The 72,089-nt window shown below is 45.4% G+C and overlaps 1 protein-coding gene across 2 annotated transcripts; it reads right to left on the bottom strand.

The window, feature by feature from the left end:
• Window positions 1–40,784: 40,784 nt before the first annotated feature.
• LOC146202451 (uncharacterized) lies at window positions 40,785–43,954 on the bottom strand. Of its 2 annotated transcripts, XR_014702166.1 has the most exons (5): window positions 43,667–43,954; window positions 43,507–43,586; window positions 42,296–42,482; window positions 41,553–41,663; window positions 40,785–40,850 (listed from the first exon to the last, which is right to left on the bottom strand). XR_014702166.1 is itself a non-coding variant. In XM_084584670.1 (3 exons), the coding sequence occupies exons 1-3, from the start codon at window positions 43,863–43,865 to the stop codon at window positions 42,372–42,374; spliced, it is 390 nt and encodes a 129-aa protein (XP_084440796.1). In that variant the 5' UTR covers window positions 43,866–43,954; the 3' UTR covers window positions 42,114–42,371. The 2 variants fall into 2 exon arrangements, 1 of the variants encoding a protein (XP_084440796.1); XM_084584670.1 differs by lacking the exons at window positions 40,785–40,850; window positions 41,553–41,663 and having other exon boundaries at window positions 42,114–42,482.
• Window positions 43,955–72,089: the final 28,135 nt, after the last annotated feature.

Genomic DNA, 72,089 nt, shown 5'->3' with positions numbered 1-72,089 from the left:
CTTCAATCCACAAGCAAGGTGTTAAGTAAAGACAGCTTCTGTAACAGCAATCTGTGCGAGACTGAATCAAATGGTCTCGGAAAACCAAAAATATGCAGTGGTAAGACGTCCGACTACTGTGCCGGAGTTCCCGGGTTCGATCCCCACCGGAATTTTTTTTCTGCAAGTGTTATCGAACATTTAGCACGTTTTCGAAGTGCCTAGCACAGTTAGAATTGACGCACGCATTACCGGAACAGAATTTCATCAGGGTTTTAGATATAGGACTACATTTTTCGATTGGAAATGTCTCTTGGGGCTTCGAATCCATAAGCCACAAGCCCTTGCTCCCTTACTGCTTGGCACACTTAAAGCTGGTAAAAGGAGTCATTGTGAGTCGCGCCTTTTAGCGCCCTCAGCAAGTCTTGCGCGCATTTGGTAGGACGCACCTTTCAAGACCAGGTGCAGCGCCTTTCAAGCGCGGGCTATACTAGCCTTAAGTGATGGCATGGGTGGCTGAAGATAAGCTGAAAAATATAGCTGCCAAGCCCCATCAATTGGATCGAAGTAAAGTTGCGGTCATCCCTTTTATACACGGGTTCGCGCACAACCTTAAGAAGATCGGTGCGAGGGTTGGCGTAAAAGCGGTTTTTACTACACCAGATATGCTCTCCAGGATATGCAGGAGCAGAGGTGGGCAACCTCATGAGGTTTCGACCTCATGAGGTTGACCTCAACCTCAAAATGACCTCAACCTCACGGAGTGAGGTGAGGTTGAGGTGAGGTCGGCGATAGCTCAAAATATTTTGAGTGAGGTCACGAAATTGGACCTCAACCTCACGCGTGAGTTTGAGGTTGAGTGAGGTCGTAATTGTGTGAGGTCGAAATTGTGAGGTCCAGGCTTTTTGCTGTTGCCGCGGCTTACTTCGAAGAGCGCCCCTTTTGACGCGGAGTTCGAGCGTACTGCCGCGGTGTGCCTGTCGACTCTTGGTGTTCGATTACCCCCCGTTCAGACGACTTGATGCCGTAGCCCCTGCCCAGGCTTCCCTCTGGTCTTCTTGGAAGATATTTCTTTTTTTTTTTTTTTTTTAAAGACACGAACTCCTCGTGCCCCCCGCCCGCCACCCCCGTTTTCTCTGACTTGTTTGTGCCGATGCTTTCCGCCGGCTCAAACACCCAGGAGCGCGCAAAGCACATAACTCACTCTGACCCGCGATGCTTTTGTCGGATGCCGCAAACAAACAAGCAAACTAAAAAGCGAAGCAAATTGTCTTTTGCGCAGACGGCGCAAAGCAGAACTGTTTGTCGTATGCATGCCCGTTCCCAGGCGCTGACGTCACGGCTGACGCTTTACATTTGATGAAGGATCCCGCTGTACATTACACGGAACCTTAAGAGAAAATGATGCAGCGAAATTGCATGGGATGAAGGTGCTAGCGTTTCTTACATAACCAATATAGCGGTAAAAAATGCAAGAGGATGAGACGGACGGCACAGCTTATAAGAGGTATACAGGAAAGAAGCCTGCGCATATTAACCATTTGCCTAGGTAGAAGAGGCAAAAAAAAATTATATGGGGCTTGTATATAGTAAAGCCCAATGAAAACAAAAATCTTTTTGCTCCGCTAAGGCCCTTTATTTCTCTCTCAAATTCTCGTGAAACCAAGCAATGCAGGAGGAAGGATGATGGTAAGAGATTCTTAACTTCATAATATCAGGTCTATCTTGAAATCTCTTTAGGCGCAGGAAAAAAAAAAAAAAAGAGAAAAGCGTTCTCCTACATGTTTTTATAAGTTAAAAACTACTGAGATGTTTTCTGACTCAACATTTTGGTGTCTAGACAGACGAATTAGTGTGGCAAACTGAGCGTGTCTCTTTTGTGCTGCCGTCTGCTCGAGACGGACAAATCAATCGGATGAAAATTTGTGTGGTCAGATATCGGAGTAATATATTCAGACATTCGTTTTTTCTTTAAAAATCCATTGAAATATATGTGAATGAAACCAATTACATGCTAGCACTGAGGAATGCAGTACTAAGTCGATGTCTCAAGCCTTCTATACCCTCTGGGAAGCGCAGTTCTCTTCTTTTTTTAGTGTGCGAAATTTCGTATACTTTCGTCAACATGGTATTTCTTTATATATATTTTCTTGTATGACATTTACGTTCGTGTACTGGCGAACAGAGAACAACAGGCTTCTTCCCTCACATTTGGCTCTTTCTTTGGCATCTTTCCAGAGGCCCATAGCACAACCCTCCTTTCCACTTACCGGAGCGGTCATTTAGGTTTTTTTTATATTTTTTTAATTTTTCTTTTTGCAAGTATTGCAAAGCGCGATGTAGTCTCTGAAAACGAAGCCGACACATTCGCTGCTGCCTTTGGTGTGTATTGGTGACAGTTCGGCATTCGCTGCATGAGCAAAACCTAAAGCCTAGAGACGGACGGCGAAGGGAGGAACGCGTGCACAGCAGGGAGCGCGGTCCCTCCAGGCTGCTTGATCGCCTCCTTTCTGTTGTTCTTGTCTTTATTTTACGTTTATGTGCTGTAACTACACGACACTAACGGGGAAACGGTTTCCCTGGATGCACGTGTCGTGCATGCAACGAAGCAGCTTCGGAGACACCACCGTGTAATCTATTAGTTCAGTCTTTAAAGGAAAACAAGTGAATAACACAAAGAAGCTCGTCTCAGACTTGTTGAAATGGTATCCAGTATTCTGTTCAGGTGTACAAGTATTTGTATCGTTATTTTTTTTTTGGGGGGGGGGGGGGGGGGGGGAGGGGGGAGTTGGACGTTTTGGTCCGGCGAAATTTGACTGCAAAATGGTTCACGTTTAACCCTCTTTCCTAGCAGTTTCGAACCCTGTAATTTTTTAATGTAAGCGTGGTGTTCGAAGAAGCAATTTCGCCAATTCTTGCAATACGCCTCGGGATCACAGAATTATAGACAAACACCTAGGAGTGACCGGTTGGGACCTCGTAACATCCACAGCGTTCCTCTGAAATTTTCTGAAGGTACATTTGTTTACTCGGCGTTGGCCGAGTTTTGCGATTATTTTGTGTGTTGCTGTCTTTCCTCTTTTGTTTGTTTTGTTGGGGATTTAGTCATCATGACAGATCGTTTCATGAGTAGCTTTTATGGAAAATTCGTGCCCCGTTAATATGGACGACCCGAATTATGAACAGTTTTTCTGGGGACGAAATTTTTTTAATGTATTTATGTAAAAACTCGCTGTTTGAACAATGGACAGGGGAAGAATGCATAGAGCCCACTTGGGCCCATGTATTTTTGTCTCGTTAATATGGACATCGTTTGAAAAAAGCAGGGGAGTCCGAACGCAAGTTAAAGAAGGGCGCGCAGGCCGGGAACCTATGCGACAGCCGATACGGTCGGATGCCTGAACTAGTCCTGTGGAGTTGGAAAGAACCAAAGCGGGCGTGTGGTCGTTTTAGGAAGGGGAGGGACGCAAGAGTGGAAAGGAACGTACACAGAAAACCGAGGGTCAGCTAAGTAAGAAAGACCCTGAATGGATGGAACCTGGAGATTTCTGGGTGCAGCGGCAGCGCCGCAACGAGAGGCCGCAGTCGGGAAAACAGCAACATGTGGTCGCAATAAATTCTGCTGAACGTGAACAGAGAGGCCGGTAAAAGCGTAGGAAAGAAATAATAGGAAGAAAGACAAGCGCCAAAAAGTGGGGGTGGGAACTGAAGTTTTTCTTTCCCAAAACACAAAGTGTGTTCCATGAAGCCGTTAACGCTTTTCGGTCAGAGTTAAAACACACTCACGAAGTATAGAGCGTCAAAAGAAAGGCGGCGAGCACGCAACCAGGACCGGGCGTCCCGTCCTGAACGCCCTTCTTTCTCATGCTCCTGGTTTTTGTCACTGTTGGGGTGCCGAACTGCCACATTTCGCGCCCCGGGCGGTTCGCATGTCGGCTTCGCCTTGAGTCAACGATGCGGCCTTGACAAGGTCCTGAGCTCTTCGTAGTCGGCTCGCCGTCGTTCTAAACTGTACTTCAGCTTGCAGTGTTTGTTTCATAGGAACACATACAAACGGCACACCCGCCGGGGTGGCTCAGTGGTTACGGCGCTCGACTACTGTTCCCAAGGACGCGGGATCGAATCCCGGCCTCGGCGGCCGCTTTTTGATGGAGGCAGAAAGCAAGGCGCCCGTGTGCTGTGCGATGTCAGTACACGTTAAAGACCACCAGGTGGTCAAAATTTCCGGAGTCCTCCACTACGGCGTCTCTCATAGCCTGAGTTGCTTTGGGACGTTAAACCCCATAAACCAACCAAACCAAACCAACAAACGGCACAGGAAAGGGCTGTTCGATAGCCCTCAGCAGCCTGCCAACTTGACTCCCTCGCTTCCTCACATAAACAGTACAAGGCAGAAAAAAGAGAATCAGAAGAACGGAAAGGCGGAGAGGTGAACTAGGCAAGAGGAGTGCAAAGAATCAGGAGCCTGTAACCCTCAACTTTAGTCTGACTTTTGGCATGGCGGGAGTTGAACGAAAAAAAAAAAAAAAAAAAAAAAAAAAAAAACGGAACTGAATGTAGGCGCGAAGCGGGACATCTGAATACAAGCGGCAAAAGCCATCTCAGTTAATCCAAGCCGTGAGGGACTGGACCCAAGTTCAACTAGGCCTCAGCCTCGCCAGGTCGACGGTAGCATCGATACTACAGGGCTCTGATAAATGGCTCAACGTCGGCATCGCTCATCGCAGCGTCAGCTACAGTCCGACAGCGCCCAGCACAGTTCGAAGAAATGGAGTCAGCCTTGTTAATGTGGTTCGGAAATGTGTGCGCGAATGGTGCTGTCGTGAGCGACGAAATGCTTCAACAGAAGGCTCGCTGCCTCGGTAACATTATGGGTGCGCACCCTTCCTTCTCCTCCGTCTTGATAGGTTTTACCTGTGATGACTTACGGAATTTTTGTTCAGTAAAACAGGGATGTTTACTGAGAAAAATTATTCTACGCTATGTATAGGCATTACTAACTTCAGCTACTCATGAGGATAGCTGACAAGATTTAAGAACAGACATGACATTTTGGGTCGACGGATTCATGGAGAAGGGGGTAACATCGACAGCTGGGCTGTTTTTTATTAGAAATTTAATTTAAAAAGCTGTCATTAATTATAAAGTTTTCCTCAAAAAAAAAATACTTTTAATTTTTATCATGACTCGTTATTATGGATGACTCGCGTTATGGACAGTTTTGGTCGGAAATCAGTGTCCATACTAACGAGGCACGACTGTATTCCTATTTTTTCCCCAATTTGATGTGTACGGTCGCAAGACAATGTACAGTGTATTAAGAAACAATGCTTGGCAATCATCAATTTGTTTTTTTTTTTTTTCGAATTAAGAAAAAGAGCATATCGTTATTGTTGCCATCGTCACTAGGGTCAACAGCATTTGTCTTTTCAGTATATAGTAAGAACTGGCTTGTTTTATTTCTAATACGGATTTTATTCATGTTGATCGGATGGGATAAACTCTTTGTATTGCATTATGGGCCTATGCATAGTAATGTGGTACCCATGTAGGCCTTAGAATAAAACGGACCAAAAAATGGTAGGCGAAGAGGGGGAAAGGATCGCTACTTTAGTGCAGGATTGGACATGGAGTCTCCGGAGTTTTTCTTTTATCCGGGATATTAATTGTTGTATAATATTAAGAGTAAAATACAGCCTTCATACGAGAAAATTCTGGCTTGCCTATATATGCTAGGGTTACCGAGAAATGTATATTTGCGTTAAGTTACGGTTTAATTTGGTGGTGCTTTTTTTTTTTTTTGAGGTCGAGTGCCCGACCTCAACCTCACATTTTGAGTTTGAGGTGAGGTTGAGTGAGGTCGCCAATGATCACCTGAAAAGTGAGGTGAGGACATCTGGGGGACCTCAACCTCAATTTATGAGGTTGAGGTTGAGTGAGGTCGCCAAATATTTTTTGAGTTTGAGGTGAGGTCGAAGTTTTTGAGGTCAAATGCCCACCTTTGTAGCAGGAGGGTTAATGCGCAGGACAAGACTGTTACTTGTAAAAGGCGTCACCAGCAGCGCTTCGTGAAGGGTTGCAGGAGCGTAATGTATTTTATACCGCTCACCAGTGGTAAACGATATATTGGCCAGACCGGGAGGTGCCTTAAAGAGAGGCTGAGGGAGCATGGGGGCCAACAACGTTAAAGCCAAATAAGCAGAGGTGGGCATTTGACCTCAAAAAGTGAAACCTCACCTCAACCTCAATAAAAATTTCCTGACCTCACTCAACCTCAACCTCACGCTTTGAGGTTGAGGTTTGACCAGGTGACCTCACCTCAATTTTTCTGATGCCACCACCGACCTCACTCAACCTCACCTCAAACTCAAACTGTGAGTTTGAGGTCGGTCGCTCGACCTCAAAAAAAGAAAAGAAAAGAAAAGGTTTTTCACTTGAGAACACTAACTATAAAACGTCATGGCACAAGTCCTGTGCGGTGACACGCCAGAATGACGACATAAATTTTAGACAACATTGAATATGATGAGGCTTACTTGTAAAGTAAAAAAAATTGAAATGGACATTTGCCAGCGGGGCTACTGATTCATAGCAAGCTGACCTAATAACGGCAGTTCAAATTGGTCAGTTTCAACTCTTCAAATTTTAATTTTAATTGTACATTTGAGCTAATTCCCGCTGTAATGCTTGTGTGTCCTTGGCACTGCTGTATGCGAACCCCCGAAGATCTGCAGTGAAACGTCGCACATATCTGTGACCGTCAAATAGTGTTTCCTCATGACAAGCAAGTCATAATTTCTTGGTGAAGACATTTTCCTGCCATTTGAAATCGAATCGGATGATAAAATCACAAACAATCTAATGTTTCTTCAGTGTTACGTCTCTGTTACAAAAAAAAAAAAGTAGATCGACCACTTACGTATATATGGAAGTTGTAGTACCATAACATTCTTTTATTAAATTGACTTCTGACGTGGGACTTATAACAAGAGGCGGACAGAACAAAATGTTGCGATATGCAGAGACACTTAGTTACAAAAAGGTAAAGCGTGCTTGATTTTTAACATTGCGCTACTTTCGATAATCCTGACGAGTGGGTTGTGCTGTATAGAACAAACTCCGTGACAAATTATTGGAAAGATTACCCTCCCTTCTACTTATAATAACTAACGGTGAATTTGCAGCCCCAAAACATTCCTTTTATCATGATGTAAGTTAAAGAAATAATACGTTGGATTAGGGATAATTTGCACATTACCTTGAGATGCCGAGAGAAGCTCAAAAGCTGGTTTCCTTGTCACACACTTTCTTGTCGCAGTGAATGCATTCCAAGTTTACAATGCTTTTCGTTTTTTTTTTTTTGCGTGGCTATTGTAACGGAAACTGCCTTCGATGTCTTTGTCAATTCGACAACTGCGCGCGCACATCATCGTCGGTATATTTAGATTTTTTCGCTATATCTGCCATAACCACACCTGCCATAACCGCAACCATTTCATGCACCCTCGACGCCGAACGCAACAATGCGATAGACCTCGAAGAAGAAGGGTAGACCTCAGCTGGAAAGGGCGGAAACTTCCGTCATAAATTACAGCAAGTCGCCGACCACGGCATGGCTGCGTGTTTTCGCTTGAAAAAGACGGCCACGGTAAATGGCGAAGAACACAGCATGTTGGTTAGATGCTGCCTTTTCTTTTTTTTTTGCCGATTTCGGGCGGCTCACCGACGCCGTTTAAGGGCGACTTCCAAGCAGACGTTCCAGGAACGATTGGTGTCGATGAGAACGTGGGGCTAAGACACCAGCTTCTAGTCGCGACGAGAGAGCCACGCCCACTGGGAGAATGAAGCTCGAACACTTAACCCATGCTACGGGAGTTGTTTCGTTTTTCTTCGACTGCACAATATCCGTCAAGAGAGGAAGACTAGCGGGTGGTGAGCAGGGTGGCAACGCGTCTACACGGAGGAAGAGCAGAGTTTGAACACTGACTAGCGTGTCCCTCTTGCGAAACGATGAGACGCCTGCATGGTCGACAAGCGACAGAAGTCCGCGCAGCCGCCGCGGTGTTCCGAGAAGCGAGAAGGGCCTGCCTTTATAATCTTTAGACCAACAGGAATACGCCAGTCGGAGGTATAGCGCACAACCAAAAGCTAAAGAAGCAAAAAGAAAAAAGAGAAGAATGTTGCGAGAGGAAGAATCTGAGAATTGTATCATCTGATATTTTGTCTTTTTTTTTTTCTTAGGCGGAGGGGGGGGAGGGTGACGATTGGCCGTACCGCAGAAAAGCGGCCGGTTGCGACTAAACGCGGGTGCACAAACGCGAGAGGGGGCACTGGTAAGTGACCACACAAAACGAAAATAAGAAGTGAGGAAAAATAGAGGTGGTGCAAGTGTACTGAAAAACTAAAGAGAAGAGGACACGCAGATCTTCACTCGCTCATTCACACGCTCGAGCACCGCGCACTGCCGCTGTCCTTGTAACTCTCGGCCCTGTTGACAGAAACGCACTTAAAAATACCTAAAACTCACAAACTCACAGAAGGAACCCCAAAACAGAGACTGAGGCGCGCGTATGTGCAGTGGCTTACTTTCCAAGAACTGCCGAGGGGTTCCCGGGTCCGCGCTTCGTCCGCTAGTTGAGATCGGACACCGGCTACGGAGCCGAAAGAGCAGAAGCCAGCTTACGAACAAAAGGCGCGCCCGCCACTTTGGCTGCAAGCTGTAAAACGGAGGGAAGGCCCTCGATAAACAAACATGTAAATGAAAAAGGCGCAAGCTCATGTAGGGTATGAGAAAGGAATGACTGCAAGCAGTCGTCAGTCACCTGTCTGTTCTTCAATGATTCTTCGAGAAGGGCACATTAAATTTATCTTTTTATGTAAGGGTTAATTTAATGTCTAGTGACTAAAAAAAAAAGATAATAATAATAATAATAAAAAAGAGTGCATTGCACTGATACAACTACGATCTACCGCCCTATTGCTTTCTTTCGTTTTAACTCGTACCATATACAATAGCAAAATCAGATTTTATTTACTAAAATACAGTCTTCGTGGGGTGACTTCTCGTCAAGCAATTTATCTCTCGTCTCTTCTGCATCCTTGTTCTTTCCATATGCCTCTCTGAAACCTCCTCTCTCGTGCCATCCTCCCCCAAGCAATTCCTTGGTTGCCGGATCTTGCGCTTCCCTCTTTTCTACTATTCTAGCTTTTTTTTTTTTTTTCGAGAAGCCGACATACCCACGTAGGTCTGGAAACCCTTCGAGTTTGCGCAGACTTTCTTTACTTCCCAAACTCGCTCGGAATGGTGGCGGGATTTTGTTTCACCTTCTTTCGAGTTTGCAGCCGTCGTCCGACCCCACTCGTTTGCCGCGCTGCGCTTTACGCCCCCCCTCCTCTTCTTTTTTTTTTTTTCGTGTCGAACGCAAAAGCACAGACGCAAACTGTTCGTTATGTGCGCGTTGGTAGCCAAAAGAGTGTACACGACAGGCATTATGAAAGGTGTTTTGCCGGCTATTTTATCGCTGTGGGAAACAATAATTTCGACCTCACAAGCCGACCTCACTAAGTTACGACCTCACTCAACCTCAAACTCACGCATGAGGTTGAAGTCTCATTTGCTGACCTCACTCAAAAATATTTCAGGTATTGCCGACCTCACCTCAACCTCACCTCACTCCGTGAGGTTGAGGTGATTTTGAGGTTGAGGTTGACCTCATGAGGTCGAAACCTCATGAGGTTGCCCACCTCTGCGAAATAAGGCAGCAAAATGACTCAACACATTCCGAAATGGCGCAACTGCACTCCCGAGATGGGAAACACTGCAGTGTTGCGCAGGTGCAGGATAGGCCGGGAGATAATAAAAGCTGATGAGATTGAAAAATCTGGTAACGCATGTGTCAGCCATCCTTCAATTGTGCTCTCAAAAATAGAATTAAAATTTCTTGCTCAGCAAAATGCATTGTTTGATACAGGTCTCCTCGTGGGATCGGATACATGCTACAGTGATTGTCCGAGTGTGCTGTCTTTCATTTTGTTGATAAGAGCAAGCGCTGTATTTAAGTAAGTCTGAGTTGTTAGTTGCGCCTTGTCCTGCTGCTCCTCGCTCTAAACATACTTTGAAACTTTTGACTAAGGCTTTTGTTTTATTTGTTTCCAAATGCGAGTTTGTTCACAGTATGCTCAGAGGCTGTAAATTTATGTTTGCTCTCTGAATAAAAGGGCGACTTGTTGGACAGTTGTATTCCTTGGAGTGTATAAATGCTTTGGGCGTTGTGACCCTTGTCAACATGTGATACTCCTGAACGTCTCAAAGAAATAATAAATAAATAAAAGACGGCTAGGGCACTAAGCGTGCGCCCCTCCCCCTGATGCATAGGGATAGCCATATGACACCACCACCACCACAACCACCACCACCATCACCACCACCATCATCATCATCATCACCACCATCAACTGCGCCATCTCTGAGCGTTCACGTAATTGACCGGGCAGGCCGACTCGCTCTCCTGCTGACTTATGTGCGTCTGCTCAAACTGCACGTGAAACCGCGCGCGTGCGCTTTGTCGCTTGTACTGTGAGGCTACTATGGAAGATCTACTTTGTGCGCGCTCCCGTGGTTTAGAAAATTGGTATTTTGCGATTGTCCCGCCAGGCAACTTTTTTTTTTTTTGTTCTTGAGGGCATAATTGCGTGGCATAGGAAGTTACAATCAAAAGGCTTTCCTAAACGCATCTACGGCACGAATGCGCTTCGCTTTTTCGTGTCTTCATACTGTACTTGCTCGGCTCGCTGTTTCCGTGTCCTGGTTGCATTTGTTTGTTACTTTTTGCTTTTCACTTCCAGCGGGGCTTAATTTGCTTTGACTCCAGGCTGCTGACTCGAACTTTTCTGATTGAATCTTAGCACGTTTTGATGTGGACGAAATATGAAAACGCATTTAGCGATATCGCTGCACGAGCATGTAACAAAGGTGGTTGAAATTGCGAAATTACTTTTCTACCGTACGTCTACAGTTGGACATTCGCTGACCTGAGAAAGTTCGAATCAAACATCTGAGTTCGCGCCTCATGAACAACTTAAGATGCGGCGTCGCATCTCGATGGCGGCAGCAAAAAATTTCCCAGTTGTTCTCGAGGAAAGGCGTGCCAGATTGACCGACGACTTTGACCGCCTGTGAGTTCACGCTGTTTTCGCTTGTTGCCGGTAAGTTGCTCACGACTCATGAAAACATTTCATATTTTTCAATTTTCTGCGTCGGACGAGGAAATAAGCTTCAAAGCAGGCGTCGAACAATTTGCCGGACTTTGGAGATAGGATGTCTTCGGCCATGCTGAATAGCCGCTCTGCTGATCCCGATACCAATGAAGGCACTTGAGTGTACTACGTGAGAAGTCGTTACAGCGTTAACTGTATCCTTTAAAGTACATGTCTCCACTTTTCTAGACAAATTCCCTAATTTAAAAATAAAGTCGTGCTACTTAGTCCCTCAAGTAGCTCAAGAGGAAAGTATACAACAGTTGCATCTTATCTGTACCCACCTATGGGGCTTTGAAACGTGGAGGCTGACCAAGAGAGTTCTACTTAAGTTGAGGACAACCCAGAGGGCTTATGGAACGAAAAATGGTAGGGGTAACATTAAGAGATAGGAAGCGTGCAGAGTGGGTCAGAGAAATAACTCAAGTTACCGACATTCTAGTGGAAATTAAGCAGAAGAAATGGACATGGGCAGGACATGTAGTGCGAAGAGAGGATAACCGATGGTCGCTGAGGGTAACAAACTGGATTCCAAGGGAAGGAAAGCGTAGAAGGGGGCGGCAGAAAGTTAGGTGGGCAGATGAGATTAAGAAGTTCGCAGGGGTGAAGTGGATGCAGCTAGCACAGAACCGGGTTAAATGGAGAAATATGGGAGAGGCCTTCGCCCTGAAGTGGGTATAGTCAGGCTGATGATGATGATAATGATGACTTAGTCCCAGCATTTTCAGGGCACAGACAAGCGGATCCTGATGAAGCCCATGAAACATTGCGGTTGCTGTTGAAATATTATCAGCATGCAGTAAGTTTTAAGTCAAAAGCGTTCAATGCCTCATCGTTGTCGACAGAACGCAGTGAGCAGAAGATTGCAGCAGAGGTGCCACGCTTTCGAGAGCGAGATTTAAAAATAAATGATTAAAGCTTGACTCCCCCGCTGAATCGAACCTCCATCCCTGAGATCCCCAGCCCAGCGCTTTACTAACTGCGCGACGCCCCGGATCATGAACCGCTCTTCGTAATTCTTCTGGTCTACCTTGAGGATGATCGCGGGATTCCGCGAGTGACAGATAATGCGCCTTTCCTTTCCCGGAAATCAATTATAGAACGCCGGCGAACTTTGACGCGTTCAATGAAATCCTGGTTGTGTTCGACAAGGGGCGCGCGATGTACCGTCAAGGCAGATCATGTCGTCATCAGGCGATTCATGCATATACGAAGCTGACCCCACCGTGCCTCCGATCCAGGCGTCCGTGCGGCGCCTTTCATTTTACCGCTTTCTCCAACATCGCACCACACAGCAAACAGAATCAGATACAGATGTCTAGAAGGCGTTAGTACAGCAGGCATCAGCGGCGTTTGAAATTGATTTACAGGATAGAAAAGACGCAGTACCTTTCTCAATTCTCCGCGAACACATGTAACACGCCGTAAAAGAAGGAAGGAATGTGGGAGTCAAACAAGAGAGGGAGATGGAGGCGCGGTAGTGGAGGGCTACGGTCTATTGCGCTATAATGGCTTTCGCTTCATCGCACTTAAGTCGTCCAAAGTGCCCTCTAGAATTTTTTTTTTGTCTGCAGAACACTACGTATATAAATGTTCGTAAGCCTTGGACAGAAATGTACTTTTTAAAACTTGTAAAGCAGAAATATGCACTGGTCAGATGCTTCCTACCGACCAAGAACGGGGATGCTGTATACGTTCCTTTAAAACTCGTCGCGAGTGATCTTGAACAGTCAACAAAACTTCAGTTCAGTTCAGTCGTTCAGTCGTGTCCAACTCTTCGTGACCCTATGGACCATATCACGCCATGATTTCAGATCTCTCACTATCTTCCTACATCACATAACTGCATCTGCAGCGCCTCGAGGATGCCATCTAACCATCGCGTTCGCTGCCTACCCCTTCTCCGGTGACCCTCAACCTTTCCCAACATCAAATCTTCTCATCAGATGACCAAAGTAGCTGAGCTTTAACTTTAGAATTTGACCCTCCAATGAGCAGTCAGGTTTTATGGTCGACAATATCGACGGATTTGATTTTATGGCAATCCAAGGAACTCTCAAGAGCCTCCGCAAGCACCACAATTCAAACGCGCCAATTCTTCGGCGGGCAGCCATCTTCACAGTACAACTCTAGCATCCATACATCACAACTGGAAAGACCGTAGCACGAGTTATACGGATCTTGGTTGACAGTGTAATGTCTCTGCACTTTACTAGGCGATAAAGGCTAGCCATGGCTCTCTTTCCCAGAAGCAGGCGTCTCCTAATTTCATGGCTGCAGTCTCCTTCCGGGGTAGTCTTGGAGCCCATAAAGAGAAAATCTGTTAAAGCTTCCATTTCTTGTCCCTTGATGTTCCAGGACTTGATAGGTTAAGATGCCATGATTTTTGTTTTTTTTTTTTTTAATGTTAAGTTTAAGCCCAAACTTCTCACTCTCTTCTTGTACACGCATCAGAAGTCTCTTGAGTTCCACTTCACTTTCTGCCATTAAAGTGGTATCATGCTAATATCTAAGGTTGCTGATAAGTTTTCCAGCAATCTTCACTCCAGCTGAAGACTCGTTCAGACCCGCCTTCCTCATGATTCACTGAGCATATAGGTTAAATAGGCAGGGCGACAGTATGCAGCCTTGTCTCATTCCTTTCTCAAGTGGAAACCAATCAGTAAGACCATGCCCAGTTCTGACTGTGCCTCTTGCCCTTCATACAGGTTCCTGAGGAGACAGATGAGGTGAATTGGAACTCCCATCTCTTGGAGAGCTTACCACAATCTGCTGTTATCTACGCAGTCAAACGCTTTCGCATAATCAATAAAGCAGAAGTAGACGGGTCTCTGGAGCTCTCTTGCTTTTTCCGAGATGCAGCGAAGGTTGGCAATCTGGTCTCTAGGTCCTCTGCCCTTGCGAAACCCAGCTTGCACGTCCGGAAGCTCCCTATCCACATACTGCTGCAGCCTACCTTGGAGAATTTTCAACGTCACCTTGCTAGCATGCGAAATAAGCGCGATCGTGTGGTAATTGGAACAATCTTTGGCGCTGCCTTTCTTTGGAATGCGGATGTAAACTGACCTGATCCAATCCCGTGGCCACCGCAGGGTTCTCCAAATTTGCTGACATAATGCATACAGAACGTTAACAGCGTCGTTGTTGAGGTTTTGAAGCAACTCAGCTGGAATGCCATCAATTCCGCTAGCTTTGTTCTTAGCAAGGCTGGCTAAGGCCCATTCAACTTCACTCTTCAGGATGCCCGGCTCGAGATCAGTGATCACAACCGTCTTATGTTGGGTTTGCACATGCGGGTCCTTCTTGTACAGTTCTTCTGTGTATTCCTGCTACCTCTCTTTATCTCTGAGGCTTCAGTGGGGCCCCTGCCTCGTTTGTTCTTTATCACGCCCAGCTTAGCACAGAAGCATCCTTTGATATCTTTGGTTGTCTTATACAGAGCTCTTGTGTTCCTCAATTGGCTGTTGTCCTCAACTGCTTGGCACTGCATGTTCAGGAAGGCATTCTTATCTCTCCTTGCTATTTTCAGAAAATTCGCATTGAGAACCTTGTATCTCTCTCTTTCCACCATAACGTTTGCATTCCTCCTCCCCTCAGCTATTTACAAAGCCTGTTCAGATAACCAGTTTGCTTTCTTGCATTTATTCTGCTTTGGAACTACCTTAGTAGCAACTTCTTGTATTATATCACGAACATCAGTTCACATCTCTTCAGGCTCTCTTTTTTCTAGATCTAATTCTTGAAATCGATTCCTCACTGCCACAACATATTCTGATGGAATTTGATCCTGATCATACCTGAAAGGCCTTCTAGTTTTCTGCGTTTTCCTCAATCGAAGATTAAATTTGGCAACAAGAAGCTGATAAGCGGTGCCAAAATCGGCCCCAGGCCTTGTTTTTACGGCTTGTATAGCGCCTCTCCATCTCTGCTGGCAAAGAATATAATCAATCTGATTCCTGTACAGACCGTCCTTTGAAGTCCATGTGTACAGGCGCCTCTTGTTCTGTTGAAAATTACTATTCGCTATGGTCAGGTTGTTTTCTTGACAAAACTCTACTAGCCTCTGCCCAGCTTCATTTGGCTCACCAAGGCCGAACTTCCCTTACAAAAAAGCTTAATGAGTTTCTGATTAAATGGTAATTACATTCCTCATCATGCACATTAACATTTCTATACATTTTCTTGATGCATTTTTGATGAGTTTCACAAGAAAGTTGGCCACCGTGTTTCTGGTTGGTACCTAATGTGTGCATTTCTTGTGTGTTGTTCATGAGTGTTGACCAATGAGCACTTTTGGATAAAAAGTAAAACCTAAAACGTAGCGAAGCACATCAACTACATTAAAAGAAGCTAAAAATTAAAAAAAATTTAAACTAAGCGAAAAAAACTGCACATCTGGCGCGATTCGAACTCGGTACCTCTTACTCCGTAGCTTTCTACGCTAACCACTCGGCCACTCGGGGAGCTGGTAATGTCGGTAACGTATTTGCTTCTTATGTCTGGACTGCATTCATAAGATTGGGACATAATGTTTCGAAGCATGTTTCGAAGTGTACAGGCCATTGCGGCTGCTCTAACAATTACAACTTCTTGACCTTTAGAACTTGCATCTAATGTTCTAGATACCTATGCGCACTATTTTGTCCACTGGAGTCATTTTAACATGTCGAGTTTGGCATCGCTGGCAAATTTATCAGCGCTGGCTCTTCGGTGGTTGCTACCTTGGGCGTAATTTTCGCTGAACACGGAGCTGTAGCACGAACCTTTAAGGAAAAAAGTGCGACCAAGTTTCAATACCGGCAAGCGCAGCAGCGCCAACACTATTTTACTGGTAACTAAATCTTATTTGTATCTAAACATTTCGGGAAGCGTTGCGATGACTGAGGGCGCTCGGCCAATCTATACGCAGAGCAAGGAGCTCGAAAGCTTAAGAAACACGCAAAATATCATGCATTATAAAGAAGGCATTGCTTCTCGTGCCCTGGTCGCGCACATGCTCCCAGGACGGTCCAGTTCCGAGTCAACGCGCGGCTCGGGTTACGTCCGCGCGTCGTCGTCGGCGCAGGCCGGGGTACCCCTGCTGGTCTCTCCAAAACGGCCTGCTCGCAGGCGCGAGGAGGCATTGGAAATGGAGCGGCCTTGCGTCCGTTAGCTTAGAGGCGGTACGTGTGGCAGTGCGTCGGTTCGCGTACACAACAATATCCTTGCCCGTGACACCCTCAAGCATATTGTCCAACCACAGCACCCATTCGCTTGGCAAGAAGTGATTTGCAATGGCACAAACACCCAAGACGCAGGGTGTAAGCGTGTTTTGAATGAAACAAATTTCCAAAAAGTTGTTTTTGTTTTTACAGTGCATGCTAAACAGAAATGAAAACATAGTAAAGAATATACATTCGCTTAGTGATGTATAATTTCCCTCATTTGAGAAAGTCAATGTATTTCCAGATTAGCTCCTATACAAAAATACTGTTTTGCTTTCCAAGTACAAAACTTCTGGCGTAATCTCAAATGAAAGTCTGTTGCGGATCTCATGTTAAAACACATAAAAATTGTTTCTTAGGCAACATCCTACATATGCTAATCAGAAATGAAAACATAGGGCTCTGAAAGTGTGCAGTTAACAAAGAAATAATATATATTCACTTAGTCATGTATACATTTCCTCATTTGAGAAAGTCAATGTATTTCCACATTAGATCCTACCCAAAAATACTGTTGCGTTTTCCAAGCACAAAACTTCATGTGTGATCTCAAAGGAAAGTCTGCTGCGGATATGATGTTAAAACACATCTAATCTTGAATCTCCTTTGAGTGGTTGATGACCCATCGAAAACACATTACGTGGGTAACAGAAATTCAATATCCATTTTTGTAAGGGTTGCCTGTAATTCCGGATATTTCTTCACTCCCCACCTTAGCATTCCAGTTTCCTATGAGAAAAAGGATGTCTGATGATGGAGTGCGGTCTAAAAGGCATTGGAGGTCAGCATAAAATCTCTCAACGTCAGCTTCTTCAGCACTAGTGGTTGGTGCATAGACTTGGATAACCGTTATGTTGAAAGGGTGACCTTAGATCCGAAGTAAAATCATTTGGTCGTTTTTGGGTTTGTATCCTAGCACTGCTTTGGCCATTCTTCTGTTTACTATGAGAGCAACCCCATTCCTTCTCCCGGATTCCTGGCTATATGTACTAGTTTGGATGGGCTAAAGAAGGCTCGCGTCTGGAGCTGACACCAAGTTACCTCCTGCCTTTTGTCGAACGTCTTGTCTGGTGATAGCTATATACGCCTCTCTAGCTTAAAGCGATTGGTATAGTCCTAAAACGATATGACTGCATATCTCGTGAAATTGAAGGACTCATCCTGGCTCACTGCTCGGCTTACATATCATATCGAACTGTAGTGTGAGCCAACTCGTTTCTCTTGTTCCCCCGAGTGTGCCGGCACCTATATTAGTTCCACCTCTCTTTGATTCCAGTCATGATGTCTCAGACACGGCCGCTCAATGGAGGCGCACTTGGGTGCGGCCCGTCGCGTCGCCCAGAAGAGCCGTATTGCGCCTAGTTCTCATCGCCACCGCTGCGGCGCCACCGCTCCGGGACGAGTCCGGGCGGAGAGCTGCGCGCAGCGGCCGTGGTTGTGCTTTCGTTTCGGCGTCCGCGTGGTCGGCGCTTGCTCAATTTAGGATTATGAGCTACGTTTCACACAGTATGTGATGCTATGTGCAAGTTTGCTATTGATAAGGTGATAGCAGCAAGTCATTATCCCTAGGCTTTTCCAAGTCATTCGTGGTCTTCCGTTTACAACGAGAACGAGGCAGCCGTGTGCTTCGCTGAGTGCGTACTCATTTAGTTGCGTTTCAACCATTGTAGTAACGTATTAGATATTGCAATCTTGAAATCGGGACATGGTTTGGGGCCATTTATTCCAGCGTGCACCTTTCTGGAAACTTACAATTCAGGACGTAGCGTTCAACATTATTGTTCAGCCTGTTCCTCCGTTTTCACTGGAAATAATATTCAAGTGGTTACCACCACCAAAACATACTAGCTAACACAAACTGTTGCAAAAGAAACAACACAAGACAGCCAGTTCAACGACACGCCCGCAGGCTCAGGCAATTTTTTTTCTCGTTTGATTGTGCAAGCGTGATTTTTTCCACTGTCTGGTTGATGTGGCCTGTCCAGTTGGTCAGCTGCAGTGGTCGCATTAGTTTGGTTAGGTCCTTAGTGTGACTGCGGTCTTCTCTCTCGCAAATAAACTCCGGAAATTGCACAAAATAGGGAAGAAGGGATGAAATTAACATGTTGCATAGCTTGCCGCTTCTTATGACCTGCGGGCACTTCATCACCTTGCTAACAAAGGTGCATGGTGATTTTCAGATACCTTAGGCGTCCATCATCAAGAAATTTGATAAGTCCAGGGTTTTGCAGGAATTACAAGGCACAAAGTTAATAAATGGATGGGGACTAATAAAATAAAATTATTGACACTCTAAAGTCAGCACTAGAAGTTATTTAAACTTTGGTAATATGTAAATAATGAAAACACGGGCAGGCACTGAAAACAGAATAAATAAAAATGCTTCATGAGATTCTGTAAAGCTATTCATACTTTCTCATTAAATGGACGTGCAAGGTAACCATGCCAAGAATGCAATCGGTGCTAACTCTATCTCAGCTGCTGGTTCACACCACACATGAATGAATCCAAGCTGACTCGAAAACTCTCTCGCAGCAGACGTGATATGGCAGTTGGCAAGGTACGACTTTCATAATCACGAATGCCAAGTTTTATAGCTGCCTATTGTTGATAGGTGCATTTGCAGACTGATGCTTGCAAGATGCCAACCTAAACAAAACATGGCAAAATGTGTATAACATCAATCGATATATATATTTTTTTCGCTAGTGGTACCTTCAGTATTTTCTCCGAGGTGAAAACTGCAGCCCTTGCGTCAACTTTATCGTTCCCGCCTTTGAATTGCCTTAGGCTGCTAAAAATCGATACCATAGACCTGCTTTCAGAGCCTGCTTTAGGACGTATCGGAAGCTGAAAATAAGATTCGGTTAAATGCAATGCACTAGTAAGGCACACCGAATATATTGTTGTAAGATACTTGATGTGATCAAGAAGGTACTTAATTTGGGCCACTGTGGATCTGGTTGTCATGATTGTTGCTTCGACGTGCCTCCTTGGACCTGAATGTCTTCGATATGGCAAAGTCCAACGCTAACCAAGAGAGTCGCTCGTCATCTGACAAATAGAGCGGCTCCTCTTGGTATCTCCATGGCTTCACTTATGCGATGTTGGGCAAGGCATACCATTTTGATATCATCGTCATAATAGTGATCGTGGTGCAGCTATCTTGAAACACACATGCTTCAGAATGACACGGGGGATTGTCCAGGAGGAAATGAAGTGTAGCTATAACAAGTGGGGAAAATAAAGCTATTGACGTGCGCACATTAATTTTTTCAAGGTTGTTTGGCTCAACATGAGCCCGCGTGAGTAACTTAACTTGTAATGTGGGCAGTTCGGGAACACGGAGGGGACAGCTGAAGGAAGCAGGATCTTCAGTTTTATGTTCTTCCTGTAATCGTCATCTGTGAAGTATAGTGAGTATACCAGTGACTTCTCACTCGGCTCCCACCGGCTTCCTTTTCCATCCCAGCCCTCCCGAGATATGTTTTTCAGCCGTGCTGCTCGACATTGTGAATCGCACGGGAACTCATGGTAACCGATCTTTTCTTGCTTTCGTGATGCTCAGTGGCATCCAGCAGTTGCCTGGCATGGTGCTGCATACGCTTAGGACGCTGTTATGCTGAGTAGTCAAAACGATAACAAGCGCCAACCCAGCAAGCGCGCTCCTTCCGCGTCGTCTGTTCGTCCGTGCCGGCGGCGCCTTGTCCCGGAGTGGTGGCGCCCCCGCGGAGAATGACGGCGGAAACTGTAACTTCTCCCAATACGCGCTTCCCCAGCCATCGAGGCGCGACGCGACGGGCCGCACCAAGTGCGCTTCCATTGAGCGGCCGTGTCTCAGAATTCGTTCTGTCTCCTTGAAGATCATGTCCCTCGCGAAACTGTTCATAGTGACTTTGGAGCCACTAATTATGGCGACTGCATTGATGCGGACCATTGCCATAACGTAAGTGCCTCCTCCGCTGTCCCTGAGTCTTTTGCTTTGATCGAACCTTTCCCCGAGTCGTTCACGCCCACGACCACAAAAGAGTTGCCTCCCTCATATTCCGCCGCGTCTATATCGTGTATTCCGAGCCTTATAACTTGGCTTTAAGGAACTTTGCTCTTGCTCTCCTCCAGCCTTCATGAAAACCAATTTTTGGTAGCGGTTTAACCGAGAGTGCGTTCATCGTTTTGGCAAAAGCTTTACTTGCGCGTCTCCAGGATTCTATGCCGTAGTCATATGTTACCCAGTCGCTTCCATACCGTGGACGTGGTGGCGAACTTACTTAACTGTGTGATTAGTGCGCCTCGCAGAGTTCAGTGGTTTTGTTGGAGACACCCAGTCTAAGAAGTCTTTCCGTAGGGGTGCAGTGGGGTCCAGTGCTGCTTTATATACCTGCCTTATGATCTCCTCTATTTTGTTTTGTTTTTTTCCGCCAGCTCTAGCTTCAAGTAGGGGATGGCGCACACTTTTCTGCTTATCACAAAAGCCTGTATCATTCCGTGCAAATATTTCCCTTTGACTCTAGGTCTTTTGTTAGCCATTCGCCTTATCAACCTGGTTGCCATGTTAAATCTTTTTATTGTCTCCGCGTGGTTTTTTTTTATTGCCTTGCACTATCAGTCCCACGACAATTATTTTGTCCACTCCAGTTAGCGCCGTCTCATTAACCGCTACGAGAATATATCCTGCATTGATATCCCGTTTTATCGTCTATTGGATCACCAGATGTTCGGATTTGTTTGGTAAGCATTTAACCCCGCCCTTACCGGGTATTCTTCAACAATGTCGGTCGCCTGTTGGAAGTTTTCTATTTCTCCATGGTTACGTGAATGTGTTCATATTGTGATATCGCCAGCTTATCGCTAATGTTTTATCCCTTTAACAGTCTTCAATAATGGCGGAAGATTCTTTAACTCCAGGTTGAAGAAGAAAGGGGAGACCATTGAGGCACAGAAGCTGAGCGCCCTAACCGCCGCACTACCGCATCGTGGTTCAGCTGCCCTTGTTCTGCCATCACGGCTTGCCCTTGGGCTAGCAAGTGGCGAAGTATAGTTGCAACCTGTGTCCTTATGCCCTAGCTTCCCATTCATTTCATCGCAATTCAGTCCGCGGTGCTGACCCTAAAGCTCGTTCGCGTATTCTTCGATCTGTCATTCAAGCGTCGATATTCGTTTCTGCAATCTTCTACTGTGTTACTGCTTTTTCTAACTCTTCATAAGGCTCTCGTGAGCTCCCACATGTGGGCCATCCTCAAGTTTATCATTTCCGCTTGTTGGGGTTTCTTTAGAGCGTGCGTGCGTGCGTGCGTGTGCGCGCGCGCGCCCACACGCGTGTGTGTGTGTGTGTGTGTGTGTGTGTGTGTGTGTGTGTGTGTGTGTGTGTGTGTGTGTGTGTGTGTGTGTGTGTGTGTGTGTGTGTGTGTGTGTGTGTGTGTGTGTGTGTGTGTGTGTGTGTGTGTGTGTGTGTGTGTGTGTGTGTGTGTGTGTGTGTGTGTGTGTGTGTGTGTGTGTGTGTGTGTGTGTGTGTGTGTGTGTGTGTGTGGGCGCGTGCATGTGTGTGTGTGTGTTCACATCACTTTTCAGTATTTCAATCCAATGATTTAGATCCGAGATCTCCCTCAGAGTGGTTCTGTCCCTGATTTCGCTAAAGGCCCCGCTCCATGGGGCGCACGAGAGGCGCACGAGCAACGCGCCTACGCGCCCAGTGCCGCGCCCTGACAAGGCTGGAAAAAGTACGCATCTCCATGAAGCGTGTCTGGCGCACACGCTCCTGTGTTGTTGCAAGTCTTCGCGGTCTGAAACCGCCCGAAACAGTTCGACTTCTACTTTAAGCTTGTCCCGGAGCGACTTCCATCGCATTTGCACACGCTCGATGCTTTCTGCGCGATTGCAGCACGAGATTTTTAAATACATTTCATTTATTTAATGTTTGCCGTAAACAATGTGCTGACCTGCGCGCAGTGCTCCCGGCAGCACCCCAGACGCCACTTCTCCTCATATAGCTCCTTTAACTTGTTTATTGGTTTGCGGCTGGCGAACCACAGCGAGTAGAGCTGCTAGACTGTGGCGATCAACTTTTCCTTGTCGACCGATACCAAAAAAAAAAAAAAAAAAGCGAACAGAGTTTTCGCGGAGACGGTGCGCACCGATGGCAAGAAACAAAGCAAACAGAGAGAGATCGCGGAGACTGCGCGAAATGCATCCTCTGATTGGTGCATGCCAGCCAATAACCGGCGAGTCTCCTCGCGCCAGCACGAGCGCAAAGCGAGCGCCGCGGAAATATCTGACATGGACAGATATCTGCTCCGCGCGCGCCTCAGCTCGCGCCTGACGCGTCACTCATGCGCAGACAGACTCCAGCGTACGTTCGTGGGCGTAGGCGCGCTTTCGGGCCCTCCATGGAGAGGGGAGACATGGCAGTAATTGAATTACAGCAATTAAATTACTGTAATTTAAATAATTTTGTTCGGTCATTTGAAATGTAATGGATTACTTTTTCGGGTTGGTAATTTAGTAATGTAATGAATTGCTTTTTCTTAGTAATTTCGCAGCAAAAGTAATTAATTCCTTTCAAATTTGCACCACTACTCCTTTAATAGGCAACAAAGTAGAGTGCCGCGAAAACGATGGCCGCGAAAGCAGGAGCGACGTGCTGCAAGCCGAAGCCAGCGTAACGGATCGGAAAAAGGAGACAGAATTGAGCAGAACAGTGCGTCTGAGACCTCGTGTGTAACACTTAGTGACGACCATTCTCCGAGTAGCAGGATACAAGGCGTCAGGGGAATGACGAAGGGAGAGATGGTGCAAGAAAAAACTAGTTGTGAGCGCGGCGCAGTGGCACTCCCTGTTGCGTCGGCTAGGGAACAGTGGTGCGTGGTTACACTCGTCACCACAGGGCGAGATAGGATTGGGGAGAGGGAGGGGAAGGTGGGCGGGAGGGTCCATAGCGTGAGCCACCGCGGCTTGAGCATTACTGAATAGTGAGCCCAAGGTGCCGATGTCGATTCTTGGGACTGAGGAAGTAATAAATAACCTAGCTTCTTCGGGCCCTTGAAATGGCGGAGTGAGTGTGAGTGAAAAACGTTTATTTACTGATATGGCGATTACATGTTGAGGGACGGGGAGTGGAGACAGAACAGGGCCAGCAAGACGCTGCTGCGTTCGCCGGTCATTTCACGATCGTTCGACCATGCTTCTGTGTGTGTGTGTGTGTGTGTGTGTGTGTGTGTGTGTGTGTGTGTGTGTGTGTGTGTGTGTGTGTGTGTGTGTGTGTGTGTGTGTGTGTGTGTGTGTGTGTGTGTGTGTGTGTGTGTGTGTGTGTGTGTGTGTGTGTGTGTGTGTGTGTGTGTGTGTGTGCGTGTGCGTGTGCGTGCGCGCGTGTGTGTGTGTGTGCGTGCGTGCGTGCGTGCGTGTGTGTGTGTGTGTGTGTGTGTGTGTGTGTGTGTGTGTGTGTGTGTGTGTGTGTGTGTGTGTGTGTGTGTGTGTGTGTGTGTGTGTGTGTGTGTGTGTGTGTGTGTGTGTGTGTGTGTTTTGCGGTTGTCTTGTTTTTGTAATGGCAAGTGCTGTAGGAAAGAGAGGAGGAATAGCTCTCTGGGACGGAAGAATGTGTGTGCTTTGCGTCTGGAGAGCAAGTTGTTGGTTTGTTTACTAGCGTTACTTAGTTTTTGCATGGATGGAAACAAAAAAGTATTTTAAAAGGGATTGAATTACTCAGTGCAAGTAATTGTAACGTAATTTCATTACTTTTGGGAAGCAGTAATGAGTAATGTAACTTAATTACTTTATTGGGATTTTCTGCAAAGTAATTTGTAATATATTTTATTCCTTTTCAAAAGTAATTTTGCCATGTATGGAGCAGGGACTTAAGAGTATCCCAGGCTGTCAGCATCGTTTTGTGCAGCATCCACTTCAGGGGGCTGGCTTGTGTTTCAGTCACTATGATATACGCGATGCGCAAAACGCCGACAACGCCGCCTGTCGCCAAAGCCGCAAAGCGTAGGCGGGCTCGGTCGGGCGCTGTTCATATCGGCGTCTATGCGCGCGCGTCGTGGTTTCGTCTTTGGTCGCAGTTTAACAGATATAACGCCGTTGTCAACATTTAGCAATGTCCGGGAAGAATTGCTGCGTAGTTAATTTTTCGAACTCGCATAAAACCTTGCCAGGAACACGTTTGTATCAGTTTTCAGTTATGCTTCACGAGAACGACGGCGGCCGTGAATCGCGGCTGTTCGACGCAGAAAGCAAGCAATTTCACCAAATGATATTTGTTCAGGCTAATGCCATTTTTTCGACGCGCTGCTACACGACCAAACATAATGTCATTTTCAAATTATAGTAACTGCGATTGAAATGCAAATGTTGGTGCGCCTTCAATATGTTGTGAAGATGGCCGCGCTGTAAACGAAGGCAGCCCTTAAATTGACATTCATGTCTTGCATTCCTTGTAAACAACCTGTTGATTAGGACGACCAGTTACGAAGTTAGCGGCAGTGTCGGCGGCGCTTGTTTAGTAAAGGACACGAAAGGTGCGTACGTCTGCGCTCGACTGCGAAGAGCGTATGAGTTTCAACAACATAAACTTTGCGCACTAGAGTAAGTGTCAAGAGCAACACATAAAATAGGCAGTATCTAGTGTTCTGTCCGACGGTGCTTTTATAGAAACTTCGAGTATCCCCCTACGGCGCAGCATACTACAGCCCCGTTGACTCCCGTACGTTTTCGCCAGATCGTTCGCTCGGCGTATTAAGACCCGTCGAAAAATGCCCGAGCTTAGCCTCATCAAGAGAGCATACGGCAAATTTGTAACGCTTGCCACATCGGATACCGCGAGCTTACCGTAACGACGCTACCCGCAAAAGCGGCCGACGACGGCGCACTGGCCGTGTTCTAAGCCCTAGTCGTCGCTATGCCTAAACGTCTAAACGATTTCGCATCAAAGCCGTACCTGGAAGCGCTTTGGAAATAGTAAATTTCATATTCATAAAACTGCCTTATAGTATCAGTTCAATTGTCTCACAAATTGTCTTACAGTAAAAGGAAGGCGTAACTTCGGCGACGCCTTAGCAGCGGAACTAGAGAACAAAATCGGATGAGCTGCGTCACACTGGCGGCAACTGCTAATGTGAGTAGAAATTTGTTTGTATTGCGTTTATCACTTCTTCCAAAATCTCGTTACATAACAGCGATCCTCAGTAAAGAAACTTTTTTTTTTTAGATTCCTTCGTCAAACTAAGCGCGTATTATTTAAGATCAACAGACATGCTTTTTTTGAAGGTGGCGAAAGAAATCCGCCGTGCCGGCGGCTCGGCAGACGAAGCGACCTGTTCCGCCCGCGCTGATTGCGTTGGCTACGGCTGGCTGGCAGCGATGGGGGCCAGTTTTTGTTTTTTTTTTTTACTATGCTATTTGGCATTTTTTACATATATAACTGGGTGCAAAATTATAGGAGCACAGTATAGTATTTAATGCAGATGGCACTTTTGTAGTTTATTTTGGGTGTATCTTCTCACCAATTCTCTGCTGTCGAGATAACACATTTCCTCGTTCATCGCATTTGGTAGAGTACCTCAAACTCATTCGATACCTAATTTCGTTTTCATCGCATGTCATATTTTCTCGTGTAGCAGCAAACAAATATCGTTTTGAACGAATGTCATTCGATGGAATTAGCATTAAATTTGCCGTATGGCGGGGCTGAGTGATAACTATGTTTTCAGTATTTTCCGCTTGTCATAGCACCTTCGGTGAACACTTTTTGTTTAAACTTGATCGCCTCCACTATCTGGGAAGAAACAATGTGCATTAGATTTGTGAAACGCTTAGCCAGACGATATTAATCGTGCATTGGCATCGCAGAGCACACGGTGGCATTTAGCGTTTCGCCTCCACCTAAACGCGGGGGGTGCGGTCGACTTCAGTCCCGATAGCTCGATCCTCCTCAGTAGCCTGAGCCACTGCGGCGGGTTATTGAGCAGACATTTGCCAATATGCGTTTTGAAATTTGCCATGCAATTACTTTGAACATCAGAGCCAGTGCTTCTGTTCTCTGGCAAGATTACGAAAACATAATACGTCGCTGCACTTGCTGTTCAGACTAGGGCTCTAGAGCTGATTAAAAGCCCGCTGTGGTTCTGCAGTTTGGCGCGATGGTGATACAAATGAAATGAAGATGATACTACAATAATAACATAAGATATAAAATTTAAATCTAATATTCTCTTGGCTAACCCATGATGCAGCTTTTCAGATATCGCCTGTGCTGATATCTTACTCTTCCATGAAATTATCTACCCGCTCTGCCTTTTTAACGACGGAATACGTGAAATTCATGCTGTATAGTCAGTGGTAAAGCGCAAGCATGAAAAATCTGAACTCGTGCTACAGTAGCCAAATATGCGCTATTTCCTGGTGCTCAAAATGCTGGTTTACAAGCTGGCTGGATTTTCCTGCGGTCGCACCAGTACGAAACCGCTCGCAGTTGCGACAACACTGCCTAGTTTACTGTAGCAATATATTGCATGTAAACGAAGCAAGCGTGTACCATTAAGCAAAGGAAGAACATTGGTTCATAGGTCAAGGAATTAAATAATTAGCATGGCGTTGTAATGATAGCGGGGCACTCAAAATGAACTCCACTTCGTACGCAACCTTGTTGACGCACGTCTACAGCGAACACTTGATGCATATGGAGGCGATGTAGTCCCAGACGGCCGTGATAACCAACACATGTCCACTATTATACAGTACGATACCCTTGCGCATACTGTCAATGCGGAAATGCCCGCGAGACGCGCAGAAACGGCAGATCGCACGCGCGCACCGCGGCCGCGCTTGCCGCATGAGGCCCGCCTCGGGTTCCGACGGCCACCGCTACGCGGCTTTCAGTGGCGCCCCTATAGACCTCCTTCATGTTTGCAAACAAACAAGATGATCGAGGTGGCGCTGCTATCGTCAGCGATCCCACGGTAGGCAAAAAGCACGACCGCGGCCGCGGCACTGTGGCCAAGCTTGTTAAGGCCGTGTTATTGTGATTTGTAGGCGCCTTCTTGGCAGACGAAATGACGATGTGCTAGTATATTCGTGAGCCTCAGCGGTGAGGACAGAAGCGATACATTGAAAAACTCTACCTACACGGCGTGCAGCGTACGAACCCGCACGCCGTACCGATGGAGATTCGGTTCAAGGCGCACAAGAGAAGCGTTGCTGCCGCCAGGAAAAATGAGCGACGTTGACATCTATTTGCTGTTTTCTCCGAGAAAATTAAGCGCGGAAGCATAGAGAATTACAAAGCTTCGGATGCTTACAACTACTTTGAGTCGAGTACGCTGACGGTGATTTGTTTCGCTCATATATAGCGCCGCAAACCGCGTACGATGTAGTCCGCTCAAAGCATCATTGCGTTATCGGATGATTCTTCACACCGAGCGGCAAATGAGTGTTCTTGGTAAGCACGAAGCACCTCGCTAGCGTCGAGCGGCTGTATGGGTAAGGTGATTTAGGTCAGCATGGCAATAGTAGCCTTAACACTGCACGGACTTGAGTATCATTTCGTTATTCATTGAAATCACAACGCTGCGCGTCTGTTATATCTGCTCTGTTCGTGGGCGGCTGTCGTCGTTAATGGTAGCAATTTTATCACGGGTAGTCACGCTGTTAGCTTGCATTACAATTACGAGCTGCAGCGGCCAATGTGGTTACGTGGGTTCCGGTAAAAACGTCCTAGGAAAGAGTGGTCCCGGAAAAAATGGCCTCGGATAAAATGTCCCCAAATAGATGCAATTAAACGTACTACAAAGTCGAGCTTTCGCCTTGCCCGGTGCTTGATTTATCAGCGATAAATTTCGCTCATTGTAATCAACTTTTACTGTTTTTATCTGCCATCTGTGTTTATGGTTTTAGCTTGAACAGTATTTATATTTTGAACCCCGCCGTCTTTTTTTTCACGTCCTGTAGTTCTTTTACTAAAGGCCTATACTGAGCTTCCTCGAGTCTAGCCGCAGTAATGTAGGCTACAGTGCTTCTTTCTACCCGTCCGCTTGAAATTTGCAAAACATGGTACTGATGCTGTGCGTTCGCAAAAAAAAAAAAAAAAAAGAAAACCATTATGGCACCGAAATTTGTGCGGTGGAGGACAAGCACGTCTCTCGAATGTGTAATATTAGCCGGGTGATTAGACCTATATTAAAGAGCGATATTTCCCAGCTTGGAAACTGGAAACTATGCACCGCATAATACTCGCTGGATATTATATAGTGGTGGGGCCTTCTTTTTTTTTTCGATATGCTTTCATGCTAAGTCTTCTCCAGTTTCTGTAAACGCGTAAAGCACCCAGAGGACCCAGTACCCAAACAATGGTTACATCTATTCTAAAAAAAAAAAAAAAGAAAGGCATTATAAGACGTTAATTTTTCGCGAAGTGAGTTCCGGGCAGATTTCAGTCAATTTCTTCGGTGACATTTTTTCCTAGGGGCCGCTTCCTGAGGGGACCTTTCTGGACGTTTTTTCCGGGGCCATATAGTCCAGGGGCCTTTGTTTCGTGGCTGTATCTTCTGGGGGCTTCTTTTCAGGGGCCGTTTTTACCTTCACCCGTGGTTCCGTAGTTAGGGTGGCCCAGTTCGGTCTCGCCACTGTGGCCGCGGTAATGTACAGGATAAACCCCACAACTCTCATTCACAATCAGCCGCTGTGAATACAAATAAAAGCGCTCGGCATAAATAAAAAAAAATGCAGCTCCGATCCAAATCACTAGCTGTTAACGTGAAGTGGGAGTCTTCATCTGGTAAAATAATTTGACGTGAACGTGGCGAAGGTTAGCCATGCAGCATATTTATCACAGATCGAGGAGTGCAACACAGATCTTTCGAGTAGCAGCTCACTGCGCATACATACAATTACCAAAGTGAAAAAAACGGGCTTGAGGAACAGTTCACATAGGTAAACATCTATGCATGCTCCAACAAAGAAACAGGCCTACGCAATACAACATATATATGACTGCCTCGTCTATGTATGTTACCAGCGCACCCGCGCCCGCACACCAAGATCCCATCACGCGTCGTAAAAAGGCCAAACTCGAGTGATTCGCGACCTTTGATCCGGTAGACCGCTCTGGAGTAAAGGTGAATAAGCTCCAGCTTAGCCGTAACGAAGTGTTTGCCGCATATTCGATGAGCAGGCGTCGGTATTCATCCTTGGCGCTTCACCGCGGCGGCCCACAACTGTTTACGGCGACCATTGTCGGCAAGAAGCCTTTGCAAGCTTACTAAACTTCCTCTTGTGTGCCTTTCAGCACAAGTCATAGTGAAGCGATTAGTCGGCATGGTATTCTGCATTTCCCCGCAGCAGCAAGCCATCGCACAATCACGGGAGGCAAGGCGACTGAAGCGTTGTTTTGCCTACCACGCGAAAGTCACTAACGACGACAGCGCCACCGCATTTTCGTGACGTAGCCGGAGCGAAGGAGGTCTATAGGCGCTGCGCATGGCGTATAGGGATCGCTACCCGAGGCGTGTCTTGTTTTTGTTCCTTTCTCGCCCTCTAGGCCTTTGCCTCGTGTAAAATCTAGGATGTGCCTACACGACGGTGTTGTATACCCTTGTGGGATCCCGTGGGTTGTTATATATTGTGAGTCTTAGGTTGTGAATATCCGTTGTTACGACCGTGCATCATCCGCACTTGCGCGCTCTATTGTTCGCCTGTGGGCATGGATAAGTGCTGTGGATATGTGGTGTTGGTACAATGGCTCTAAGTGAGCCTGTTTCCAGGAATCCTGTTTTGTAAGCCTGTTTTGCTTTGTGGACACCCTGCAAATGCCAAATTGACCCTGTCAAGAGAGCGTCTAGAAAAACACAAAGAAATGTCCCCCTGCGGGAAATAGCCGGAAGTGCTTTCTTTCTTTTGTTCACCTTTTCAGTCGAGAAGCGCCATGGTCCAGTGAGGAATGCCTACTATCTAAAGGAGACCACAGAGTGACATGTCCGCTGACTTGCAGGACAAGAAAGGAGCATGACGCATACGGCCATTAGATGATTTCCCGGGAATGCAGGAAAGATTTGCAATTGCCGGAAAGGGACAATGCTGGAAGCGTATGCGGCGCGCACGTGCACTTGGGTTTCTGAGAAGTAAATCCACTTGCCGGAACCAGCCTATCGATTCTTGGCTGAAGAATAGAAATGTACCTCCTCGCCGTTCCCAAGCTTTTCCCGCCAACAAGTGACCAGGCTCAACGAAACAATGCCGGGCCAGTCAGTGCTTCAGACCATCAGTGCAGTGATGTGTTCGATTGGATGCCGATATCTGAGGGGCGTGCCCTGGATTTGGTTGGTCAGCATCTTCAGAGAGGGGCTGGACATAGGGGGTTTTAAGGACGCTGCAGAGCACGAAATGGCTCTGAGCCCTGGGTAAACGGCTCATCCAGTCGCTTCTCGCTATGAACTCTTAACGCTTGCCATTTTGCTGATGTACCCTTCTTTTTCGTGTAAATAATCATGTAAATAAGTTTTCTCAAAGTGCCATTAAACCTGCTTGTACATATTTCACCAACTTCGAAGATTCAATCCTTCTTTAACCCCGAGTCTCTGCACGCTACCAAGTGAAGGCCGGGTCGACTTAGCCCCAGCGTCACGACAACTGGTGACCAGCGTTGGGATCTGGATCTACAAGCTACAACATCTGGTGATTCAAGGTGGATCAGAATCTACAAGCCACAACATCTGGTGATCGGAGGTGGCATCTCAAGCAACAAGCAGGAGCAACAATCGGCCAACAAGAGAGCAGCTCGGAACATCGATCGCATGTGTGGGTGAGTGCTTGGCTTTTCTTCTGATGTGGACCAGGTTCTAGAACAGGGTTAGATTTTAGAACTGGTAAAAAGTGTTGAAACGCCTTTAGGTTTGGTAGTTTGCACTGTTGTTTTGGAAGTAGCCGACACTCGGAGCGATCATGGACCTACAAAAGCTGCAGAAACCGGAAATGTTGCTATTATGTGAGGAACTGGGAATTGATACAAGTGGTTTGGCACGAAAACCTTTGATTATAAAGGCAATCACAGATTTGGGAGCCGATGATGAGGAGCTCAGTGAAGCATGGAACCTCATCGGACAAAAAAAGGAGGAACAACTCAGACAGCAGAAAGAGCGGGAAAAAGAGGAAACGAGGCGTGAGCGTAAACTTGAGCGGGAAAAAGAGGAAAAGGAGCGCGAACGTGAGAGGGAAAAAGAGGAAAAGAAGCTAGACATTGAGCTTTGGAAATTAGAACTAGAGTTCAGCAAGAGGTCGGGCGATTGTCCCCAGCTAGCGGTACCTCGTCTCAACAAGGAGGCAGATTTTAAGATGTCAAAGTACATGCAGCCATATGTGATATCAGGGGATATCGGTCTGTATCTGGCTAACTTTGAGCGAACCTGCGAAAAACTGTCCTTCCAGCGAGACACTTGGTCTCAGAGATTATTGACGGTTCTGCCCTGCGAGGCAGCGGAGGTTGTCGCGCGGCTAAGCAAGGGGGACGCGGACAACTACGAGAAGGTCAAAGCTTGCCTTCTGAGAAAGTATAGGCTTAGCGCCGAGGCGTTCAGACAACGTTTTCGGAACGCTACTAAGTCCAGGGACGAGAGTTACCCTGAATTCCTGTACAATTTAAGAGTTAATTTGGGCGAGTGGCTAAAGAGCACTGATTCCTACAGTGATAGGGACGCTGTAGTCGAGCGAATTCTTTTGGAGCAGTTTTATAACTGCCTCCCAGAAAAAGAAAGAAATTGGTTACAGGACCGAGGCGAAATTAGGTCGGCAACTGAAGCTGCCGAACTTATTGAGGAGTGTGCTTCGCGCCGACAATTCAGCAACCCAGCAGTGGATAGGCCCCGCAATCCCAAGTTGAGTGTGAATAACCGTCAGAAAAGGCACTTTGCTAGATTTGCAAACGAAGAAAGGAAGGCTTCTTCAGGCAAACGCCCTAGAAAGGACGGCAGTGAGAAAAGTGGAGAAGTGACCAACGCGCAGAACACAAAGAACAAGCTTGGGGCTAGGAAGCCGCTCACATGCTTTAGGTGTAATGAGCAGGGTGACATTGCCGTCAACTGCCGGAAAGAAAAGATTGCTTTCTCGTATGTCAGTGACTGCGATGAAAATATGCAGCTTTTGGAACCCTACCTGCATGACCTAGTAGTCAACGGGAAGCCTTGCAAGGTACTGCGCGATTCGGCCGCAACGATGGATGTTGTCCATCCGGCGTATGTGTCGCCTTCCGACTATACAGGACAGTGTGCATGGATCCGCCAGGTAGTGGAGGAACAGAGTGTGTGCTTGCCAATCGCGAACGTGGTCATCGAGGGTCCTTTCGGCGAATTAACAACCGAGGCTGCCGTTTCAGGAAAGCTTCCTAAGTGCTATCCGTATTTGTTTTCCAACAAATCGGACATGCTACTGCGAAAGAGGGGAATCCTTTTCGGAGACAGAGTTGTGCAAGCCTTAACACGTTCAAAGGCGCGAGAACTAGCTACACTGCTCATTCCAGAAGAATCCACAGCGGAGGAAACGGCAGTTAAAACAGCGGTCGATGCGGCAGATAGCGGGTCAGAAAACTTTGAGAGCGAGGCATCTCAGATAAGTCAACTTGAAAGTGAGCTTGATGAGACGCGGAATGAGGACGTTCTTGAGAGTAACCTCTTGCCGCCAGTGTCTAGTAATCTCACGAGACTTTTAAGTAGAACCCGAGAGGACTTGGCTGTGGAGCAAGCCAATGATCCCAAGATACAGGAGCTTCTCAAAAGGACGGAACAGATAGGAGAACTAAAGAAATCTCAGCTGTCCGATCTGGGCGAGCTAATAACAGAGTTTGAGGCCTGCTTCGTGGACAGGCCAGGCAGGACTGATTTGACTGAGCACGATATTGAGCTGACTTCAGACGTGCCAGTGCGATCAAGGTGCTACCGATTTTCTCCAAGGCAAAGAGAAATTCTGGATAGGGAAGTAACTCGCATGCTGGAATTGGGAGTAATAAAACCCTCTGAAAGCGATTATGCTTCGCCTATGATCTTAGTAGAAGCTCCAGGTAAAGACCCTAGGCCTGTGGTAGACTACCGAAAGCTAAATTCTCTCACCAGGGATCAAGTGTATCCTATTCCGAATATTGAGGAGAGAGTAGAACAGGTCAGTAGAGCGGCATATGTGACTACGCTGGACCTTACTCGAGGATACTGGCAAGTACCGCTCACTGAACGCGCCAGCAGATACGCGGCTTTCGTCACTCCGACGGGCAGCTACCAGCCAACAATGATGAGTTTCGGGCTCAAAAATGCTTCATTTTGTTTTTCCCGACTCATGGATAGGGTTTTAAAGGGGTGTGAAACATTCGCGGTGCCTTATTTAGATGACATTGCGGTTTTTTCCGACTCATGGGCAGACCATATGGTACATCTAAGAGCTGTACTGAGCCTTTTGCGTCAAGCTGGACTAACCGTAAAGGCCGAGAAATGTTGCCTGGCAAGGGCGACCGTGGACTACTTGGGTCACAATGTAGGTCAAGGTTTCAGGAAACCCAGCGAGATTAAGATTTCTGCGGTAGCAGACTACCCGCGGCCGAGCACGAAGACGGAAATTCGAGCATTCCTGGGTCTGACTGGGTACTACAATCACTACATCCCTAACTATTCAGCTTTGGCTAGCCCTCTGACCGACGCTCTCCGCAAGACAGAACCGACAAATGTAGTCTGGGACGAACAAAAGGAAGCCTCCTTCGTAAACCTGCAGGCTGTGCTGATTAGCCGTCCGGTATTGCGAGCTCCAGACTATGGCCGAGAATTCACGGTCCAGTGTGATGCCAGTGATCGAGGGCTAGGTGCTGTTCTCTGCCAGAGAGATGACGACGGTAATGAGCACCCCGTGCTCTACCTGAGCAGAAAACTGAGTTCTAGAGAGAGAGCTTATTGCGCGTCAGAGAAAGAGTGCGCTTGCATTGTATGGGCCATTCAAAAATTGCAGTGCTATCTTGGAGGGGCCAAATTCACCGTAGAGACGGACCATTGTCCCCTGGCTTGGCTGCAAACTGCGACATCGAAGAACAGTCGCCTTCTTAGGTGGAGCTTGATTTTACAGCAGTACAATTTTGAAATAAGATACAAAAAAGGGAAGCTAAATGGGAATGAGGACGCGCTTAGCCGCTCTTTCTAAGCGGTCCGAGATGTTCCTCACCATGTATCCAAATTGATAATCAGGTTTTTTTTTTTTTTTTTTTCGTGCGCTTGTATATGTGTGACTATGTAAAGCAGCACGTTTGGTTTTCTAGGAATACGTGGGTCCTGAACGTCTTGAGAGTGGGCTTTTCTCGAACAACAATGGCAGTTTTCTTTTAGCCTGGTCTCTTCAGACGGGAGCCGAGTGCTTGCTTCGACATGTGGTTGAGTTTCAGAGACAGCTCAAGCAAATTGGCCTACGACAATCAAGACAACGCGACAAGCAACAGCGAGCTTCAAGCGTTCATGTGCAGGCCATTAAGTCGTCTCTTCATGCAGCAGCTGCGACTGCTGCCCTCCGAGACTCTTCTGGCGGGGGAGGAGGCTGTTACGACCGTGCATCATCCGCACTTGCGCGCTCTATTGTTCGCCTGTGGGCATGGATAAGTGCTGTGGATACGTGGTGTTGGTACAATGGCTCTACGTGAGCCTGTTTCCAGGAATCCTGTTTTGTAAGCCTGTTTTGCTTTGTGGACACCCTGCAAATGCCAAATTGACCCTGTCAAGAGAGCGTCTAGAAAAACACAAAGAAATGTCCCCCTGCGGGAAATAGCCAGAAGTGCTTTTTTTTTTTGTTCACCCTTCCAGTCGAGAAGCGCCATCGTCCAGTGAGGAATGCCTACTATCTAAAGGAGACGACAGAGTGACATGTCCGCTGACTTGCAGGACAAGAAAAGAGCATGACGCATACGGCCATTAGATGATTTCCCGGGAATGCAGGAAAGATTTGCAATTGCCGGAAAGGGACAATGCTGGCAGCGTATGCGGCGCGCACGTGCACTTGGGTTTCTGAGAAGTAAATCCACTTGCCGGAACCAGCCTATCGATTCTTGGCTGAAGAATAGAAATGTACCTCCTCGCCTTTCCCTAGCTTTTCCTGCCAACAAGTGACCAGGCTGAACGAAACAATGCCGGGCCAGTCAGTGCTTCAGACCATCAGTGCAGTGATGTGTTCGATTGGATGCCGATATCTGAGGGGCGTGCCCTGGATTTGGTTGGTCAGCATCTTCAGAGAGGGGCTGGACATAGGGGGTTTTAAGGACGCTGCAGAGCACGAAATGGCTCTGAGCCCTGGGTAAACGGCTCATCCAGTCGCTTCTCGTAATGAACTCTTAACGCTTGCCATTTTGCTGATGCACCCTTATTTTTCGTGTAAATAATCATGTAAATACGTTTTCTCAAAGTGCCATTAAACCTGCTTGTACATATTTCACCAACTTCGAAGATTCAATCCTTCTTTAACCCCGAGTCTCTGCACGCTACCAAGTGAAGGCCGGGTCGACTTAGCCCCAGCGTCACGACACCGTCCATAGTTTGTTTCCCTTGGGGAAGAACGTCCTATATCCACATGCCGGGTGCCGGTAAAGTCCCCTGTGATTAGGAGCCCTTTCCTATAATCTAGTCATATGGCTTTCCGTATAAGGTCCACCAGCCCTGTCCCTCGGTTTTTGTGTTAGTTGTATACGTACTCAGAATAAAGGGACTGTTGTGTCCCTTTGTGTTTGAAATTAATTCTATCACTAAATAGTATTCGCTCGTGTTTTCGAGTTCATGTATTCGTGACAGACTTGTTTGCATCAGCGCAGCTGTGAACGACTTGGGTTAGTGCTCCCCTTGTAGCCGGTTAATTTGACCGTGCCGTTTGCCTCTTATAGCATGATTATACTTCCTGTGTGTTATCGTTTTGTTGTGCCTGCATGTAGCCTCTCATACAGTGGAAGCTCGTGTAGTTCCATGACTAGAGTCTAATTTGTTGGCGAGAGGCCATAATGGCCTAGGGTTGCTGCTGCGGTTGCAGCTGAGGGAGGGTGTTGCCTTGATCAACAGTACTAAGCCTTGGATCTATGTTTGATAGCCGGTTCATAATTTGCTGGAAGCAAGCCATGGTTTTTTTCTCTAATCACAACGAACTCCACCGTCAGGTTATCTATCTGTTTAGTTCTTTTGTGAACCCCAGATGAAACTCAGAAGAGGGGAAAGTTGGGCTTGTTGGATTACGATCATAGAAGAAACAGCGCTAACGCAGGGCAAAGGAAGAACACAACGCGCTGATTAGCAACTGGCGTTTATTCCCTTATATATATATATATATATATATATATATATATATATATATATATATATATATATATATATATATATATATATATATATATATATATATAAATATACTGCCACGGACAACAGGGCAAGACGTGACTAAGCGACAGGGAAAAGCTGTACCAGAGCCAGAGTTCCGTACACAGCGCACGAGCTGACTTCAGCGTCCTTTTCTTCCAGGCGCCACCTAAGAAACTCAGGAATACCAGGTGGCATTACTCCCCTTCTCCCCCCCCCCCCCCCCCCAGAAAAAACGAAAGCAGCGGCTGAGCGCTAGTGATGGGTGATGCAAGCAAAAAACAAAAGGATCAGATCAGGAGTAGAATAGATAACGGAGGCGGGGTAAGGTGCCCTACACGACAAATAAACAAGCGCATAGCACACTGAACATTACCGCATGAGATACGGCTTCATGCAGACAACGTGCACCACCTCGGAGCGTGGTTGCCACACAGTACCCGCTGGACGGACTTCGTATGTCACTTCTGTGACACGGCGCAGAACCTTGTAAGGTACAAAGTATCGCGACATCAGTTTTTCAGACAAGCCGGGCCGGCGTACCGGTGTCCACACCCAAATTTGCTCTCCAGGTTGGTATGTGACGTGTCGATGACGGAGGTTGCAGCGACGCTTATCCTTGCCCTGCTCTTGCTCAATGTGAATGCGGGCATGTTGACGTGCTTCCTCGGCGCGCTGAGCAAACTGTTCAGCGTCTGGGATGAGAGGATTATCCGTGCAGTACGGAAGCATGGCATCTAACATCGTCTGAACGTCGCGTCCATAGAGAAGGTGAAATGGCATAAAACGCGTAGTCTCTTGGATGGCAGCGTTGTAGGCATATGTTACGTGCGGGAGAATCTCGTCCCAGGTCTTGTGCTGGGAGTCTATGTACATTGCAATCATGTCGGCGATCGTTTTATTGATCTCTCCGTGAGGCCATTCGACTGTGGGTGATAGGCAGTGGTTTTGCGATGTACGGCTCAGGGTGTGCTGAATACAGTGAGCCTTGGTCGGGCGGGAGTAATTGTGTGGAATCAGGCGGAGGACGTCGCAAGACGTCCACATACGTTGACCGACAGTACTTGGCGGAAAAGGATGACGGGTAAGCAGGCGGTACCGAAGGCCGAAATGCTTGCTGAAGCTCTTCTCGGACGATACTAGCGATAGAGCCGATCGTTGGCTGGGGAGCACCAAAAAATGTATGCAGCTCTTCGCGCAAAACGGAGCGGACGATGTCGGGAAGAAGATCCGGGGCAGTCTGGAAGGCCGAAAACGGCTCCGTGAGCGAAGCGGCAAGTACCGGCCTGTCGTAGGTCGTAGACCGCTGCTGGAGCATCTTTTCCATCGTGATTGCTTCCGTAAAAAAACTCGGCAACCGTGGTCGGCGGATTGCGCACGAGGCCAGCGAACAGTTGCTATTTAACGCCGCGCAAGAGGTGGCGTACCTTTTTTTCTTCGGGTATTGCCGGGTCAGATCATCGGAACAACCTGGTCTTGTCCTCCACGTATATGGTTATAGTCTCGTTCGGTATCTGCATGCGAGAGTGTAAACCCCTTTCCGCCCGTTCTCGGCGATCCGGGCTGATGTATAGGTCTCCAGGATGCATTGGCATAACTCGCGCCACGATATTAGGGCGCCTTCGCGATTCTCGTACCAAGTACGAGCGCCATCTTCCAGGCTAAAGAAGACGTTCCTAAGTTTCGCGGCGTCGTCCCACTGATTAAATGAGGCGACCCGTTCAAATTGTACGAGCCAGTCTTCGACGTCTTCAATCTGACTGCCGTGGAAAGGCTTAGGCAGTCGTGGATTCTGTAGAGTGTAATAAGGTGCAGCTTGCATGACAGGTCGAGGGGCGGCTGCGGTGGTAAATTACAACGGCCCGTGCTCAGGAGGTATAGCCTGGGTTCCTCCGGCTAGAACGATGCACAGAAGTGTCGTTTGGCACAGGAACTGAATCCTGGGCGTGCGGAGGAGTGCGGGACATATACTGGGATCGATACCTGGCGCCGACAACAAAATATGTCACGGAAAACAGGGCAAGACGTGACTAAACGACAGGGCGAAGCTGTACCAGCAGCCAGAGTTCCGCACACAGCGCGAGCCGACTTCAGCGTCTTTTTCTACCAGGCGCCACCTAAGAACCTCAGGAACACCAGGGGGCAATATATATATATATATATATATATATATATATATATATATATATATATATATATATATATATATATATATATATATATATATATATATATTTCCCCTTGTGTTAGCGCTGTTTCCACCATGACCATAGAAGAAACGGCATCGATTCTAGCGTCTTAAGCTTCAACACACTTCATGACGCAGGTTCATTCCGACGTAAGCTTTCTATAAGTTCAGGTCGATGTTTCTTGGTTCGAACTTTCTGCCTCCTATTTGGCCTTGCTGCCATCGGTGTTTCGCTCTGAGGGTATAGGTGTTTTCAAGGAAATCCGGGTGTCCGTATCCAATGCGTTTTCATACCCTTTTGTTTGCGCTATGTGGAGGCGTCTGACTCGTGATTTGAATGCTTCAAAGGTGGCTTCTCGACAACCTTCGCCTTTTTTCTTTGGTTATATCGTCAATAAGTTTCCTTATCTTCTCCATTCTCTTTTTTATGGTCACGTGCTCTCTCTCTATCTCTCTCAGAGAGCTGCTGTTCCAATTCCTTCTCCTGAGCGGTTTCCCAAGGGGGGGCCTGGCCAGCTCACATTTTTGCCTCTATCTCTGTTCCCGCTTGAACTTCTTTCTTTGCTAGTTTCTGCCTCTGTCTGGACCGTAGCCTCCGTCTGCGATCCGCGTCTCGCTTTAGGCTCCTCCTTCCTATTAACAACATATACAGATATACTGCAGCATTTGCACCTTGGAAGGCAGATACTCCCGAGGCCCGCTATGGGTCTTAATAAACCAGAAGTGTCACTTTCGAAGGCTACAAACCATGTCATTTAATAATCCAGCTACGATTCACGCCATTGAGCCCAAGTCCTTTTCAGCTCAGTGGAAACTTTCTGGCCAGAAGGCAAACTTACACCATATGGTCTGGTCTTGCCAGCAAAACAACAGTCTTGACATAATAAATCAGCCAGTCGAAAAAAACTACAGAACTGTGTCAAAAATACGACAAAATATCCTGGAGTTCTGTCGTAACCATCAGATTTTTCTGCAGTTCTGTAGTACTTTTCTGTAGTTCTGTAGTTTTTTGTAGTATATTTCTGTTGTCTGTAGTTCTGTAGCACTTTTCTGTTGTAACTACAGAGATTTCTGATGTTACTACAGAATGTTCTGTTGTCACAATATGTTTCCCGTCAAAAACCGCACAGAAATTCTGTCGTAACATCAGAAAATTTTCTGTAGTTTTTTCCGACTGGGTGTCCCTTTAAAGGATACAAAGGTGCTAGTGACCATGACGATGGCTGCTGTTGTGTCTGCGTGGATGTCATGGACGCCACATGGCCCGCCGAACGGCGGCGTGCAGCAAGAGACAGACAACCGTACGCCACGACAGCCAGTCGAAAAAAACAACAGAAAATTTCTGATGGTCTGTAGTCTTGTCGTATTTTTGACCTGTTGTCTGACGTTCGTTGTTTGTAGTTTTGTATTGTGACGTTCATTGTCTGTAGCTCTGTATTGTGACGTTCACTGTCTGTAGTTCTATATTGTGACGTTCATTGTTTGTAGTTCTATATTGTGACGTTCATTGTTTGTAGTTCTGTATTTTGACGTTTTGTAGTCTGTTGTTCTATACTGTGACGGCATGCATTCTGATGTCCCGCAATCTGACATTCCGTGCTCTGATGTTCTGTAGTCCGAGGGCGCATGTTCATTTCACATACTGTTGTGACTTTCTTCTCTCCTATTGTGAGAATATTCACACGTGCAAAATGCAACCACAGCCAAGTGGGAAAAATTAGTCTCATGGGATCATAGTCAATAACTGGGCTATTTTGCAGGCATAGACCTAGCAGCTCTGCACAAAAAAAGTGTGCAAGCATGCCGAAGACATGCGAAACAACACCTGTGAGAAGCCGCCTTTATTTGGACTCCATAAAGCTGTATTTCCAAAAGGCGCTTGAACGGGAACACCTGAATGACAAAAAGATGCAGATTTCAATTAAACACCTATTTAAAATGCATTTTTAAACAAAAAAAGTGGTTTCGATGAAGAAAAATTGATGCTGGTTATTTTGAAGGTAACTGAAAAATGAAAGAATTATTTTGCGGTTTTCCATAGACATTGGCAATGGAGAATGTTGTAGTGACAGGCACAAGAATATTTTAAACCTCATCGTGCTCATTATGTGGACTGGAAATGGACAGCACAAGGCCATTTTTGTATTACCATTTTATCAAATCATAGCCCGTCTCTCCTACATAAAGCCCACAACTCTAACGTAAGTGGTAGAATGCCAAAGTAGTAAGCCTTCATATCGAGCAATAAATAAATGTTTAAAGAGTTTAACAAGGCTCATTGAAAATGACTGAAAGATTATACGTGTTTAGCCTAACCATTACTGCACACAGATATCCTCAGGACAGCCAGTATGTAATGCTCTTATAACTGCGGCCCATGCAAATCTTTCTCTGCTAGAAAAATCTCCTGAAATTGCAATAGCTTTTATTGCCTACTATAAGCCTATAAGCTTTTATGTTAGAGAACTGAGCAACCTGTGACACCCGCTGATTAGCTACACCTTGAAAGCAAGCATAACTCCGCTGCAAAAAAAAAAAAATCCTGTGCATACATTACTCTGTCACCCACCGGAATGAATACACTGTAAATCTTACCCTAGAGAAAAAGGCGCAGACATTTCTGTGCCAGGTACTGCGGCATCATCTTGTAGCGCTTGACCACATCTTCTTCGCTGCAGCTCACCTCCTTCAGCAATAGCCAGGTGCCTGCACAAATGAAATCATTAATTATTTTCTATTCAATCATTCATTTGATTTTGCAAAAACGACAAAATCACAATTTGGATGAAAACTTTACATATTTTCCAGAAAATTATTGCTCAGCTGGAAGCATTGATTTACTACTGAAATACTGTTTAGCATAAAATAGAACATTGCTAGGGTTAGCATGCTGAAATACAACTACTGCTCTGACCATGGTCAAGCAACTGCTGTATACATTTCCAAATGAGCAACACATGTTGTTTAGTGTTGTTAAATTTTGCAGCAAATATGGCTTAATTTTTCGTGCTAGCCAAGTTCAGCTATGAAAGTGACTCAAAACTGCTAGCATAATTGTTGGTGCCTAACAACCAACACGCACATTGAGCCAGTCATCCATTGATAATGATAAAACCGTTTTGTGTGATCTCATCAGCCTTCCCCAGCACTGTATTTCAAACAGCAGCCATGCTCCTTAAGCAGCATGGTTTGCAGCTTGTTGATAGCCACAGTTAAACCATCACCAGCTTCAGTTTCTGAAATACCAAAAACAATACAATTACAATTATATTGTATACAGCCACCACAAAACCAAATGAAATCTCTTCTGCAGTTCATGGAAAGATGTTTTCGTTTACCTGACAACTGATGCCACTCCAAAAGGGTAAGGTGGAGGGAACACTCTTGAGATGGCTCTGCTACGAAGGCTTCCTGTCACGCTCCTTGTACTTCAGTCCTACCGAGGTAAACGGACATCAGCTTGCAGAAGTCGGAATCCGATCGGAGACTGAATTGGTTCATACAATTTCCATGGCCAAGGTGGACCTGTAAAAACACAAAGGTAAATGTAATTGATGTGGCTGATTCTTTAAATAAATAAGACTATCCATCATTCAAAAGAAGCACACAATCTGTTATAGTTGTTGAAGAGACAAAAGCACTTGACTGGATAAAGTTTGAAGCAACCAAGTGCAAGTTATTTAGAATATACTTTAATCGTGAATCAACGAAAACGCGAAACGGCGACGACGCTCTGTGTTACTGGTATAGTACACCGCAAACTATTTGCATATGCAAGTCACAATTGCAAGAATTGAAGTGTTTTGCGATAGCATGCCATAACATGGATTTACACTTGCGCTATAAGAGTATACTAACTTCACCTTTTATTTATTTTTTTTTTTGTTGCGATTATACATTCGTAGAATCCTTGCCCATTCACCATTATTCGTACAAAGCGAGAAATTTACGCGGAAATGCACAATCACGATGCAACACTGCAAAAAAAAAAAAAATGAGAGAGAGAGAGAGAGCGTGCGAATAGAACGGCAGTAACGTACGCTTTGCTTTCATGCTGTTAGCTGATTGTGCATGCGATTGCGAGGAAGGAGCAAAATTTTCTATTTCGGCAGGGCGGAGTGACGAGCCAATCGACACATGCATTTCTGTTCGCGCGAAGGCTTCGCGCGATGTGTGTCGTCGTCGCGTTCGCGTGAGTTTTCGCGTACGTGTAGCTCAGCCAAAGAAGCGCGTTTCGCGATAAGCATGAACAAAAATACAGAACCGATCCGTGCTCTACAAGGCGTTATCATTGAAGATCTGAAAGGTTGGCGGCAATATTTTGCGACACACAGCACAGCTCGAGTTCTCCAGGCAAGACTAATAACGCCCGTACTTGGCTGCTGCTCGCGAACTGTAGTCTGGCGCCTTTGTGCTTTTCATGCTAGGAGGCTAGAGGCAGTGCTCAAGATCAAGGTGGTTGCTTAAGGTAAGAGTGAGGGTTTAGAAACTTCATCCGTCATCGTAGCTACTAAAAGTAGAAAAGAAAGACAAACATCACATTACGTACCTTCTTCCGCGCATCACGCTCGTCATGGCGTTTCCGGTTCAGCCTGCTAAGCTCTCTGCTCCATCCCTCCATTTCTTCGTCTGCGGTTGAGTGCAGCGTTACGATTCATTTCACGCTTCACAATACAATTCAAAACACATCGTAGCAAAGAGACGCTTACCTGTAATATCAAAATATATGTGCAATGTGGTGGGCGCCGCGCGGATTTTCTTCGCCTTCCCAAAATCTTCAACATCGTTCTGTCGAAGTTTCCAATGTCCCGCGGTTAGGACTTTCGCACTGTGTCTTCTCAGATGATATAGCACTTGTGCTCGTTCTCGTTTTAAATGAGTACGAACAGAAACGTCGCAGATCAGCATAAAGTCACCGAAGGAGAAAGACGACTGCACGGGCAGCACTGACGTGATCCGCGAGACGAACAACGCGGCATCTTGCTAACTTGAGTGGACGAGGAGGAAGCGGAGAAAGAAACAAAAAAGGGAGGGAGTGGGGGGGGGGGGGGGGGGGGGCTGTGGACTGCCGGCGGAAACGACACCGACACTGTAAGCGTGCGGATAGTGGGAGAAGGAAGAGGGGAGGAGAAAGAAGAGAATGCAGATGGTCGCTCGCGTCCCGCTGCCGCCAACGCGGCATCCATCTTGGCCAACTGGTTTTTCGTGGAGAGGGAGAGAGAGCCATGAAGGGTGGAGGGGAAATGGCCGCCTTGCATTCCCAGCAACAGAAGAAGACAGGGAAGCCTCCCCCGGGCTTGTGACAATGGGAGCCGGGCACGGGCGCAACAGGCTCTCTCATGGTCGGATTCGAGAGCGGCGGCGGCGGCTCTACTGGCGGCCCATACAAACTTAGCTAGCGCTGGTGAACTGTGACACATTCGAGAATATTTCCTTCCGGAGTGAATGGAGTTAAAATTGTTGTACTTTAATTATCGTAAGGAGCACGAAAGAATTGTGAAAAAGGCCAAGCTTCGCTTCTGAATACGCAATTCACTTTTATCGGGGTCTTTAAATATCACATCGTGAATGAACTCTATTTGGAAGGTCTTAATTGTGCTTCTTTTTACTATTGCAATCATGATGCATCGCCAAGTAAACAAATGAACATATTTTAGGCAGTTGGAAATAGTTAGGCAAGCAAAAGGAGAAAGTAAAAATTGATGTTTGTCGGTAACATACACCTGTGTTGCCTTAAATCATTGAGCCGTGCTTGCTCAGCCATCCTTTTATAAAGCACAAATTCCTGCGGTAATTTCGCTTGACTGGCTCGATACCTTTATTTAATCACGTGATTTTTCTAACTACTGTCAATTTTACTGCGCGTGCATTTCAGGGAATTCTGCCTTTTTCCAGACGAGGGTTCATTTTTGTTCGCGTAACATCCACATACACACAGCCGCTGAAGAGCAAGGGCATAATGCAATTGTAAAGACCAAATTCGATGCGGCGTCCTTATGTACGCGAAGCAGCACAGGTAACTACATGCTGCACTTTCACGTTTTTTCTCGTGTTTAGCAGCGGCCTCCGTCACACGATTATGAGGCCAGTTTCACTTTTTGGGCAGCACGTATCTACTATCAGGAGCTTGTAAATTCTGCCGCTGGTATTGCGGTGAAGGGGCGTCACTAAACCTTCGGAATGACAGGTGCACAGCTCAGATATAAGTGAAATTCAGCCACGCCTTTGCAGCACTTGTACGCAAACGTTATGCTATCGCCTGTGGTGCTAGCGCCCATTCGTCTTCAACGTTTTTCTCACCGTTCGTGATGTACACTTTCATCTCATAACTGGCGAAACCTTCTACTCACCATTCTAATGGAACCTTACTTCCAACATACCGACGCTTCAATCGATATTTTTATGCGGGAAGTTTCCTCAATTTAACATTTTGGTAAAAAAGGCCGGGTCGTTTTCTTTGACAAAGATTTTGAGGTAAAACTTCGTAGTGTGCTTTTTTAACAATATCAAACACTTCGAATTCAGCGTACAACATCGTGATGTAGAGGCAAACGAATTTGACAAGAGAGCAAGATGAACTGTAGAAAACACCCGCTTATGATTCAAGGTGGTTGGAACCTACATTCACGGGAGCTCAGAACGATTCCCAAAAGGAGTCCCAGCAGAATTCAACATGCGGGAAAAATAAAGGAAAAACCCTGCTCACTGAAACTCATCGCAGTGCACAAGAAGGTCATTCAACAACATGGACGAAATTATGTCTACACAACGCCGGGATGAAAACAGCCTCAACGGTTACAAATATCGATCTTTGCATCATTTACCTATGGTCTACAGTGAGGGAATTAGCCTAGGGGAGTGTGCATAGAAGAGAAGGCGTATGCATCGGCTTCTGTACCGATCAAGTCCGCAATGATTTAGTGCTGACCTTTAACGGCAGGAAGTCATTGACCACCACAGCCTGCTCTTGGTGATTTCCGGCGTAATGATTTTTACTTGCTAATCTTAAGGAAGCGAATCGTTTCATCTGTAAATTCAAGAAAATCGAATTTTTACCGCCTTTTATCCTGCCTCCGCAGTACCTACAAGATGCTGGTATGCAATATTATAAGCTTTATAACTCATTGAAATCAAAAAGGAAGAGGCTTTTTATTTTTATTTTTTTCTTTCGTTCTTTCCTTCTTTCTTTCTTTCTTTCTTTCTTTCTTTCTTTCTTTCTTTCTTTCTTTCTTTCTTTCTTTCTTTCTTTCTTTCTTTCTTTCTTTCTTTCTTTCTTTCTTTCTTTCTTTCTTTCTTTCTTTCTTTCTTTCTTTCTTTCTTTCTGCTAACTCTTAAATTGACAAAAGGGTCTCAGTATTGCTGTGCTTAGGAGGTCCCCCTTCAGGTCATGCTGCAATTAAATCCACCGAAGTTTAAATTGACGACTGGGAATGTGGAAAACAAATGCTATCGCGTTATTATTTCTAGTGACTGAGACCGAAAAGAAATTCGTTAAGACTATGAGTTAGCGTCCGTCTTATTTAATTTCGGCGCTAGTTCCCGCCTAGTAGCAGCCATCCTTTTATCGCGCGCATCGGTTATCTCGACATTAGATCTCGATAGCGACGTTCGTCTGAGGCCATCCGCCAGCCGTGAGCATGTGCGCGCCCAGAGGAATCGGACTCCCTCCCTCTGTACCCGGCGCCGTTTAGTTTCTTTTTTCTTTTTTTTTTTTTTAGCGTGTGGTGTTTTTGAACGTTCGCGCGTAGCGTCTACAGTGGCGATAGTGTGACCTTAATAACTAGTTGAAAGTGTGCACTGCGCCAGCGAAGTGTTGTGAAACTGCGATCCTTTCGAGTGAAGTGCGTCAATGAAAGAGCTTGTATTCTGTATTTTGTAATTTACTTTTTTGTTAAAAAGTTCATAATTCTTTTACAGTCTGTTTTTTCCGCCGTCATGTATATTCTTTAAAACCCTCTTTTTTGCAACAATCGATTCTGCAGTACTTCGGAAGCCGCACCATTCCTACTTTTGTGGGCTATGCCAATGACTCAATCAAACAACAAACCGGAGTGATAATTCTCTTCCTGGGGCAGGACTGTCACAAAGGTCTTTACAGGAAGGTAAATTTATATCAAATTCCGCTAGACCACTGCCCCCGACACATCAGAGCCCTTTGACTGACTGTGGCCTGAATGTGATCAACAGCATAACTGTAAGCTAAGGCAATCTTATAATGGGGGAGCTGTATTAGGAGGCACGTGAACGATCTATTTCGCCTAAGGGTACCCGAGAAAAGCAATAAGTTAAGCTATTGCCTGAGGCTGAATTTTCAACACACGTTGCCTTGACCTTGTTGGGCGATCGTTTGTTCAACAATATTTATTTTCGCATGGGCTACGCGTGTCTAAAGATTCATTCTCAGGGCGACCATGATGAAGGCACAGCAGAACTTCTACATAGTGTAGCGACCATCTCATCAACCTTGCTCACAGCGACTTTATATATCTGGAAATTTGATTTCTTCCATGCCTTAGTTATAACTCTCCTTTTCTCTTCTTCCATCTTTATTTCGCTTTTTTTTTTTTTTATCTTCAGCCTAGTTCGCTCGAGCTCCGGCCAGTTTTTCTACTGCCCACTTTACCAGTAATGCTTCTTGTCGTTTAACCCCACTCACCTTTGTGGGGGTGCCCAGGTAAAGAAAATACACAGTAGAAAACAGCTTTGTCTGCCGCCCCGCAACTATCCTTTTCCTTTCCTTTCTGGGGCCATCAGTCCCCTTCCATGTCCCTACCTAGTTTGTCACGTTCCCCAGCCTTCACTCGGCCGGCAGCGTCTTTTGCTTAGTGCCGCCGTCGACGCTCGTTTTGAGCAGGCCCGGAGTGTCGGGTCGGCGGGTATCTTGTGCCATTGATCACCGTGTCTGTACAGGTTTTTGGCCATTTGGCTCATTTTAAAGTTTTTCTCCTTTTTTGCTCTTTTCAGCCACCTTTTATCCTTCAAATTTTGCTCTATGCGGAATAAGCGATCAGGTTTTAGTCGGCGCATTTTGGGTCTTCTCCTGATTGCTTCGTTTGAACAAGCTGACTTTTTTTCTTTTTTTTACTTTGATGCACCGCTTAAAGGGTCCTTATTTTCTTCAGAGTGCCCCACAGATGACCGTGTCGCCTTGCTGTCTTGCAGTCCTGTCTCGTACCTCCCTGCCAGCAGTAAACGTGGCTTGGAATGCCGGTGGCTATTTCTTTTTTTTTTCCTATTTGAGCTGCCTCTTCTAAGCAAATATTGTAAACGCGCGAGGGGTGCAGCGATGGGTGCGCACACAGCCACCGCGTCACGTGTACTGCATGCAGTTGTGGTCCTTGAGATTTGATGGTTCATGGATCCATAGAGTTGTGCCGCCGAACGGTTTCTGACGCAAGAGGCTAAACGCGCGCTTCTATGAGTTCGCCTAGCATTGTTCGCAAATGTCGCAAATGGCCTTTGGACGTGAGCGCGTATGAGAGTTAGGGATGACTCGCAGATAGAGATAAAGCGATTAAGACGCCCTCCCTGCTCGATTGAGTGTTTCATTTTCACGCCGTGTGGGCAAGGGTGAAATGCATCGCGTACGTGCACTTAATGCTAATTTAATACGAATCCTTAGTGTAATTTGTGCTTCGTGCTGTTTAGGGATGTTTTTTCGTTACGAGATATGTGGTGCTAGGCGCTGCCTCTGAGTGGTCTATCTTCCTTGCATGCTGTCTTGTCTCTTGCATGCTGGTTGTTTCTCGTAGCGAGTAGTTTAATTTTTTCTTTCAGAATGCCGAGGACTGCTGCCTCAACCGGCAGCGTCTCGTTGCGTGACGGATGATGATGTTAGTCAAATTTAGTGCCGTTTCTGCTGCCCTATCTATCATGGTTCGCTTTCGCCGAGTGCTAAAATCTTCGACGATCATTCATTACACCTTAATCCTAATTGACTTCTTCATATCAATACATCGTTTTATTATTTGGCCATAAAGGAAGTGTCTGACAGCGCAGTCGCGAAGTCCAATCAAATCTGAGGCTCTGAACCGATATAAAGATGCAATATCGAATCATTTTAAGTCAAAACAGACAGAGAAGGGTCCAGACAGTAAATTCGACCGAAAATGTCATACTTTTAACATCAGCGTGGTTCGACGAACACGGTAAGGTGAAGGAGCAAGCGGTTTAACGTTTCCACAGCCCCGCATGTAACCATCACACGCACTGCCTGTCGCGAGGCCGTAGTTAACTATTAAATAATACAAAAACAAATCGACTTTTGCCAGCCACGGTATCTGCCATCAAATGCAGCGGCGCCCGAGCTGCGGTAAGGAATAGAAAGGACAACGAGAAGACAGGGATTGGAAATAAAAGAAGGGACATACGAAAGAAAGGACAGGGCAGGTTATAATGGTATAAAATCAGTCAGTCACGTGGAAAGTGTACAATAGCATGATGCCCGCCGCCCATTGTCTCAACTTATCAAAGCTTGCCAATACGGATAGGTATCAAATGGCGGCACAGCACCGCCACAAACGCCACACAGGCTGCCGCATACAAGGAACACTCAGCCGGAGCGAAGACCCACCCTCTCTCCTAGCAGCGAAGAGACCTACCCAGCCATCTGGTCGGAAGGGGAAGTGGGGGGAGGCGTGCGCGTGAGAGGGGCGGAAACCGGTTGCTGGCCAGTTCCCGAATCCGATCCTCCAGAGAAGCGGTTTGCCTGCAAGCACTCCCAAACGTAGTTTGCAAAACTTGTCTCTTCGTCCCGTTGTCCACCGCGGAGGAATGGGTGCCTTGTAGCGAGCTAATGCGTGTAGGTGGGCAGGCTACAGTGGAAAATCAATTCCCTTCAAACGCCGTACCATTATCGTACTGAAATTAGCGTGTCCTTCTACCGCACTAAAATATACAGAAAGCCCCATTTTTCCCTGAGACTGCCCGTGCATCTGCCATGTCTGTAGCGTCGGTCCCGCCGAGCTGGGCGCGAGCCAGCAAGGACTGCGCGCGAGTGCTGGAGACGTGCGGGGAAGTTACTTGTGCAAGCATATGCCGTCATCGTTTTTGGCCAAGAACGTGTGATATCAGGTTGCTCCACGAGAGTCAAATCTTTTGTTGTGCATAAAGGATGGAATTTATCATCGACGTGAGAACAAGGATAGATCATTTGAAGAGATCGCTACAAATTTGGAAGCAGATTTTACAGGTGAGAAAGATTTATTCATCCGGTTGTCTTAAGGATTGAGATAAAACAGAAGTAGCTTTGCGATTGTTCCTGTGAAATTTATTCGCACTCATCGAGAAGCTAATCCCTGCATGGAACGAAACATGAGTGTTGCGGTCGCGACTGCGCCGGCAATCGCCCGTGATGCTACTTGATGTGCGCGCGAATGGCGCAATTAGCGGTATGCATGCACGGCAGCAGATAGACACTCAAGGCGCGCTCTGCTTTTTCACAATGAGTTGATTTTAAGGTTGTTCGAAGGCGGCTGAGGGCAGAGAGGTAGTCGCGCAGAAAAAAAAAAATACGGCTGGTAAAAAATTAGCCTCTACATGGAATTGTCTGCAACACTGTTCAGTGTCTTATTACGAATTTTGTATTTTGAACTGAAATAAACATGTTGATACGCAACAAAGAAAAACCTAATGTTTTATTTGGGACAAGAAAAATATGGGCGGTTCTACATGCGCAAAAAAAAAAAAATGCTTGCCACTGCAGAACACATTATAGAATTTTTCTTGTAACCTCGCTACCTGACCCCGCTATTACCTACATACCTTGGGTTGTCGCGACAATTACGTCAGAAGGTTGTGTTACGTTAGAACATTTTGTTGTTGCGACAGAACGTTGTGATGGTACGTCAAAACATTGTGTTGTCTGCGGCGACATCACAAAGTTTTGTTGTCGCAACATACAGAACGTTGTGTCGTTACGTCAAAACTTTCCGTTGTCTGTTGCGATAACACAAAGTTTTGACGTAACAACGCAACGTTCTGTCGCAACAACAAAACGCTCTGACGTAACAACACAACGTTCTGTTGTTACAACACAATGTTTTGTCGTAACGACACAAAGTTCTGACGTAACAACAAAAGTTCTGTTGTCGCGACAGAAATATCTGTAGTAACATCAAACATTTCTGTAGCGCGATAGAAATTTCTGTAGTACTACAGAAATTTCTGTCGTCTTTTTCGACTGGGTAGGGCTGGGAGGCAGCCCTGTGCAGCTCGGACCTCGAGGAACAACAAGCCCTCGTCGAAAGAACCCGGACGGCGGCTTTTACCAACGATGTCTAGGACCAGACATCCGATCAGCGTTCCCTTAACCTAAGTCCTTGCTGCACTCAATAAAATTGGTCGTCGTCATCATCATCATCATCCCTCGTCTCACTCGTGTTTACGGCCTGGCGCGTCCAGGCAACGCGCTGCAGTATTCAAGTACATATTATCGCGGGAACCTGACATCCCTTGCCATTTGCTGTAGCTTGGCGAAATAACGCCCCCTTCACGAGTAAGCTGTCCACGCTGCGATCGGACATCGGCGAAAACACAGGCGAACCAGTCCGACTGCCAAGGATACGCAGTATTAAAGTGACATCACGGCCTTCATTTTGCGATGCAGAGCACAGGTTCAGCAGTCCAAGACGGAGCAGGTAATGATAAGGCGATGAGATATGCTTACAGCCTTTCGACCTCCTACAGGCATCACAAAATGTCCTTCGCTGTGACGTAGGAACATGGGGTCGCTACCGGCGGCTACTGCTTCATGACGTTGGCGTCATTTGAAGCAATGCTGTCGATCATTCGTGCCAATTGTGCGAGCGGCTGTAGATTAGGCTTGCTTACCAATCGTTATGTAATTGTTTAATGCAACTGCTGTTAGACTGTTCCCAAAGTAATTTCTGATACCATTTTGCCTTTTCTTTACTTTATGCTTCGCGTCTGAATACATGGAAGCTATTGGGAAACCCATTTTAGACCCTCTTTGTCTTCGCCCCAGATACCTGCACGTGCGGTATGTGATATTGATCGAGCTTTTATTGGTTGACAGAAATTAGCATGTTATCGCGTCGCCCGCAGCGTTTTATTGAAGTCTTCACTGCGGCCTAAATAATTGAGCAGTGAAGCCAGCTGATGGACAAATTCCAAAAGTATCCCCTGCTTCCCGTACGTGGCGCTACCGCCTCAATCTCAGTAATCGTCTTCACCGAGGCCATTGAAGCCAGTACGGAGCGCTTAGGGGAGAGCTTCATGTCCCAGCGGCGTTTGACTCCGAGGAAAGTTTTCGTTGCTTTCCTGCGTTTACGGTCCGCTCCTCTGTGTGTTCACACCGCGTGTATGCTCAGTACTCCCCCCCCCCTCCCCCTCCACCCCTTTATCAAGACTCGCATGTGTAATCGGATTGTGTGGTCGCGAAAGCCTCTTTGCGTCTCAGAGCAGTAGCGATGGCCGAAGAGCCAGGCAGTGTCAAATATGTTTGGTGTCCGAGAGGGGCTGTAGGTCGATCACTCAGGGGCTTCGAATCTGCCCACTGACCCTATAACCTGAGCTGCTTTGGCAACCGTGGCACGCTGTGGACGATTACAGCTTTGTGGAGCGGCCTCTTTTATTAAGGCAAACGCTTTATAGGCTACGTTGTGTCCGCAAAATGTGTCACCAGAAATTGGTCCCTTCATGACGTCATCGCCCAGCGACGTCATCTTGCATCATGCTTCGTGTGACCAGAAGCTTTGGCCAGAAAAAGTCATTTGCTATAACATTTAAATAAATAAATAAAAAAATCTTGCCACCAGTTCCGAGCCGAGCGCGCTAACCAATAATTTCCGCCTAGCTCATGTGCACGGTTTAGTAATTGTCCTCACAAGAACGCTGTAGGGCACTGAGGGAAACGACAATAGCGGCAGTGAATAAGAAAAAAAAAGATTAAAATGAACAAAAGTAAATAAAATCTGCTCCCGACTACAGGTTGACGTCATAGGTACGTTTGATCGCGTCACTGAGATAATGTCATAGTCTTAATCCTAACTCATAAGTATCGTGACGTCTGTGTTAGCCTTATAATGTATGTGACGTCACTACCAGTAATGTCAGTGCTTTGATGACGTCACACAGATAGCCAAACAGAAAGCTGCATCAGGCTGTGCCCTGAATGCCGCGGGGCACTGACGCCTGACTACAAAGAGTTACATATCGTCGAGTGGTATCGTCGGAGGTCGAACACTGGCGGTCGGACTTTAACGGAGAGGGCAAGATGATGCAATTAGGACTCAACAACGTCGTGGCAGCGCTAATGCTTTCGCATCCTCCCAATGCAGTTTCTGCAATGACCTGTAAGTTCTATTGTTTTCAGTACTTTTGCTCGAAGTCCGCATGAGGAAATGAATGGAAAGCCGCCGGCTGCATAGTCAGCTGGCAACGCAGTCGCACCGGATCCTTCTAGAACTGCCAATCAACTGTTGCTGATTGATGGGCTAAGTCGCGAAGCTTAGCTATTGATCTTATCAATCCTTCGGCATCACTCAGAAATTTAGGAAAGGCGCTGACATCACTGTTCATCTGGCGGATAATTTAATCGTTTGACATGTCATGTAGATGGGCCATGTTTATTTTGAAGAGCTCGCCGTTCACGTCAGCGCCACACGGCACGGTGACCTGGCTTTAACTACTCAGTAAAAGCAAAAATCGAAATACCAATGTTCCTTAAAATGTGACATCCATATGTATTTAGTCTTCCAGAAAATCTCCGTTCAATCCAATATTCCCAACAACAACAACAACAAGATTACAGCTGAAGCCTTTGGAGCAGGTGATTTATTGCATCAGCATTACAATCCAGCTCGGCAGTGCCATCCCGCTGCTGCTAGCTGTTGCTACTACCGGCCTCCTGCTTGAGACTCATATAGCGTTGTTGAGGTCGAAGCAGAAACGAAGAAGCCTATAGACGGTGTTAAGGAGGTAAGCACGAAAATATATTGTAATTTGTCTTTCCACTGTATCATTATTGCATTGAGACAACGTTGCAACGAACACGGCAGAGGATCAGCGTCGTGTTTAGAGCGCCTACAGTTCAATGTTCACAGCAACAACGTTGTCTGGTTGCTGAGGTGTCTTCCTCGCGGTTAGGCCCTCGTCCTCGCAATCATGCAGCACCAGGCCGAGCGGCAGGTGCCAGAACCCCACTTCCAGATCTTCAGGCAATCAATTCTGGGAAAGCTCTTTCCGAACCGAGCTGACAATGGAATACTTGTTTCGGTGCATTAACGAATGGCCACTCTAGGTAGGGCATAAGCATTTCGCCGTACAGGCAAGTAATACCTGCGTATTAAAAAAACATTGATAATAAGGAAAGTAACCTGCTTCTACGCCCCTCCTCCGGTATCTGCCCACCGGCCTCCCAGCTTGAGCCAGCCCCGTAACTTATCATGAATGTTCGAAATGAGCTTTATTGGCGAATTGTCGAGGTTTCATTGTGTTACATTCCACCTTAATATTGCGCAGCCTATAGTGCTTGCGCTCTGGGAAACAGCTAAAGAAACTATAGGTATAAAAAGCTCACAATATAATAACCCAGGTTTTCTACCTCACACAAGCTACGCAAGTTTATACCCTCCGAAATGCTGAAAAACGGTTCTTACCCTTTTGTCGCCATGTGTGAATAGGGTTCTTTGCTTTAGAATTCCGAAACTGATGAATCATCGGTTACCATTAAACATAGACTTAGAAAAAATAGTTTGCACGAAATGTACGCCGCTTTAACGGGATAGCGTTGGTGTCACATTGTGTGTGTTTAGTGCGTATGGCGCAAGAATTGTAGGAATAAGCTGTGTTTGCGTAACAGTGTTACTAAGTAAAATCCGAGTTTGTGTACTGCCTATATTTTTTTTTATTGCATGCCTCGTAAAAAGGGAAGGGGGCCTTGGTTTGTTCGCCCGACGACTTACGCAATAAATTTGAAATTTTATTTGATGTAGAAGCAACGGCATCCGTCCTGTCCCTATACGTTCGCTGTGCTGAATATTAATGCCATGTTTTGAGTTTGGGTATGACGAAATTATGAGTATACATTTCTCCTCTCCCGTGTGCGCAACATGGAAATAAAGCTAGTCGCTGTGATAGTTGAGATCATGCATATCTTTTTGTTTTTATTCGTTTGGCGCGCGAGTTATGCTAAGTTTAAGCGGAAAGTTAATTTACGACTTGGTTTGTGGTTGCTTTTTTTATGATACTTTGTGTTCTATATAATATTTCGTTGGGCGCGTTCCTCGCAATATGCATATCGAAAAACGACATGCACAGCGGCAATATCAAAAGCGCTCATGTTTAATAAATATATTATTGCTTCCTGTGAACACGATGGTATTTTTATGCTGGTCCTGAAAAAAGGCTTTACATGCTTGATGACAGATGTGTTACATTGTGTGCGTTTTTAGTTTAGCAATATACATGCCATTAATTGTAGAGCCTTTGACGTAGCATTCATTATGAAGGCGGGTTTACTTCACTAACCAATAAATGCGTGTGTGTGTGTGTGTTGTTAATTCTATTGATTATGTTCAATGGCGCTGCGTTATTTCCAGTCTTGAAGGGGTTACATCCATGAATTGATTCTTAACTTGAGATTTTTTAGTAATAGTCGCTGTCTGGTAGAGTTCACGAACTCCAATATTTTTTTTTTTTTTCGAATTTTAAGGCAAAACGCCGCAACAAGGCGCCGATTGTGAAATATGTGCCCGTGATTGCAAGCACAAGCATGATGAATTCGTCCTGCAGCTATTTCGTGAGGGTTGTAGCTTGATACTACTCGAAGCAAGTAATGTAAAGCTACAAAGATTTCAAATAAGACTCATTTTGTGAGCCCTTGAGTATTGCTTATTGTAGTGCAAGTTAGACGTAGTGTCCATGAACATTTTTCTCAGCGTATTTTATTAGAGTGCCGTGTATTTGTAAGGAGAAGGAGGAGAAGAATGAGAAGAACGCTTGGTCACCCCCAGCTACTGCTTTCGCTCCATATTCGGTTCAGCAGCGTTGAACCCTTCCAATTTTTGTTTTTTTCGTTTTGCATAAAAGGGGCTGACGTATACAAATACGATTGGAGATTAGAATGATCATGTGAGAGCCAGTGCCGTGCTCCCTCTTTTAAAATTCTTTCGTTATTCGTGTTCCACTGCACTGTTCCATCAAAAAGAATTCACTTTGAGGCCGTTAAGGTAACATCAACCGATAAGAACGCAGCATTGGCTGAATGTTTTTTCTTTAGCGTTCAGTTGCTTCACAGTGGCCAGCGTGCTGGGAAGAAATGCGTCTGAGAGAAATGTTTCTCGTCGGTAAGAGTATTACGAAACTCGGAGTATAAACAAGCTACTTTAGTTCCGCATATATTGCGGGACAATTTGTATCTTTTTTTTTTTTTTTTTTTTTTTTTTTGTACAGGGAGCAGCGAGAAATATCCGTGATATTGAAGGCCTGCTTTCTCTTGCATGTCGACGTGAAAAAAGGTGGCGTAGGTTAACCTTGGCTTCAGAAACTCGGTAATCATATACAGAAGTGACCATTTTTGAAGATTGGCTCGCGCCCGGAGCATCGTAATGAAACACTTACTGGTCAGCGGGTTGTGCGGCACCACGAGACATGACACGAACGTTTTGGCAGGCCATGTCCACTCGGGCTCCTCCTTTGAGGGGGACTTTCCTCAGAGTTATAATTCGGACCCTCAGTGAACTTGGGGTTTCGGGCCACCGCTCATGCATGTTTGCACGGCTTCGTTAAAGCGGTGCTTAATATCTATGTTGGGTGGTCTTCCACCTATTGGATGGCCTACGACTGTATGCTATACGTGTATGTTCGAAATAATATAGCCATGTGATAAGGGACTGGTGATTGAGTGAATAGTAAAGTGCATGAACGCGAACGAGTATCCGCAATGGGAGCTGGCAGACGGGAACCATTAAAGCGCTAGCCGCATGAGGCGACAAATCGCGGCGACACGCCGCGCCACAGCCTCGCGCGGTGCGCTCCGAGGCCCGCCACAGCACTCGTCGCGTCGCTCAGGGTTTGAGTTTCTGGAAAATTTCCCCTGTCCCCCTGAAGCAGCTCTGGAGGCAGCAAATCCCGGAAACCTTTGTGAGTAATCAACTTTCGTTCTGGCCCTTTTGCGAGTGAAGTTTGTGTTCCTAGTCCGGTTTGAGCGAAGAACCTGCAGACTTCGTCTGATCCGTGCATATATATGGGCGCATCGATGCAGTTCAGTAAAATCTGGTAGGGTAATAAAGGTAACGAAAGGCTAGTATGGCTAGATATTGTTAACCTTAGAAAAGAGCCGGAGAAAGCCACTCTGCATCGCAGTATATATAGTAGCGCACCACTCCGCTGTGTCCTTTAGAAATGCGGTGTTTTACAAGAATTTTCATGAATATTTTATCGTTCTTCATGCTGTTTAGTGTTAGAAGTTGGATACTGGGGCGACTGCACTCCCCTAAACCGGACGACAAGGTGGCCGTAGCGAAGCATCGCTGAAAACACGCCGCTCTGTCGCTCAGTCCCGCCGCTTCATGCGGTGTGCACCAGCGGCGACGACAGGTATTAACGTCGTCGTCGCGCAACGCATCGACAATAATTCTCCCCTCATGCGGCTACCCATTAAAGCAGTCGTGATAGTAGTTGAAGTGCCCTCCCCCCCCCCCCCCCCTCCCCCCCTTTCTTTTTGTTTTTAAAGGCCAGACACGTAGGGCCTTCAGTGAAGCTGCCTCCTAAACTATTTGCACTGTTTGCGGTCCGCAACTGGTACACTCGAGTGGTGGAAGTGCGAGTACGCGGACGGAACAGTAGCAGCTCCTTGGTGACTGTGTCACCTTTGGGTATACGTGGCAGGAGGCTGCCGTAGGAGTAGGCCAATCAGAACACGGGCGCAGGTACGTAAACGCACTTCGGTGCCTCCTGTTTTTTGGCCAATTGCATTGACATGGCGCTTCTAAGGGGGAATGCACGGAATTTTCGTGCTTACATGTTCATTGGATGGGGTACGACATAAAGGTTACATGTGAGCGCATGCGAAGCGGACTTGTATTTCCTCCCACGAAAAGCATCGTTGGCGGCAGAGGCCCACCCCTGGGTCGATATGCGTGTGCTTAAGCTACAACATCCAGATCTACCAGCACCCATATTTCATTTGCCGCTACCACTGGAGAACATGCTTAAGTCAGGACACGACGAGCCATACTTGGTGTATCCGTAAATGAACAAATCGACTGCGTCGTTTGTGACCTGGGTTAGGAACCTACGATGGAATATCCCTCCTAGCACTTAGTGGCCACCGCACCACGTACTTGCTAGGATGGAGATAGATACAGGGGCTGAAAGAGCGGACGGGCGCCTGAATAATGAACGAAACCAAAGGCATGCTTGAATGTTTACAAGTACGATAAAAATGTTTTTTTTTTTTCAGGTTACACCGCGCTCTTGTAAAATAAACTGCGGCATAGGTGATTAATTGGTCAGTTTATAGGGTTTAACGTCCCAAAACGACTCAGAATAGAAAGACATGGTAGTGGAGGGCTCAGGAAATTTAGATAACCCCGGATTTTTTAACACGCACTGGCATATCACAGCACACGGGCGCCTTGCTTTTCAGCGGAGGAGAAGAGCAGCTGCCTCAGCTGGAACTGATCCTGCGTTTTTGGTTTCAGCAGTCGATCGCGCTAACCACTACGCCACCGTGGTGGAGGCAGAGATGGATATATGCGTGCAGGCGGTACTGAAACTTCGTTATAGCTCATGTGCGCGCTGCTTGTTTTGTCATTCCGCCTGCTGTGTAGTCCATAAAGTTTGATCGCTATCTATCCTCATGCGCGCAAACACGAGGAGAGAACATGGAGCGGTCGGGAGAAGGCTGATGACACACATCTGCCTTTGAACGCAGTCATCGTCTTTGAATCGGTGCACATTTTTGTAGTGCGCATCTGTTCAGTCTATTAAGCACGAAAAGCTTTTAGAGGCTGATGTCGGCGCTCCGCTGTTGCCCTTGGAGAACTCAGGGAAATTAAGGAGGCAAACGGAAACAAATTCCGGCGGAACTTGTAGTGACTCCTTGTTGTTTATTTGTTGCGCTGCCGCCGGCATGCGTCAGCAACAACCTCTCTAAGATATGCTACATCCCCTTTACTGTGTTTGCGCGGCCGCGCAGCTAGTCACACCTTCCCCCCCCCCCCCCCCCCCTCAGCAGCAGCAGCAGATACGCTGAATAACTTGCTGTCATCTGGCATGCTGGATATAAGAACTTATGCTAAATGGCACCTCTTCTTATATATGTGATATTTAGCTCCACTTAATTTCAATTTCATATTAAAAACCGTCTTCAGCAGTAGGTTCTAAAGATGTAGGTTAACCTGTTAATTAATAATTAATAATTTATTTGTTTATGTACATTTCTGCAGCGCCGTGAAGGCAGAATTGTAGGGGGGGGGGGGTATACTTACATGCACAAATCAATCTTACAGCGTGCCCTTACCTTTTGTACAGGATGGAAAAGGATATATGACATATGATAGAAAATAAAAAAGAGCACCAACTGTGAAGTCACATCAGTCAGTTCTCACGGGAAAAAGGAAAGAGGAAAAAACAGAGAAGAGCAGCTGAGGATTCATGCATAAGTCCGACAACAGTTCTCGGAACTTAGCCTCGGACTTGCATTCAATAACACAATGAGGCAGCTTATTCTATTTATTAATACCATGCGAAAAGGAAGGCTGTTTGAAGAAATCAGTGCTACAGTTCATCGCACGTACTTTACATTCGTGGTCGCGCCTTCTGGATACAAAATGTGGTGGTAGCAAATAAGTTGCAGGGTTAAGAGCCGTTTTCTTAAATAAAAAAAATGCGGTAAGAAAAAAGTTAGAATTTAATTCGTAAACGAAGCTCCTACAGAGAGTCTCAGTTCAGTGCCTTGCGTAACACTGCTACGTCGATAATTAGCACAATATATGTTAGTGACAAACCACGCTGCACGATTGTGCACGCGTTACAGCATAGCACAATAGGTTCCGACGCGGGGGACCCCGACTGCACAGGCATATTTCATAATTTGTCTGATGTTAGTGAAATAAAAAGTTCCTTAACCTTCTGAGGAGCATCACGAAAATTCATTTTAAAAAAAATTAACATTATTGATGCCTTAGTCGCTATACATATTCAGTCTGTTTTCTCCCTTTACAGGTACCCCGAAAAATAAACACCTTATTATTTGAAATCTGTCATTTTAGATAAAAGATGGTTTTTTAAAACATAGTCACACAAAATAGAACTACGCCTGTGGGTACAATAATAAAAATAATAAAATTACTACTACTACTATACTACTACTACTACTACTGCTGCTACTACTACTACTACTACTACTACTACTACTACTACTACTAATAATAATAATAATAATAATATAATAATAATAATAATAATAATAATAATAATAATAATAATAATAATAATAATAATAATAATAATAATAATAATAATAATAATAATAATAATAATAATAATAATAATAATAATAATAATAATCAACCTGTATTTAATGTGCGCAGGAACAACCATGTCGTCTTCGTGCTGCAGCAAAAAAAAAAAAATGAAAATGCACACACAAGTTTTACACACAAAGATAGAACACAAAAGAAGAAATAAATAACGCATGAAGTGAAACTGAGACGAAAAGTGTCACGGAGAGAAAGAAATCAATGAGTAGTAGCATGTCTTATATACACAGTGAAAGAACTTTTGAGCACATCAGGAAAGAAAAAAAAAAACGATAGATAAAAAAAATAACAACTGGCATTGATTATAATAATATAGAAATATACATAAAATAAACAACCATTCCAGGCGCAACAAATGCGTGATACTTAAAACACAGGCTAGAAATATAGGAAAATACAGTAAAGAAATAGAACTGAACGCGAGACAGTAAGATTCGAATATAAAGTTTAGAGTTAAAATATAAATAAGAAACGGATAAAAAGCAGTTCAAGATACAGACAGCATTGAACAGAAGAAAAAGCAAAAAGTAAAGTAAATACAATATTTGAGGCTAGAAAGTGGAAGTTGTATAGTTAAGGTTATAGGTTAAGAAGTTCGCAGGGGTCAAGGGGATGCAGCTAGCACAGAACCGGGTTTATTGGAGAAATATGGGAGAAGCCTTCGCCCTGCAGTGGGTATAGTCAGGCTGATGACGATGATGACGACGATGATGATGATGATGATGATATATGATAAAGTACTATATAGAATACAACGCTACGAACATCGAATATAAATGAACAGAGCAAGTTTTGAAAGTTGTCAAGGTGAGGACAAAAAGGGTTAAATAACCACTGCATACTGTCCACAGGGGAATGGGAATGAAGAGACGGAGAAACTTGAAATGTTCTGAATTCCCTCATGCTCTCTCGCGGAACGCGCAGTAGGATGTACTCTAAGAGCCGAGGGCATATAATGTGGCCATGAAGGAGTTTGTACAGAAAACTAATATCAACTCTGACACGACGGCAGTGAAGAGAAGGAAGATTCAGTTGGGTGCTACTGGTGGAGCGAGAGGAAGAAGTTGCGCAAGGAAAGCGTAATCGATATATCCGTAAAAAATGTTTGTTTTACTCTGTCATCCTTGTCCAAGTTCGATTTGCAAGTGCCATTCAAAACAACCGACGCGTACTCCAAGAGCGGCAAGCATATGGACAGGTACAGTTTTAAGAACGGAAGTGGAGTACGGAACTCTCTCGAAAGTCTGCAGACGTCCGAGTGTCCACATAGTCCGCTGAGCAATGCGTTTAGTATGAGAGGAGAAACTGAGGACGCGGTCAAAAAGTACACCAAGATCATTAATTTCATAAACCCTGTCCAACAGCACAGAATTCACATTACAATGGCAGGGAAAGCTGTGTGCTTTACGAAGAAATGAGACAATTCTTGTTTTGGAAGACTTGTGGGTAAGTCCATTCTTTGCACACCAATCAGAAAAAGCAGATATGTCTGAATGCAACAACAAGCAATCTTGAAAAGAATGTATGACCTTGAATATTTTCATATCATCAGCATAAAGAAGAAACGAGGAGTTCTTGATGACGGAGGAAACGTCATTATAAAAAACGGAGAAGAGAAGCGGGCCTAATACAGAACCTTGAGGAACTCCACTGGTTGCAGGATAAACGAAGGAAGTCTGTCCATTGACACTGACAAAGCAGGAGCGATCAAGGAGATAGTTACGTAAGAGGGCTACGATTGAGACTTCGACACCAGAGAGTAGAAGTTTTTCAAGTAGTAATGAGTCAGTAACAACTTCGAAAGCTTTGCTCAAACCACAGTACACAGTGTCAACCTGACTTCTCTGAAGGACTGCTGCAGAGGCATATGTCATAAACATGACTAGGTTGGTTGAAGTAAAGCGACCCGATATGAAGCCATGTTGATTCGGTATGATGACATGTTTTAGATGGAAGGAAAGTACATTGGACAAAGCTAATTCGAAAAGCTTAGAGGTTGCACATAGAAACGAAATTGGACGATAATTAGAAACATGAGAGATTGGTTTCCTGACTTGCAGACAGGAAACACGCGTGCTATTCTCCACACGCCAGGAAAGGCAGCAGTTTTTAAACAGTTATTAAATATAGCAGTCAGTACTGCTACACAGATACAACTGAAGGCTTTTATTATGGCGGCTGGAATGCCATTAGGTCCAGGAGACAGAGATGGTCTCAGACGCTTAAGAATCGCAGTTATTAACTTCTCGTCAAAGAGAAAGGAATTAGATGATGCACCAGATGAGAGGCATACGGAATCGCAGTGTGGAGGTTTGTATACGGAGGAAACATGTTGGGCAAAACTGTCGGCAACATCCCAAATTTCAGACCCATGAGAGTCAACTAAGTTGATACTAGAAATCGATTTAATGGAACGCTTGCAAATGTACCGCCAGAACTGACTAGGACGATTTGTGGCACTCCTCTCTAAAGACTTAAGATAAGAGCCGTGGTCCCGCTTGTATAAGCTTTTGCAAAGAGAACGCAAGCGGCGAAACTCATCTGCCCAATTGTCAAACCCGGGGCGTTTCGCTTTACGATGGGCCCATTCCTTAAGTTTTAACGCCGTTTTCAGTTCTCTGGAAAACCAGAAAGGAAACTTCCTACGAGTAGGAGTATGCAGAGGTAATAATAATAATAATAATAATTGGTTCGCTGGAAATGAATGGCACAGTATTTGTCACACTTGCTCTGTGGACACCTGAACCGCGCACTTTCGGTAAGGGGAGGGAGGAAGGTGGGAATGAAAGCGGAAAGAGAGAAAGGGGTGCCGTAGTGGAGCGCTGACATTTCGACCACTTGGGTATCTCTAACGTGCACTGAGATCGCACAGCATACTGACGCATCTCCGTTTTGACCCTACGGAACCGCAGCTAGGAAAGATTAGGGCTAGAGAGACGTGCACTTTCGGAGAGCCCGTGCTCTCTGTCCTGCCTCCAAAGTTACCGATCAGTAGAGCAAGTGTCGCCTTCTCTGCCCCGTATGTGCGTCTGTGAATTCCACGCACGCACATTCGCGACTCTCTATTTCACTATTCTCCCAACCGATAGGGCCACTCTATTCAAATTTTTAAATATCCATATTAGAGGGCGTTTTTTTTTTTTTTTTTTTTTTTTTTTTGGAAACGAACGTCTTTTGCCCCGTGATAGCCAAATTTGTTTAGCCACAGCGCCGAGGGTAATCCCATTCTATAAAGTTTGAAAACTGGTGTGGCTATCGTTAATGACCGACTAGAGATCTCTAATTGCAACTATAGTTACAAAACTAATAATTAAAAAGTAAATAATCCGAAATTAGTTACCTAACTTCATTATCCGTCCGTTTCTGAAGTAAGCCAACAGTGATGTGACTGCCGCGGAAACACCTGCTTGACGCCTCAGAAAGCACAATTAAAAAATCCCGGTTCACCTTTGCTGAAACACCCGGTATATGAAGAACAAGAGCGGTCCGAACAGAGGTCGCCGCGATGCGCCGGATGTTCCTGGGAGACTGCTTGAGTTCTGATTGTTAATGGAAACATGCTGAGGACGGTCAGATAAGAATGTTTTCGTCCATTCTGGAGTATTAGGATGCATACTCAAAATCGCGATTTTTGGAAGTAGAGGCACGGGGTGTGATACCTTGTGGACTGCCTTTTGAAACTCTAAAAATAATGCGTAGGCTTGCATGTTACGGTTAGGGTTATTATGCATGTCGTAAGTGAAGATTACGGCATAATGAAATAAAACAGCGCGAGGAACGGGACGAAAGACGAAGGAAAACACGGCCTCCTTCGTGTTTCGTCCCGTTCCTTGTGCTGTTTTATTTCGTTATGCAGTACCAACTAGCCCGGCATCTTGCACTTCTGAAGATTACGAACTAGGTTTTCACAGGAGAACCCTTACGAAACCTGTGGCGAGCCCGGTGAAGGATATTGTTGGGATCCAAACCCTTTTACCCGATTTTTTAGTTTCAATGAAGCGTGGCCTTGTGGTAGAGCATCCGCCTCGTGTTCGGGAGGTGCCAGGTTCGATCCCTGGTGCCGACGAATACCCACCGGCTTTTCAATGGGTACAAGCTTTCCCCCCGGCCTGGTGCTCGACTCTTTGGGATGAAATGTTTGGCTCTTTGGGGTGAAAGCTTTCCCTCTCCCTGTCGTCTGATGAAGCACCTGTTGAAAGCGACTGCGAAAATAATAATGGCAGATACATGGCGAAAATGCGCATAGTATTCTTCATTATTTTGTAATTAATTTCATCCACTCGAGTGGCTGAGGAGTTTTATTCTTTCTCTAAGGTTCATGATGTCGTGCTCAGTGATTTCAATGGTGGCCTTATTGATAATGTTAGAATGGATGGAATTCGAAATGATGGGTAAGTTTCATCTCTGAAATTGCAAACAAAACGCATGGTTAAATGTGTCAGCACATTCATTATTACTGTCTTCTTCGCTCATGGCATTGATATGGTTGACAGCTGTTGTTCCTCTAGGTTAACCGTTTCCTAAGATTTCTTTTTAAGATTATTCGTTTAGGATTTCTTGAAGATAACGTTTCAAGAAAATATTTGCTTTGTGATGCAGACAGCGGCCTAATACGAGTCCCAAGCGGTGCTATCGAACAGAAGCATAATACGAGTCCCCAGCTGCATAGTACCCACCATATGCCTATGCACTAAGGTTACGTTGCGTTCAGCTAAAACATGTGTTACAACCGGAGGATTTTCATTGACGTCTCTATACCAGAGCTGCAATGCGCGTCTGAGCCATAACCGCTTTCGACACGAACATCTCCCGGCCTGTCGTAGCTGCTTCTTTATGTGGTGTTTTTGTTTTAACCCCATCGTCTCTCTTTATTGCTGTTACGCGCAGCTGCCTCCGCGGTGTAGATGTATATGTAGAGGTACAATGCTCGCTTCCCGTCACAGTGATCCCAACTTCGATCCCCACTTTCCAGTTGTTCAATATCTTTATTTTGCAGTTAATATATTTTTCATCACACGTCCTAGAACTTTATGCGTCACGTAAGCTGTGGCGTCAAAGAGAATGTGGGGCTACAAAAAAAAAAAATCGTGTTTTAAATTTTTCGTACTTTTGAATTGTACATATAATAAAGAACTTCTCACCAAGTTTAACTGGCATCATCATCATCATCATCATCATCGTCATCATCACTTAATATTCCCTTAAAGATCCCTATCAGGGCCATTACATAAGGAAGGGGGCGGGAGACAACGGTGAGAAAAGGCCATACATTAGCATAAAAACAAAGGAAAAGAATACAAAAATGTATAACATTGACAAACTGGGTAAAAGAAAAACGCTAAGGAAAGAAGAAAACTCAGGCAATCGATACAGTGCACACAAAATACGGACAATCATTTAGCAAAGCATAACAAAATAACAATATGTAGTAAAATCAACTATAGTAAGCAAAAGTGGCAAAAAGATGAGATACAGAAAAATAGACGCTGACACAACAGTTCACGCAAATCGGATTCCTATGATAATGGAGCGCAAGAAAAACTGTCTATGGCACGTCGAAATGATCAGTAAGTAATTGCCTAAATTTGGAGGGATATAGACTCGGTAACTACGCTTTCGGGAAGTATTTTCCATTCCTCTATGGCGATGGGGAGGAAGGATTTGTTGAAGGCGTTTGTGGAACCATGCAAACGTTGTATCCTACGCGAGTTAAATAAACGGCGAGATGAGCGGAAAGGAGCACGTAATAAGTTTTCTCAGAGTGCAGAGAAGTTGAAGTATAATTTGTGTAAAAGACAAATGATCGCAAGTTTCCAACGAAGCAGTAAGGGCTGAAGGCCGAGAGAGAATTTCAAGTTAGTAACGCTGTGTCGAGCTGAATACTGGCAAGTTATGAAGCGTGCTGCACGATTCTGGGTGGCTTCGAGCGACTGTATCAAGTAGGCCTAGTGGGGGTTCCATATTCCATAAAGTATGAACATTAAAATTATTATTAACTTTTTTTTTTTTTAGATAGAGCGCACTATCCACCGAATGAGCCTATACACGCTTACTTCAAGATGCAGCCCCAGATTGAGAACGAAACTGAAAGCGGAGTTTGAATTCTTCTTTTTCGTGCTCTCTAGCCAAAAAGAACCTGCTATCGAGATTGCAGCAGAGAGCTGAAAAGAAAAACAGAAAGAAAAGGCAAATTTTAGGTCGTGGCAACCGCGAAGTGGCTGGCAAACCGAAAAAAGAAGCTTGGATTGATAAAAAACGCACCACATAAAATTCAGGCGTTTTGTTCGCACCACTGGGAGCCTGGCTAACCAATGTGCTCTAAAGCTGCAGATAGATTGGTTTGGTTTGGTTTGGTTTGTAGGGTTTAACGTCCCAAAGCGACTCAGGCTATGAGAGTCGCCGTAGTGGAGGGCTCCGGAAATTGCGACCACCTGGTGTTCTTTAACGTCCACTGACATCGCACATCACTCGGAACCTTGCTGTTGGCCTTCATCGAAAAGCGGCCGTCGAGGCCGGGATTCAATCCCGCGTCCTTGGGAACAGTAGTCGAGCGCCGTAAAATTCGACCACTGCGCCACCACGGCGGGGCAAAGTTGCTGATAGAATATGGAGCCTAGATGAAGAGGCACGCCAATCAAGCAACCAAGGAAAGCATTTCACGAGTGCAGACAACGGCTCACGACAGCTGCAAAGCCAAAAAAAAAAAAAAAAAAAAAAAAAGAAGAGTCAGCTCGAAGCATTCGCCACCTAGCAATGTTGTATTGAAAAAGGCGGCCAACGTATGCACCCGGTAACTATAATTTAATAATTTAGGCCCTAAATTTGAATAGGATGTTCTGAAATTATTGAACTCATCTTTCTCAGTCTACACTTTTTGCAAGAGCCCAACCGTTAGGAAAACTACTATTTCCAAACTCTGCCGTCAAAGGCTAGCTACTTTCAAGGTGGTTTCTTGACTAAATTTTTTTTGGGAACAATATAAGGTGCTATTTCAATTCATAATTGCTCTCTAAGAAAAAAAAAGTATCAATTATGTGACATATAATCAAATAGAAAAAATGAAATTCGTTTTTAAAGGGCTCAGAATTTTACAAAAATGTCATAAAGAAATTGCAGTTGGTCTTAGAGTGCACAATGAACTAACTAGATGTTATCTAAGTACAAACAGTTAGTTCATATTTATGATTTTTGAAATGACAAGCTTTCTTAGCTGATACAGTTAATTATTCATTATGGAAGCTACCAGTTTTTTTTTTCTGTTTGTGCTAAAATAATGAGACTTCGAGCATGTTCTATTAAGCGAAAGATAAGCCAACCCTGAAAATTTTATTGAAATCGGTGCAACTGTTCAAAAGTCGACCCTTTAGCCACGGGACAATTTGGATCTGAGCTAGTTTGCTCATGACAAAGGTGAAACTACAGCCTAATTGAAAAACAACACTAGGAAGAGAACAGGACCCGAGACTGACCTGACAACTTGAACCGGTGGCGCCGTCTTCTTGATAGAGCGCGAAAGCAATCTTGCCTGCGGCATTGTGCAGTACGGCGATTAAAAAAAAAGAGAAAAAAAAACATAGAAGGCGGGGATCGAAGAGAAGAAAGGGACAAAAAAAATCGGGCTCAGATAACTAGAAAGATGCTGCAGGACGATCCAGATCTGAGCTGTTGGTTCATGTCAGAGGTGAAGACGGGCTCAAGTTTTCTGTGCTCGTTTTCTTGCTTCCATCTTCTTTTCGACCCCCACATGTTTTTTATCGCCACTGCACAGTGGCGGGCGATGCCACCGGATGAAGTTGTGTGGCCAGCTTCGTATCCTGTTCTCTTACTTGTGGTGTTTTTTCGTTAGGCTGTAGTTTCACTTTTAGCCCCCAATCCCCCCTTAAGAAGAAATCTGATTTGCTGTGAGCTTTGTGACGTCGCAGACTCCTTTAACCAATGCGCATTTAACGTGACATGAGTGACTTCCTCGGTGAAAAAAAGAGTACGAAGCTTTCGCGTTTAAGCTTCCCAGGCATTTCGACTAACACCAAGCGGGCAACGCCGTCACTTCTTCGTGCAGATAGAGTAGAGTTGAAACAATCGAGAGCGAGACAAAATTAACTGACGATCTCTTCCGTCGGCACTTCGTATTTGGTGCAGCGGGGGCGCCACGAGCAACAGGACGGATAAAGCGCTATCCTGTACATTGCGGGGGCTGATGCTGTGAACTCTGGCGTCCACTCTTCAACTGCCCTAACGTCGACTTTCTCGTTCCGCAACGCTGACATGTGCAGAAAAAGAAAGAAGACACGCTGCTGGCGTTATCATAGGACAGGACACTCCTATCAGCAACAGCGACATTTTGCTGCCTGAAGAACTCTCGCGGGGGGCGCATCACACTTTGCACTTGACAGCAGCGACGGCTGAACGGGCGACACGGCGGGTAAAGCGCAATCCTGTAAATTGCAGGTTGGTTACATTTGGTACTTCTGAGACTTTTGACTTGCTTTCTGCCGCTGCTGCCACAGTTGTGTTTTCGATCGCGATTTCATGCATTGACGCGGCTGAGCGCTTCATTACGACGCGCATTGAAACAGTGCGATGAAGGTAACATTATTGTCGACAGTGAACTCGAATTCAATTGCCATGGCACTGCATGTTCAGGAATGGGTGAAGCGACGTTCTAGGCAAAACGGGAGTCTCCAATAAGAAGTCACAGACGTGTGAAGAATGCAGAGACAGTGGTACGAACGGTAGTAGCTCTACGGCAAACCAGAAGGGGGTAGTGAGCTAAATGTCCTTACTGTTGAAATGAACAGAAAAGTTCCTTCCCTACTTCTCTGAATGACAGAATAGGCGACATAGAGGAACCTGCAAACATTATCAACGGCCAGTTCGAAGAGTTTCGGAAGCGTCTTGACACACAAGATAAGGAAATTAAACAAGTCAAAGGCAGGGTCGATAAACTTGAAAATGACTGCGGGGCGAAGGAAATCAACCAACTGAAACTTGATATCGAGGATCTCTAATGACGCAGCAGACGCTTTAATGTTGAAATTATTGGCATTCCTGAGACTGCTGGAGAAGCCCTGTTCGAATAGCTCAATCACAATGCTGCACAATGAGACTAAAGAACTTCAGAAGCCCGATGTCACAGCACTTCACCGCCTGCCTGCAAAGGCAGGGAAGTTAACAGGGGTAAGTGTTCCTTTTGCACACCAAGACATCCAAAATTCCTGGCTCGAAAAAAGAAAAAAAGTTACGATAGCTTCACGACGACATGTACATCTCTGAAAACTTACTAAGCACTCTAGGACCATGCCCGCGGCTGCGGAAACTTGGGCTAAGGAGACTCCATGGCTATGATATCGTATGGCCCGCAAATGGTGGTAGTCCGCAGAAAGAGCGGAGAATCAGGAGCCTGACTGATTTGTCGGCATTGAGCGGATGTTTGTTCTAATGCGTGAAAGCGTAGCACCATCGAGTGCACATTGAAGTACCAGAGTTACTTAGTTTTCCGGGCGTGAATTTTTTCGTTTTCTCATTTAAATGCGCATTCCTTAGATATAAGGTTGCGGAACATGAATACTCATTTAATCACTTGAAAAGCACTTTCGATGACGTAACGTTTTTTGAAACACGGCAATCAAGCAACTTTGTTGTTTTTTTCAAATGCCCGTTATGAAAACTTTTAGCGTGCACAGGTCAACTCGTGACAGTAGTGACATGACAAAACTGATTGAGGATTCTTTGCAAGCGAATTTATTTAATGAATTTTCATTTGTGAGTGGTAACTGCAAGATGGCTTGTGTAAAATTACAGAATTTTAATGCTAGCTGCTTGATACCGTCCTCCCGGTGGAAAAATACCCAGTTCTTTACCTTCATAGAACATTCCTGACTTTCATCAATGAAAATCAATATAATGTGATCGTTGATGACGATTTTAATATTGAGTTCAGCAGTAATAGCGTAGCAAAACGGTTTTGAAAACCTTCTTGCCTGCAGTGGTTCCAAAAACTGCACCTAGTCACCGACCCGAGTGACCCTCAACTCCGAAACTATAATTGATTTGTGCATATGCAATTATGACGATTCTTGTGTTACAACCTGTGTTCTTATCGACCATATTGCTGTATGCTGTAGTGTTCAAATACCCTACCGTAAGATTTCAAACGCAGATACTCGTAATACATACCAGCTTGTGTCGCAAGCTGCCCGAGATGCTCTTCGGGCAGAGATCTGTCAGATAAGTCGGAACACTGTACTCAGTGAAACTGACCCAGGAATACTGAAATCACATGAAACCTTTAAGCATAAATTTCTTTTATTCTACAAAAAAGCACTTTGTCCACAAGCATGATCTGACGACAGCCAAATGGGGCTACAAACCATATATTACTCCAGCACATCTTAAATAAATTCATACAAAGTATTTTCTTTTTCAGAAGTTTATACCATCCAGAAATGAAGTTGTCCTTCGTGCCTTCTAAAATTTTTCGAAACGCTTAAGCAAGGAGCTGAAGAGATCGAGGGATATATCTGCAATTCTTCTCGACTTGTTCAGGATGAAATGATGTACTCTGGACAAAATTAAATTTACCAATGGGACGAAATTCTGTATGGGAAACTGTTGCAGAACTTGTCCATGGTGACCAGCAATCAGTGCGCAAGTTACAGTAGATGCATTCAATGACTACTTTGTTCATAGAGATTTTAATGTGCATCACAGGTATCCTATGCTGTGCTGAGTGAGGCATATAGATGTTCATTTTTTTTAGACCCCCCATTTACAAATGAAACACAGCGTATATTTTTAGGCCTGAACAACTCTCAAGCCTGTGACATAAATGGCATGCAGATGAGGCCTGTTAAATATGTTATTTATATATTAAGTTCGGTGCTTGCCTATATTTATAATCTTTCTATATTGCCAGGTATATTCCCGTCAGGAATGCAAGCAACACTTGTCATATGTGTGTATAAGTGTACCAGGAATGAAGTTAACAACCATGGAACCATATGAATCCTTCCTGTATTTTTTAAAGGACTAGAAACAATTATTCATAAGCGCTTGTATTTACTTTGTAGTAAACATATTTACCATATTACAGTATGGTGTTAAAAAGCAGATGTGCTGAACTGGCACTGTTGGACGAAAAAAAGAGTATTTTGCGCAATTTAGAGATGAAACATTTTGTCGCACATACATTTGTAGATTTTACGCAGACATTGAATACATCCACTATAAAATTCTCGTCGCAAAATTAGATCACTGTAGTATCCATGGATTCCACTTTCTTTATTAAAAAGCTATCGTTCACGCAGGTCAGTTTGTTTTCATTAATAACTTTCCTATCGAGCAAAAAACAAATCCTTTCCGGTGTCCCACAAGAAATGTCCCCTTGCTTTCCATCCTGCATATAAATGACCTCGTTAATATCTCCTCTAAAGTTGAATTCATTCCGTAGGCTGATGACACCAGTACTTGCGTCATGCATGAATATATCACTGAGGCGTTTTGACACAGCATTATGCGCTACCGCACCCTGCTGCCCGGAAGTGACAGGGAGGTGAAGTTGATTCTCTGCGCAAAAAATACAGCTTCTTCTAGTGTCAGGAATGCTATTCTAAAGACAAATGAC

This window comes from Amblyomma maculatum, chromosome 1, assembly GCF_055883805.1.
Source record: "Amblyomma maculatum isolate TAMU_Amacu chromosome 1, ASM5588380v1, whole genome shotgun sequence".
NCBI classification, from domain to species: Eukaryota; Metazoa; Arthropoda; class Arachnida; order Ixodida; family Ixodidae; genus Amblyomma; species Amblyomma maculatum.
This window is presented reverse-complemented; position numbering and strand designations above follow the sequence as displayed.

Excerpts from the sequence above, each read along its gene's own strand:
- LOC146202451 (XM_084584670.1), bottom strand. The coding sequence starts at position 43,865 with ATGCTGATCTGCGACGTTTCTGTTCGTACTCATTTAAAACGAGAACGA. Across the intron at positions 43,587-43,666 it reads CATATATTTTGATATTACAG|ACGAAGAAATGGAGGGATGG; the intron begins GTAAGCGTCTCT and ends ACTCAACCGCAG. Across the intron at positions 42,483-43,506 it reads AGCGTGATGCGCGGAAGAAG|GTCCACCTTGGCCATGGAAA; the intron begins GTACGTAATGTG and ends GTGTTTTTACAG.